This window comes from Leptodactylus fuscus, chromosome 3 (genome assembly GCF_031893055.1).
Source record: "Leptodactylus fuscus isolate aLepFus1 chromosome 3, aLepFus1.hap2, whole genome shotgun sequence".
Taxonomy (NCBI): Eukaryota; Metazoa; Chordata; class Amphibia; order Anura; family Leptodactylidae; genus Leptodactylus; species Leptodactylus fuscus.
The window spans coordinates 110615135-110687223 of NC_134267.1; the positions used below are offsets into that span (position 1 = coordinate 110615135).

A 72089-nucleotide genomic window follows, 5' to 3' on the forward strand; every position below is an offset into this window, starting at 1 on the left:
GGCAGCAAGCATTGCGCCACTCCACAGTGCCAGGGTTGCTTGCCACATTAACTAAACTGCAGGGTACAAACCTTAGTAGGCCCGAGAACCAGGAACAGGTCTTGCAATGGCTGTCAGAGAACGCTTACAGCACATTGTCCAGCAGCCAGTCAGACTCTGCCTCCTCTCCTCCTATTACCCAACAGTCTTGTCTTCCTTCCTCCCAAAATTCCGAAGCTTTACAGAACAATAACCCAAACTGTCCCTGCTCCCCAGAGCTGTTCTCCGCTCCTTTCATTGTCCCTCAACCTGCCTCTCCACGTCACGATTCCACGAACCTAACAGAGGAGCATCTGTGTCCAGATGCTCAAACACTAGAGTCTCCTCCATCTCCGTTCGATTTGGTGGTGGATGACCAGCAACCCACCCTCATCGACGATGATGTGACGCAGTTGCCGTCAGGGCATCCAGTTGACCGGCGCATTGTGCGGGAGGAGGAGATGAGACAGGAGTTGGAAGAGGAAGTGGTGGATGATGAGGACACTGACCCGACCTGGACAGGGGGGATGTCAAGCGGGGAAAGTAGTGTGGATGTTGAGGCAGGTGCAGCACCAAAAAGGGTAGCTAGAGGCAGAGGCAGAGGTCAGCAGCTTAGGCGAAGCCAGGCCACACCCGGAATCTCCCAAGATGTTCCAGTTCGTACCCAGCCCCGAAAAACTCCCACCTCGAGGGCACGTTTCTCGAAGGTGTGGAGTTTTTTCAAGGAATGCGCCGAGGACAGATATAGTGTTGTCTGCACAATTTGCCTCTCGAAATTGATTAGGGGCTCTGAGAAGAGCAACCTGTCCACCACTTCAATGCGCCGTCATTTGGAATCCAAGCACTGGAATCAGTGGCAGGCAGCAACGGCAGGACAAAGGCCGCCTGCCGTTCACGCCACTGCCACTGCCTCTGCCACTGCCTCTGCCTCTGCCACTGCCACTGCTGACTGTGCTGGCGATGCACTCCAGAGGACGAGCCAGGACACCACTTCATCTGCCTCCGCCACTTTGTTGACTTCTACCTCATCCTCCCCTGGTCCTGTCTTATCTCCTTCTCCTGCACCATCAAAGGCACCATCAGGCGTTTCTTTACAACAACCCACCATCTCTCAGACATTGGAGCGGCGGCAGAAATACACTGCTAACCACCCACACGCGCAAGCCTTGAACGCCAACATCGCTAAACTGCTGGCCCAGGAGATGTTGGCGTTCCGGCTTGTTGAAACTCCCGCCTTCCTGGACCTGATGGCAACTGCGGCACCTCGCTATGCCGTCCCTAGCCGTCACTACTTCTCCCGGTGTGCCGTCCCCGCCTTGCACCAGCACGTGTCACTCAACATCAGGCGGGCCCTTAGTTCCGCGCTTTGCACAAAGGTCCACTTGACCACCGACGCGTGGACAAGTGCATGCGGACAGGGACGCTACATTTCACTGACGGCACACTGGGTGAATGTAGTTGAGGCTGGGACTGCTTCCCAAACTGGCCCGGTGTACCTCGTCTCCCCGCCTAACATTCCTGGCAGGGACACGAGAAGAACACCCCCCTCCTCCTCCTCCTCTACCGCCTCCTCCTCCGCCACCGCCTCCTCCTCCGCCACCGCCTCCTCCTCCGCTGTTAGATTGACCCCAGCTACGAGTTGGAAACGTTGCAGCACTGGCGTTGGTAGACGTCAGCAGGCTGTGCTGAAGCTGATCAGCTTGGGGGACAGACAGCACACTGCCTCCGAGGTGAGGGATGCCCTCCTCGATGAGACGGCAATATGGTTTGAGCCGCTGCACCTGGGCCCAGGCATGGTCGTTTGTGATAACGGCCGGAACCTGGTAGCAGCTCTGGAGCTTGCCGGACTCCAACATGTTCCATGCCTGGCCCACGTCTTCAACCTAGTGGTGCAACGTTTCCTAAAGAGCTACCCCAATGTTCCAGAGCTACTGGTGAAAGTGCGGCGCATGTGCGCCCACTTTCGCAAGTCGACAGTAGCCGCTGCTAGCTTAAAATCTCTCCAGCAACGCCTGCATGTGCCACAACACCGGCTTTTGTGCGACGTCCCCACACGCTGGAACTCAACGTTTCAGATGTTGAATAGAGTGGTTGAGCAGCAGAGACCTTTGATGGAATACCAGCTACAAAACCCTAGGGTGCCACAAAGTCAGCTGCCTCAGTTTCACATCCATGAGTGGCCATGGATGAGAGACCTTTGTGACATCCTACGGGTCTTTGAGGAGTCCACAAGGAGGGTGAGCTCTGAGGATGCGATGGTGAGCCTTACAATCCCGCTCTTGTGTGTTCTGAGAGAATCCCTGATTGACATCAGGGATAACTCAGATCACACAGAGGAGTTAGGGATAGCATCCGATCCGTCACAGCTGGAGAGTAGGTCCACACATCTGTCCGCTTCACTGCGTTTAATGGAGGAGGAGGAGGAGGAGGAGGAGGAAGAAGAGTTGTCCGATGATGTGATGGTGATACAGGAGGCTTCCGGGCAACTTCGAATCGTCCCATTGTTGCAGCGCGGATGGGTAGACATGGAGGATGAGGAGGAAATGGAGATTGAACTTTCCGGTGGGGCCAGAGGAGTCATGCCAACTAACACTGTGGCAGACATGGCTGAGTTCATGTTGGGGTGCTTTACAACCGACAAGCGTATTGTCAAAATCATGGAGGACAACCAGTACTGGATCTTTGCTATCCTTGACCCCCGGTATAAAAACAACATCTCGTCTTTTATTCCGGTAGAGGGGAGGGCCAATCGCATCAATGCTTGCCACAGGCAATTGGTGCAGAATATGATGGAGATGTTTCCAGCATGTGACGTTGGCGGCAGGGAGGGCAGTTCCTCCAGTAGGCAACCAAGTTCTCACCGGTCCACACAAACGAGGGGCACACTGTCTAAGGTCTGGGACACCTTGATGGCACCCCCTCGCCAAAGTGCCGCCACGGAGGGTCCTAGTGTCACCAGGCGTGAGAAGTATAGGCGCATGTTGCGGGAATACCTTTCCGACCACAGCCCTGTCCTCTCCGACCCCTCTGCGCCCTACACGTATTGGGTGTCGAAGTTGGACCTGTGGCTTGAACTTGCCCTATATGCCTTGGAGGTGCTGTCCTGTCCTGCCGCCAGCGTCCTATCTGAGAGGGTGTTCAGTGCAGCCGGTGGCATCATCACTGACAAGCGCACCCGTCTGTCAGCTGAGAGTGCCGACCGGCTCACTTTGATAAAAATGAACCACCACTGGATAGAGCCTTCATTTTTGTGCCCACCTGTGTAAAGCACCCCAACATGAAACTCCATGTCTGTACTCAACCTCTCCAATTCCTCCGCATCCTCATACTCATCCACCATAAGCGTTGCACAATTCTGCTAATACTAGGCTCCCTCCAACATGATTTCCCCCAACTCTGCTGGTTAGAGGCTCCCTCCACCCTGATTTCCACCAACTCTGCTGGTTAGAGGCTCCCTCCACCCTGCTTTCCCACAACTCTGCTGGTTAGAGGCTCCTTCCACCATGAATTTGCCCAAACTGGGCTGTTTAGAGGCTCCCTCCACCATGAATTGGTCCAAACTGGGTTTTTTAGAGGCTCCCTCCACCATGAATTGGTCCAAACTGGGCTGGTTAGAGGCTCCCTCCACCATGAATTGGTCCAAACTGGGCTGGTTAGAGGCTCCCTCCACCATGAATTGGTCCAAACTGGGCTGGTTAGAGGCTCCCTCCACAATTAATTGGTCCAAACTGGGCTAATTAGAGGCTCCCTCCACCATGAATTGGTCCAAACTGGGTTTTTTAGAGGCTCCCTCCACCATGAATTTGCCCAAACTGGGCTGTTTAGAGGCTCCCTCCACCATGAATTGGTCCAAACTGGGCTGGTTAGAGGCTCCCTCCACCATGAATTTCCCAAAACTTGGCTGTTTAGAGGCTCCCTCCACCATTAATTGGTCCAAACTGGGCTGGTTAGAGGCTCCCTCCACCATGAATTTGCCCAAACTGGGGTGGTTAGAGGCTCCCTCCACCATTAATTGGTCCAAACTGGGCTGGTTAGAGGCTCCCTCCACAATTAATTGGTCCAAACTGGGCTAATTAGAGGCTCCCTCCACCATGAATTGGTCCAAACTGGGTTTTTTAGAGGCTCCCTCCACCATGAATTTGCCCAAACTGGGCTGTTTAGAGGCTCCCTCCACCATGAATTGGTCCAAACTGGGCTGGTTAGAGGCTCCCTCCACCATGAATTGGTCCAAACTGGGCTGGTTAGAGGCTCCCTCCACCATGAATTTCCCAAAACTTGGCTGTTTAGAGGCTCCCTCCACCATTAATTGGTCCAAACTGGGCTGGTTAGAGGCTCCCTCCACCATGAATTTGCCCAAACTGGGCTGTTTAGAGGCTCCCTCCACCATGAATTTGCCCAAACTGGGCTGGTTAGAGGCTCCCTCCACCATGAATTGGTCCAAACTGGGCTGGTTAGAGGCTCCCTCCACCATGAATTTGCCCAAACTGGGGTGGTTAGAGGCTCCCTCCACCATTAATTGGTCCAAACTGGGCTGGTTAGAGGCTCCCTCCACAATTAATTGGTCCAAACTGGGCTAATTAGAGGCTCCCTCCACCATGAATTGGTCCAAACTGGGTTTTTTAGAGGCTCCCTCCACCATGAATTTGCCCAAACTGGGCTGTTTAGAGGCTCCCTCCACCATGAATTGGTCCAAACTGGGCTGGTTAGAGGCTCCCTCCACCATGAATTGGTCCAAACTGGGCTGGTTAGAGGCTCCCTCCACCATGAATTTGCCCAAACTGGGGTGGTTAGAGGCTCCCTCCACCATTAATTGGTCCAAACTGGGCTGGTTAGAGGCTCCCTCCACAATTAATTGGTCCAAACTGGGCTAATTAGAGGCTCCCTCCACCATGAATTGGTCCAAACTGGGTTTTTTAGAGGCTCCCTCCACCATGAATTTGCCCAAACTGGGCTGTTTAGAGGCTCCCTCCACCATGAATTGGTCCAAACTGGGCTGGTTAGAGGCTCCCTCCACCATGAATTTCCCAAAACTTGGCTGTTTAGAGGCTCCCTCCACCATTAATTGGTCCAAACTGGGCTGGTTAGAGGCTCCCTCCACCATGAATTTGCCCAAACTGGGGTGGTTAGAGGCTCCCTCCACCATTAATTGGTCCAAACTGGGCTGGTTAGAGGCTCCCTCCACAATTAATTGGTCCAAACTGGGCTAATTAGAGGCTCCCTCCACCATGAATTGGTCCAAACTGGGTTTTTTAGAGGCTCCCTCCACCATGAATTTGCCCAAACTGGGCTGTTTAGAGGCTCCCTCCACCATGAATTTGCCCAAACTGGGCTGGTTAGAGGCTCCCTCCACCATGAATTGGTCCAAACGGGTTTTTAGAGGCTCCCTTCACCATGAATTGGTCCAAACTTGGCTGTTTAGAGGCTCCCTCCACCATGAATTTGCCCAAACTGGGCTGTTTAGAGGCTCCCTCCACCATGAATTGGTCCAAACTGGGCTGGTTAGAGGCTCCCTCCACCATGAATTTCCCAAAACTTGGCTGTTTAGAGGCTCCCTCCACCATTAATTGGTCCAAACTGGGCTGGTTAGAGGCTCCCTCCACCATGAATTTGCCCAAACTGGGCTGTTTAGAGGCTCCCTCCACCATGAATTTGCCCAAACTGGGCTGGTTAGAGGCTCCCTCCACCATGAATTGGTCCAAACTGGGCTGGTTAGAGGCTCCCTCCACCATGAATTTGCCCAAACTGGGCTGTTTAGAGGCTCCCTCCACCATGAATTTGCCCAAACTGGGCTGGTTAGAGGCTCCCTCCACCATGAATTGGTCCAAACTGGGCTGGTTAGAGGCTCCCTCCACCATGAATTTGCCCAAACTGGGCTGTTTAGAGGCTCCCTCCACCATGAATTTGCCCAAACTGGGCTGGTTAGAGGCTCCCTCCACCATTAATTGGTCCAAACTGGGCTGGTTAGAGGCTCCCTCCACCATGAATTTGCCCAAACTGGGCTGTTTAGAGGCTCCCTCCACCATGAATTTGCCCAAACTGGGCTGGTTAGAGGCTCCCTCCACCATGAATTGGTCCAAACTGGGCTGGTTAGAGGCTCCCTCCACCATGAATTTGCCCAAACTGGGCTGTTTAGAGGCTCCCTCCACCATGAATTTGCCCAAACTGGGCTGGTTAGAGGCTCCCTCCACCATGAATTGGTCCAAACCGGTTTTTAGAGGCTCCCTTCACCATGAATTGGTCCAAACTTGGCTGGTTAGAGGCTCCCTCCACCATGAATTTGCCCAAACTGGGCTGTTTAGAGGCTCCCTCCACCATGAATTGGTCCAAACTGGGCTGGTTAGAGGCTCCCTCCACCATGAATTTCCCAAAACTTGGCTGTTTAGAGGCTCCCTCCACCATTAATTGGTCCAAACTGGGCTGGTTAGAGGCTCCCTCCACCATGAATTTGCCCAAACTGGGGTGGTTAGAGGCTCCCTCCACCATTAATTGGTCCAAACTGGGCTGGTTAGAGGCTCCCTCCACAATTAATTGGTCCAAACTGGGCTAATTAGAGGCTCCCTCCACCATGAATTGGTCCAAACTGGGTTTTTTAGAGGCTCCCTCCACCATGAATTTGCCCAAACTGGGCTGTTTAGAGGCTCCCTCCACCATGAATTGGTCCAAACTGGGCTGGTTAGAGGCTCCCTCCACCATGAATTGGTCCAAACTGGGCTGGTTAGAGGCTCCCTCCACCATGAATTTCCCAAAACTTGGCTGTTTAGAGGCTCCCTCCACCATTAATTGGTCCAAACTGGGCTGGTTAGAGGCTCCCTCCACCATGAATTTGCCCAAACTGGGCTGTTTAGAGGCTCCCTCCACCATGAATTTGCCCAAACTGGGCTGGTTAGAGGCTCCCTCCACCATGAATTGGTCCAAACTGGGCTGGTTAGAGGCTCCCTCCACCATGAATTTGCCCAAACTGGGCTGTTTAGAGGCTCCCTCCACCATGAATTTGCCCAAACTGGGCTGGTTAGAGGCTCCCTCCACCATGAATTGGTCCAAACGGGTTTTTAGAGGCTCCCTTCACCATGAATTGGTCCAAACTTGGCTGTTTAGAGGCTCCCTCCACCATGAATTTGCCCAAACTGGGCTGTTTAGAGGCTCCCTCCACCATGAATTTGCCCAAACTGGGCTGGTTAGAGGCTCCCTCCACCATGAATTGGTCCAAACTGGGCTGGTTAGAGGCTCCCTCCACCATGAATTTGCCCAAACTGGGCTGTTTAGAGGCTCCCTCCACCATGAATTTGCCCAAACTGGGCTGGTTAGAGGCTCCCTCCACCATGAATTGGTCCAAACGGGTTTTTAGAGGCTCCCTTCACCATGAATTGGTCCAAACTTGGCTGTTTAGAGGCTCCCTCCACCATGAATTGGTCCAAACTGGGGTGGTTAGAGGCTCCCTCCACCATGAATTTGCCCAAACTGGGCTGTTTAGAGGCTCCCTCCACCATGAATTGGTCCAAACTGGGTTTTTTAGAGGCTCCCTCCACCATGAATTGGTCCAAACTGGGCTGGTTAGAGGCTCCCTCCACCATGAATTGGTCCAAACTGGGGTGGTTAGAGGCTCCCTCCACCATTAATTGGTCCAAACTGGGCTGGTTAGAGGCTCCCTCCACCATTAATTGGTCCAAACTGGGCTGGTTAGAGGCTCCCTCCACCATGAATTTGCCCAAACTGGGCTGGTTAGAGGCTCCCTCCACCATGAATTGGTCCAAACTGGGGTTTTTAGAGGCTCCCTCCACCATGAATTGGTCCAAACTGGGGTTTTTAGAGTCTCCCTCCACCATGAATTGGTCCAAACTGGGGTTTTTAGAGGCTCCCTCCACCATGAATTTGCCCAAACTCTGCTGGTTAGAGGCTCAATCCACCCTGATTTTCAAAACAAATGTTGGTGCCAACCTCAACTTACTACAAGGGCCAAATTCACTGCTGGTGACAAGCTCTCCTCACTGCAAGTGCCAAATACACATGTTTCAAGGTGTTTTCCTACTGTCAGAGAGGTGGTATTGAGTGTGTAAAGTGTGTAGTTGTTAGGCTGTGATGTTGGGGTAATAGAGGGTCTTTGGTGTGTTAGATGCCCCCAGACATGCTTCCCCTGCTGTCCCAGTGTCATTCCAGAGGTGTTGGCATCATTTCCTGGGGTGTCATAGTGGACTTGGTGACCCTCCAGACACGGATTTGGGTTTCCCCCTTAACGAGTATCTGTTCCCCATAGACTATAATGGGGTTCGAAACCCGTTCGAACACACGAACATTGAGCGGCTGTTCGAATCGAATTTCGAACCTCAAACATTTTAGTGTTCGCTCATCTCTACTGAACATCTTATAGCTGAGGAGATGTGCATCACAATGTGAGAGAAGAGAGGTGGCCACAGTACTCTAAGCAATGGTTCTGTTACTCAGCCCTTGTCCATTCATTTTCATATGCAGACTTTATTTATACTTACACTTCCTATTATCCTGTATGATTAGGACTTGGTATACAATTTGACATCATACTATCCCTTTAACTAGCAGTTAGTAAATGACAACTTTTATCTAGTTAGCCATCTTATAAATGGAAAGTCTAAAATTCAGTCTTTTCATACAACCATTCACTATTTTATTCACAATAAAAAATAGAACACATATCAGAAGGTGAAAGCTATATATTTTCAATTTCCTTTGAAATAATTAATTTATTTACAAATTTATGGCAGCCACACACCTTAAAAAATTGGGACAGGGCCATGTTTACCATTGTATAGCAACACCCTTCTTTTTACAACAGTCTGGATTGTCCCATTCTTGTTCAATGTACCATTCCAGCTGCTCAACAGTCTTGTTTGCCAGATTTTTCAGTACATAATGGGCTAAATGTTTTCTGTTCAGCACACAGACTTATCTTCTGCTATGTCATGCTGTTGTAATGGAAGCAGTATGTGGTTTAGCATCGTCTTTCTGAAATATGCAAGGCCTTCCTTGAAAGAGAAATTGTGTTGATGGGAATATATGTTGTTCTAAAACCTCTGCTCAGCATTGATAGTGCCTTTCAATATGTGTAAACTGACCATACCATAAACACTAATGCTCCCCTTACCATCAAAGATGCAGACGTTTAAACTGTGCATTGATAACAAGAAGGATGGTCTCTCTCCTCTTCTTCATGGGGCACAACATCCAAGATTCCCTTACAGATTTGCAAATTAGGTTCCTATACGGGTGACTCAGAACACTTCTTGTACCATACTGCTTGTATACACTTGAAAAAGGGAATATCTTCACGAACCCGTTGTGTTTTGAGCATAATAAAAGATTATATTTGGAAAGCGCAGGTCTACACCTCCGATTTTTTGATATTCCATTCTTCAACCACTTCCCCCATATCAGTAATAGTCACCCCATCTGTAATAGCCCCCCTTATAAATAATAGTGCACCTTTATAAATAGTTCCCCCCTATTAATAATGGCCCTCTCATAAATAATACTTCCCATTATCAGTAATAGCCCCCTTATAAGTAAACCCCCATATAATTAACCAGCTTAACAATAGCACCCCCTTTATGAATAATAGCTGCTTTAACAATAACTCCTTATAAAGTTTTCCTTTTATAAATAAAATCTCTTCCCCTTACAATAGCTGTCTTATATATAATTTCCACCTTATTATAGGCCTTTTATATATGTATATTTGTATAAGCCGAATTTTTCAGCACAGTTTTGTGCTGAAATTTTTTTTATTTTTTCTTTGGGGCGGGGTCTATGACCAGCCGCAATAGTAATGTATAGAATCTCCCATAAAATAGTGAAAAAAAAGAAGCTTTAAAAAAATATAGTAAAAAAACAAAGTAAATAAAAGTTCTAAATCCCTCCTTTCCCTAGAATACATATAAAAGTAGAAAATTACTGTGAAACACATACACATTAGGTATCCCTGTGTCTGAAAGTGCCCGGTCTACTGAATATACGCTATATTCAGCCAGGCTGAGTCCCAAGTGGGGGAAAAAAAAACAATCCTCAAGCTCAGGGAAGGGGCAGACAGACAACCAAAACACCTCCTCCCCTTCCCCAGCACCCAGCAACTACTGCACCCAAAAACTCATTTTAATTTTTGAAATTTTCCAGTAGGAAAGTAGGCTACATTTTCCCCCCTCGGCTTATACTCGAGTCAATAAGTTTTCCCAAGTTTTTTGTGGTAAAATTAGGGGCCTCGGCTTATATTCGGGTCGGCTTATACTCGAGTATATACGGGTAGTTCCTCCTTTATAAATAATAGCCCCACCTTATAAATAAGTTTGCCCCTTATAAATAGAAGGAATTTTTCAAATTAGAGACACTGATATCAAGAACAAAAAGATACTTAAAATTTTACTATTATTAACCCCTTAGTGACCAGCCTATTTTGGACCTTAATGACCAAGCCAAATTTTGGAAATTTGCCCTGTGTGACTTTATCAGTGAATAATTCTGTAACAGTATAGCGCATCCAAGCGATTCTGATATTGTTTTTTCGTGACATGTTGTACTTTACTGAGAAGGTAAAATTAGACTGATATAACTTGCGTAAATTTATTTAAAAACTCGCAAATGATGAAAATTTTGAAAATTTTTCAATGTTTTCCATTTTTAGCTGCGATATCTCACATATACACAATAATACAGGGCAAAAAAGTTAGTGGTTATATATTTCCAAATGTTCCTTTTGTGTTTCAAGCATATTTGAAATAATTTTAGCATATTTGAGTAACTTAGACAATTTACAAGTTTATCAAGTTTATAAGCAAATTTTGGAAATTTTGAGTTTGTCATTTTTTCCTGTACCAAGCTCTGTTTGCAGACAGGAATTGGTGGAATAATGACAGAACCTCCCATTAAATGACCCAATTTGGAAAACTAGACCCCTTCAGGTATTCTTTGAGGGGTTTAGTGAGTATTTTGATCAAATAAATATTGTTTTGCAAGAATTATTACAAATGATGAAAAAAATGACATTTTCATTTTCTTCAAATATATGTCATTTTAAAGCCAGTTTTTTTGCACACAACACATCAAAAAGAAGAAACACACCCCAAAATATATCACCCCACTTCTCCCGTGTTAAAATATGTCCATTTTGTGGCCTTACTCTTATGTAAGCACATATAGTAGGGCCTAAGAGGTAAGGAGGGCCAATTGGATTTCAAAACACAAATTTTGCTTGCAGATATTTTAGGCCCATTGCACATTCAAACAAGATTTGAGTTACCAAAGCAATTGAAAACCCCCATAAATGACCCCATTTTATAAACTAGACCCCTTAGGGTATTCATTGAGGGGTATAGAGAGTACTTTGACCCCATAAGTTTTGAGAAAATGTGCGTCAAACAAAAAAAAAAATCATATTTTTTACACAAGTGTCATTTTATAGGCAGTTTTTTTTGCACATAACACATGAAAATGAAGAAAAACACCCCAAAATAGATGACCCCATTTCTCCTGTGTTCAAAAACGTACACTTTGTGGCCTTAATCCTATGTCCGGATGCACGGTAGGGCCCAAAAAGAAGGGAGCACCAACTGGATTTCAAGACACAATTTTTGCTTCTAAATGTTTCAGGCCCATTGCTCATTTAAACAAGATTTGAGTTACCAAAATAATTGAAAACCCCCATAAATGACCCCATTTTATAAACTAGACCCCTTGAGGTATTCATTGAGGGGTATAGTGAGTATTTTGACCCCATAGGTTTTAAAAGAATTTGCGTCAAACAAAAAATTCTCATATTTTTTTACACAAAAGAGTCATTTTAAAGGCAGTTTTTTTGCACACAAGGCATGAAAATAAAGAAAAACACCCCAAAATAGATGGCTCCATTTCTCCCGTGTTCAAAAATGTACACTTTGTGGCCTTAATCCTATGTACGGATGCACGGTAGGGCTCAAAAAGATGGGAGCACCAACTGGATTTCAAGACACAAATTTTGCTTGCAGATATTTCAGGCCCATTGCACATTCAAACAAGATTTGAGTTACCAAAACAATTGAAACCCCCCATAAATGACCCCATTTTATAAACTAGACCCCTTAAGGTATTCATTGAGGGGTATAGTGAGCATTTTGACCCTATAGCCATTTCACAGATTTTACTAACCTTGGGATGTGTAGGTTAAAAATTACTAAAATGTCCCTTTATCCCCAAAGTTTTCATTTTCACAAGGGGTTAAAAGAGAAAAAGCCCCCACAGTTTGTTACACAATTTCTCCTGAACACGGCAATACCCCATATGTGGCCATAATCTGCTGTATGGGGACATGGTGGGGCTTAGAATGGGAAGAGCGCTATTTGGCTTTTGGAGGGCAGATGTTGCTGGAATAGTTTTCAGGTGCCATGTCGTATCTGCAGAGCCCCTAAAGTACCAATACAATGGAAAGTCCTCAGATGTGACTCCATTTTAAAAACTACACCCATCAAGGAATGTATCAAGGGGTATTATCATTTTGAGCCTAAAAATGCTTCCCAAAAATTAATGTACAAAATGAAAATTGAAATTTTTAAAGAAATCTGCCATCTCGGTGCCCAATACGTTGCACCCACTTTGTGTTGTCAGAGACCTACACTCCTAAAACTATTAAGGGGCCATCCCGAGGGGCAGAAAATTATATACGTGGGTGTAAACTGCTGCTTGGGCACACAGCAGGGCGCAGAAGGGAAGGAGCACTGCGCTTTTTAGCTATTGGGGTACAGAGTTAGAGGGACTTTTGGGGCGCCATGTTGTTTTTGCAGAGCCCTGGAGGTGCCAGTAAACTGGAATTCGCCAAGAAGTGACCCCATTTTGTAGGGGAAATTTTAGGGTCTCGGCAAATATGACATGGTGTCCAAACACCAACAATCTAAATCTGCACTCCAAAAGCACATAGTGCTCCTTCACATCTGCGCCCTGCTGTGTACCCAAATGGCGGTGTATGCCCACATGTATGACACTGGTGTACCCCAGATAACGTACTTAATGCCATGTGTGGGTAGAATCGGCTGTTTGGGTACAGCCGGGCACAGAAGGGAAGGAGCGCTATTTTGGTTTTTGGAGCACAGTTTGGTTTTTGGACGTCACTTTTGCAAAGCCCCTGAATTGCCAATAAAGTGGAATCCGCAGACATGTCACGCCATTTTGGACACTAGCCCACAGATGGGATTTATCAAGTGGTGTAGCGAGCATTTTTAACCCTTGAGTGTTGCATTTATTTGGTTTCCAGAAATGAAATTGCGGCTGATAATGAGAAGTTAAAAATGAAGTTTTCCAGAGATTCGCCATTTCAGTATCTGATATGTTGTGCCCGACTTATGTCAGCAGAGATACACACTCCAAACACTGGTAAGCGGGTATCCCGGGCACAACAGCTTTCAGAGCGTTCATCTCTGATACAAGGTGGGCACAATATATTATGCACTGAAATGACAGATTCCTGGAAAAATGGTCATTTTCACCTTTCACAATCATCTGCGTATTCATTTATGGATAATAAGTTATAGCAACATTTGGGGGTTAAAAATGCTGTCTGTACCCCTGGATAAATCCTTCAGGGGTGTAGTTTCCAAAATAAGGTCTCATATCAGGGGATTCCACTTTACTGGCGCTTCAGCTCTGCAAAAGTGTCATGGCATCCAAAAACCAAACCGTCTGTGCTCCAAAAACCCAATAACCGTTCTTCCCTTCTGTGTCCGGCTGTGCCCTAATATCAGTTTATACCCACATATGACATTAGGTACGTTATCCCGGGTACACCAGTGTCATACATGTGTCATACATGGGGCATAATCTGCAGTTTGGGCGCACAGCAGGGCGCAGAATGGAAGGAGCGCGATGAAGCTTTTGGAGTACAGATTCAAATGTTTGGTATCTGGCTGCCATGTCATGTTTGTAGAGCCTGTAAGGTACCAGAAAATTGGATTCCCCAAAGGAGTGACTCCATTTTGAAAACTGCACCCCTCAAAGAATTTATCAGGGGGTGTAGTGAGTATTAGTATCCCAGACGTGACTGCACAGCGGATGGCGAAGAGGGAATATATAAGCTGTGCGGAGAACATTGCAAACACCAAACTCCCTACTATGTCCCAGTAGCTCCTATGATTGGGGGAGTCACTCTGGGGGTCACTTTGGGGGTCACTTCTGGTGTCTTTTCGCTCATAAGCTCTAAATCTGGGGTGTCCCCTGATATTCGCTCGCACAGATTATATATTCTCTTCCTGCCGCAACCAGTTGTGTTCTAATGATTTGGCGATTTTGGGGTTGTTTGTCTTCACATTACTAGATGCTATATTTTCTTTATTTTTCTGGTTACATGGCCATATAAGGGCTTGTTGTTTGCGGGATGAGATGCATTTTGTAATGACACCATGTTTGGGTGCCTACAACTTATTGAATACATTTTATTAACTCTTTTTTGCTGGATTTTCTAAAGAAAAATCAATTCTGGCATTGCATTCTACCTTTTAAATTTTTCGCCATGCAGCGTACAGTATAAGTAACATGTGTCCTTTATTCTGCGGGTCGGTACGGTTACGGCGATACCTCATTTATGTTATTTTTTAATGCGATACTAATTCTGTAGAATAAAAACACATTTGGGGACATAAATCAATGTTTTTTGTATCACCATCTTCTGAGAGGCGTAACATTTTTATTTTTTGGTTGACAGTGTTGGTTGAGGGCTTATTTTTTGCAGGACAATGTGCGCTTTTTATTGGTACTATTATGCGGTGATTATGACTTTTTGATCACTTTTTATAGCATATTTTGTAAGGTGAGATGGCGAAAAATCACTACTTCCGGCGGGTTTTTTCCATTTTTTTTTTCCGACGTTCACCATATACATTAAATATTGTTGCAGTTTTATTGTTCAGATTGTTACGGACGCGACGATACCAAATATGTATTGTTTTTATTAACTTTTAGGTTTTTTTTTAATATAATTCATTTTCTATAGAAAAAAGGGAATTTTGGGGCTTTATAAGTTTATTAATTTTTATCAGACACTTTATTTATTTTTCACTTTTTTTCTCTTACTTTTTCATGTGTCCTTTTAGGACACTTGGATTAGTGATGCTTTGATAAAAGCATCACTAATTCTCTATTAGACGCTGCAGGACACAGCTGTCAGTGTCTTGCAGCGTCTGGAGGAAGTCAGATGCAGGGGCTGCCTGCGTCTGACTTCCTCTTCCCCGGGCAGGATCAACCAGGTATTGGGGGTCTCTTGGAGCTTGGGGTCACTGGCCAGACCCCAGGCTCCATGTTAGAGACATCGGCACCCCTCGATCTCGCCGCGGGGGGTGCCGATTCAGCCGGCACCGTCACGGAACCGCTTTAGTTCCGTGATCATGTTTGATCACGGAACTGAAGGGGTTAAAAAACCCCGATCGGAGACCCCTCTGATGGGGGGTTATGGAATGGGGTCTTAGCTGTTAGATACAGCTAAAATCCCATCCAATTATGTCGGCACTTACAGGGAATCCTTCCCTGACTGCCCGACGTAGTTTTCCTATAGGGCAGTCAGGAAGGACCTGCAAGTGCCGACGTAGATTCCCTATGGGCCGGTCGTTAAGGGGTTAAAGGATCAAAATAAAACATAAATAATTCTTGGGCAATCCTAATAATAACGGCCATCCTCCTGATGATGATAACCCCTCCCTTCATTCTTACATTCTGCATCGCTAGAATCCAAGTTCACAAGGCAATAAACACCAGAAGGAGAGTAGTATTTTCAAAACAAGACCTCACACTGACCCAAAGGGAGCTTTTTTCATAAGAACCCATGATAAGAAGGAGACCCTAAAGAGGGAGAGCCAATAAAACATCAACCCTCCAGCATAGGCGTGTAACCAGGGGTAAGCCAATTCAGATATCAATACATGGACATGAAGCTAGATAAGGACCTAAGGAACATGAGACAAGACAAAGAATGCCTTACACAGGATATTTAATGTCAAATTTATAATACTTGTGGCTAAGCACTCAGGAGTTTAACCCCTTCCCAACATCCGCTGTACTAGTATCATGTATATTTAACACATCACATACATGGTCCCTGAACATCCTCCTCAGCTGTCTTCTGGTCTTACCCACATAGTTTGGTGAACATAGAAAGCTGAGGAGGTAGACTACCCCCATAGTAGCACAATTGACAAAGTCCCTGCAGCTATAAGAAATTCCTGTAGTCACACTCAGAAAGTTCATATTTTGATTGATATATGGTAGCTGTATGCTGTGCATTTCCCACATCTGAAAGTCCCTGCAGGTTTTGTCAGCCACGTTTATCCCGTTGGTTCCTGCGGCAAACAACTATGGACCAACCATTCCATCAGATCCTCCCCTCTCCTATATGTTACACTAGGCATCTCTCCTACTTTTCCTCCTAGTATAAATAAAACAGAAAGACGCGCTTCCTGTGCGGAACCTGTTAAGATTTACAATTTTGCCTGGATCCCATACTTTCCGAGGTGGTTTGGGGCTCACCTTGTAAGGTTGTGTTCCATAACCACTTAATGCAAATATCAAGTCAGAATAGTGAAGGCTGCTCGTCAGGTCTCTTCTTGGGTGCCCCTCAGATTCCAAGTTATAGAAGTAGTAAAACAGGGGTGCCCAATACGTCGATCGCGATCTACCGGTCGATCGTAAAGGACGTATGGGTCGATCGCAGGATGCTTGTTCACAGCGCAGGCTGAGAGTCGACTTTCAGCCTGCGCTGTGAAGAAGCACTCCGGACACTTGCAGGCCGGGCAGCAGCAGCTCCCCGCTCTTAGGGATGGAGGGAGCCGGGGTGCTTCTTGTTCAAAGCGCAGGCTGAGAGTCATCTCTGGACACTGGCAGGCGGGAATGCTGCAGCCCCAGCCTGCCAGTGTCCAGAGATAACTCTCAGCCAGCGCTGTGAAGAAGCAGACAGCGAGGATCCCTGGGCGGCCACAGAACGCTGCTGTCTCCTGCTCTTACGATCCGTCCGACCCCGCCCAGACGACCGGCCCCGCCCACAGACACGCCCCACCCACGGGCCACCCTGGCCCCGCCCACAAGTCGTGGGTAGTAGATCTTTTGCCTTGCCAGTTTATAAAGTATCTCACATGCTGAAGAAGTGTGAGCACCCCTGTAGTAAAAGAAAAAATTCTTACCCACAGTAATCAAAGTTGCAGGTGAAAAATAAATTCAAAGTATAGACCAATAGTAGGCGATCTTCACTCCAACCCTCCTAGGGTAAGTGGTGTGGCAGATGAATAATTGGCAGTATCAACTAATAAAATATATAAAAAAAATTTGGATGGAGAAAAAAAAAACAGTACAAAGATAATGCATTTTGAGGTGAAAACCTCTTTTTTCAAATCAACTATAACTAAATAATAAAATAAAACACGTACTAAATCTAAAAGCACCTTGTAATCATAATGAAGAATAATTATGATGGTAAAAAATATCAGAACATATAATCATAAATCATCATAAATACTTAAAACATATAATAATATGCTGAAATAATAAGCTATCGATATATGAGGGAAGTAATAATAATAATAATAATAATATCAAATTATCATAAAAACAATAAAAAGTCTTGAAATAAAATAAATGCATATTTTTTATTTTCTATCTTAAGACTTTTTATCATTTTTATTATAATTTGATACAAATATATTGAACTCTTCCCTTGGGTCTTTCCACAATATAAAACTATCATCGATAAATCAAATCCAGAGTTTGATATTCCAACGTGCATTGTCTTATGAAAATACTATGGTTTCCTCCCACCAGCCAAGGTACAGATTGGCGTAAGTGGGGGCCACTGGGTTACCTATGGCTGTTCTCCTCAGCTGGTGGAAGGTTTGCCCCTCAAAGACATTCCATTCCGTTTCAATACAAAAGAAGATTATGTCGTTCTCAATGTATTGTGTGACTGCATCTGAACCCCCCTGGACCTCAAGTAGTATTTTACTGCTTCATAGCCCTGCTGGTGGGGAATTGAGGAGTATAATGCCTTGACAGACAGACTTGCAAAACACTCTCTAAGGTGATCCCTTCAATTTTATTAAGGACATGCATAGTGTAAGTAAATACTGTATCCAAGTAAATACTGATGTTCTGGGTTAAACTCTCAGAAAACATAGGACTACCTTTTGTGTGCAGTATATGCATATAGCAACACTGATTTGGCTTTCCATTGAGCTAGATAGAGACAGGTGATTTCCTCTTTTAAGACCTGTTGGTGTCAGGGCCGGCGTCAGCGCACGGCATAGTCGGGCAAGTGCCGGGGCCCACAGAGCCTCTGGGGGCCCCCCGGCACTTGCCTGTCACGATTTCAGCTCATCGGCGTCCGTCCGCCGATGAGCTGGAATAAATACGCGATTAAAGCAGGAGCTGTGAGTTCAGCTCCTACTTTAAAGCTCCGGCCCGGCTTGCGTGTGTAGTCGCGATGACGTCATCACACCTACACACGCAAGCCGGGCCGCAGCTAAGCAGGAGCTGAACTCACAGCTCCTGCTTTAATCGCGTATGTGACTGGAGAGAGGAGCGTCGGGGGATCGATGGAAGGTGAGTGATGGAAGGTGAGTATAAGTGTTTGTTTTGTATTAAATATAAAGGTGGAACATAATGAAGGGGGCCCATGAAACTGGGGGGCAAATGAAGGGGAGGGGGGGAACGGCATGACAATGGGGAAGATGAAGGGGGGGGAGAACGGCATGAAACTGGGGACAAAGATGGAGGGGGCCCAATGAAACTGGGGGGCAAATGAAGGGGAGGGGGGAACGGCATGACACTGGGGCAGATGAAGGGGGTGGGGAGAGAACAGCATGACACTGGGGCAGAGACGGGGGACATGAAACTGTGGGCAGATGAAGGGGGAGAACGTGATGAAACTGGGGACAGAGATGGAGGGGGGACATGAAACTGGGGGCAAAGGAAGGGTGTATATGAAACTGGGGGAGAGATGGAGGGGGGGGCATATAATTTACGGGTGACTGTAGGAGGATTGTACTGTGTGGGAGCACATGATAAATGAATGAGAATGGGTGGAATCAACAAAAGTGGGTGGAGCCAAATTTGCCGCGGCGCGCAGAGCGCGCCGCACATTTTGCTCCTCTTTCTTCTCTTTAAAAATTGGGAGGTATGGCGTTGGTGACGCCACACTCCTGCATGACGTCACTCGCTTCATCTGCGCACACACAGTGTCTCGACTCCTCCACCTCCTTTACAAAGGGGCCCACTGAGGCTCTGTCGCCCAAGGGCCCATAAAAACCTGGAGCCGGCCCTGGTTGGTGTGGCATTAGGCCAGTATCCTTAGGTAGAAGGAAGAAGACACCTGTCAAGAATTGTTATGTATCCGCTCATTCACTATAAAAGAAGTAATCTCAGAGTCAGTTTTTGTATGCATATGTGGATGAGGGAGTTGAGACTATTCACAGGTGTAGGACCAGATCAGCATATACTGGGTGTAGTCCATTTGCTGCAAGGCTATATCATTTTTGAGAAAAACGCTCCAAAGTTTCGGCAGCTCTTAAGCTGTCCTGCTGCTGAACTTGTTCCTCGTGCTGTGCCCGCGATTGTTCCTGCATCTCAGCAGCTCGCTGGGACACCATATAATAAGCGTGTTGTTGGTGAACATAAATTCATAACAGTCGTGAAGCCATGTCATTTTACGGGATAAAAAGCCTATGTAGCCTATGTGGTAATCGAGGTTACAGACTATCTATTTGCCAAATTTCATTCAAATCTGTTCAGCTGTTTTTGCGTGATTAAGTAACAAACACACAAACATCCAAACTTTCACATTTATAATCTTACAAAGATATTATAAGGGGGAACTATTATTTATAAAGGTGCTGTTATTTATAAGGGAGGAACTATAAAATATAAGAGGACTAGTTAAGGGAGAATATGCAATAGCCCCCTTTCTATATAATAGTCCATGTCTTTTAATAGCCCCTTGTATTTCTTAGTTCCCTACTATAAATTGCCCCCTTATGAATAATTTTCCCATCTTCTGACAGTTTCTCCCTCTTATAAATAATAGCTACTTCCTTATTACAGCCACTATCATTAGATCTCCTTTCCCTTTTCAGAAAACAATAAATCTTTTACTCACCTTACCATGATCCGATGATGAGTGAAGCAGCCAAACTCTAGTACAGGTAGCTCAATGCAGTGGTGTCATCACACCATACGTACCGTGACGTCCCGTGTGTTACTGTCCGTCTATGGCGGAGCAGGGACTTTTCAGCTCCCTGCTCTGACACAGGCTGAAACAATATCGGTGTGCCCAGCACAGCATGCTGACACAGCTGTGGTGCTCCCCGGATTCAAGTAATCAGGCTGAAAGCTTTGTCCCTTTGGGGACAAAGAGCTAAAGGGAGGTTCACATGGAAGAATGTGCTGTGGATTTGATTTCAATTGGAGGCAGAGATCACAGTAGGACGCGTAAAAAATCTTGCCACGGATTCCATGGGTTGAGACTCCCCGATGATTGGGCCCATTAATCTGGGCCTAATCAGCAGCGGAGAGTCGTGATAGAATATTCCGCTTCATTTTCCGCCATGTGTACTTACCCTAACGTTCTCTTTTTATACACAGTCATGTGACTTCAAAATTGACCCACCAGCTCATTTAGAAATTGATGATACCAATATATCTCAAAAAAATTGGGACAGGGTTAACAAAAGGCTGTAAAAGAAAGTGGTACTAACGAGATGTTTCTCATTAGTACCACTTTCTTTTACAGCCTTTTGTTAACCCTGTCCCAATTTTTTGAGATATATCGGTATCATCAATTTCTAAATGAGTTGATTTCTTTTAAATGAAATGGAAAATTGACTGACTTTCAATTTTTGATATGCATTCTATGTTCCATTGTGAATAAAATATAGTTATGAGATTTTGAAATCACACCATTTTTGTTTCTTTGCATCTTACACAGCATCCCAACTCTTTTGAAATTGGGGTTGTATTTTAGGACAGGATCCAACACTCCTAAAAATTCTTCAGGAACAATTGCTAGTGAATATTGGCCATGCATCATGAATATCGAATCTAAAAATCAATTAGCGAAGTTTGTGGTTCCTGACTGTTTAATGATATGAAAATTGGTTTCTTACATAAAATGTCACTACTTCTACACAACATGAGCTCTGTACAGTCTGTTAATCTGTTTAATATGCTTGTACCTGACAGTTTTACTATACTCTGGCAATGCTTTATTCAGTGTCTATGGGATTGCAAGCTATTCATTTAATTATCCCTTTATTTTATTTTAACTATCACAAATCTGTTTCAATAACAATGCATTTAATCTAATACCAGAACTATTTATGATAATACTAAGATGGGTGTGAGATACTATAACATATATAACATTTTGAGGTTCACCGAGCAGCTATTTGTTATCTACAGTTTCCTATTACAAGATAAGTGGTGCAAATTATATAAGCGGTTAAAATGTAGATGCAACTTGGTCAAAATAAAATAAATATTTTATGGGAAAATACAATATATGTAAATTATCATAAACACTATGACATTTCCCACAGTATTACACATTTATTTAGGACCTTAAAGGGGATCTATCATGGGGAAAAGTCATTTTTAGCTAAGCACATACTTGCACAGCCTTTAGAAAGTCTATTCCACACCTACCTATTGTATGTAAATTGCCTCAGTAGTTTTTTAATATGTCCAATCAGTAGTTTTTTAATAAGTTTTTAATCATAAGCTAATTAGCCTTCTGTGTGCACTCCGGAAGTGTCTGTGATCACAGTCTGCTATTCTCTATGTGTGTGAGAGCAGAGAGATGAGTCATCAGCAGCAACAGCCTCTCTGCTCTCATATACATAGAGAATAGCAGAGAGGGTGCACAGAGAAGTACACTTCCGGGGTGCACGGAGAAGGCTAATTAGCATATGAATAAAAAAAGACATATTCAAAAACTACTGAGGCAATTTATATACAAAAGGTAGGTGTGGAATAGCCTTTCTAAAAGCTATGCAAGGATGTGCTTAGCTAAAAATTACTTTTCCTGATGATAGAGCAAATTGCAGCGTTTCTAACCCCTGGGGCCTTGGCTCTACACTGTAAAACACTACTTTTTTTGCTGGTGTTCCTACCATAGCTAAAATGCTACATTTTTGCAACATCCGGCCCCAGCCTCAAGGGGTTTTGAATTGATAAGAAAATGCAGAAAACTATTAGAAAGACCCTTTAAGAACAGAACAATTTGTTGTGCTTGTTTTGTCATAGACAATACTTTTGTCAATGTCATTGTACGGGAACTTGTTTTTTTGAGGGGTGAGTTGCATTATTCAATGTCACCCTTTATATTTATATTATTTATATATTATAATATTTATTTATATTTATATGGCACTAATTAAAGGGATTCAATCATTAAAATTTTATTTTTTCTCCCTAACACATAGGACACACTTAAGAAAGGATATTCTTCTCCTACCTTTAGAAATCTTCTCCACACTGCCGTTCCGTAGATATCCCAGTTTTCTTCAATATGCTTATGAGTTTTCTCACAGTGTTTTTATTGTGGCACGCCCTCTCCGCGACGTCATCTTCTGGCTTCTTCTGGCTTAAAATGGCACACATGCGCAGTCGTCTCTACCAATGGGCAGAGCCAACTGCGCATGTCTGTGGCCATTTTCTTGTGGCAGCTTACAAAGTACTCTCATGTAAGTGGCCACAAGAAAATCGCCGTAGGTGTCGGACCCCAGCAGATTTAATATTGCTGGCCTTCTCTAATACGTAATTTCAGTGTGTCAGAGACAAACACTCCATAAGCTGTTGTATCTGGGATAACCCACTTAAGATTAAGGCCCCATATTGCAGAAAAGTGAGGCTTCAACTGGACCCTGCTGCTTTATTAATAAGCCGTTAGCTGGATTAGTCCTGTTGAAAAGGCCTACAATTAATTTACCAATCCTGCCCACGACCCCCTACCACTTCCTTTTCAACCCCCAAGGAGGTCCTGCACCAAACATGTACCATTGCATTGGAAAATTAAGTTAGAAGCACATGACTCCTTGAAGGCTTCCTGCGCTACCATGGATTTATGCTGCCTGGCATAAGTATTAGTACTTACCTGTCTGCTCCCTATTCCTGCACCTTCCTTCTCCTAGCACACCATTGTCATATTGTGTAAGGGCAGTGGTGGGAGCCAATATCCTGTGGGGGGACATTAAAGTGTGGGGCATTGGAGGAATATTAATGTGGTTAATAATTTGGAGCAACCCCTGTGGCAGCTGGAGAGGCATGCTCACCTGTCCCCAGTGCCCAATTGCCTGCCACCAGTGTCCATTCAGTCTCATGCTGGCTTTGCAATGCTGGGAATCCTGCACCTCATGTCACCACTGAGAACAATCAATGGCCTAAGGGGTTGCTGGTGAGAGACCAGTGATATCACTCACCTACATCACTAGTGTCCTATCAGCGGCACCTGAGGCCGCAAATTTTTCTCAATGACTATATGAAGCACAGGACTCATGGCAATAAGTGGTCAGCACTAGACTGAATGGACATTAGGGGCATACAATTTTTAATTTTATTTTGCACAGGTGAGTATTCTTTTTTAAATATTATTTTGCAACTCCTCAGGCTGCAACATGGCTTACTGCATTGGACAATCAATTTAAGAGGGTTTATTCACCTTTCTCCTCTAATCTCAACTAATATCTTTAGGATAGGACAGTATTACATCTAGTAGGGTCTGACAGCTAAGACCCCTGCAGATCAGCTTTTCTGGGATGGCACGACTACCAGTAATTTTAACAATTTCAGGAGCCACACTGCTTGCTCGTTGCACAATGTGTAGCAGTGTGTTTAGATACTGCACATCATATGGCGGGTGAGCAGAAAATTTAGGTAATTGATGATGAATCTGACAGAGCCAGGAAAGATGTTTTTTCTTTACTATGTTTTTTTTGTGTTTTATTTGGATGTTAGGTTATTAGACAACTTTGTATTTGAGGACTGCATTGATGAACAGCGTGTTTTTGTTATCAATAAAATGGTTAACAAGGTATGTGTGTTCAGGGTGTAGTTCTATAAATTATTCCTTATATCTGTACATTATTTTGAAACCTTTGTACTACCTTAGCATGGCCACTGTCTGACTTAGTGTTGGCTAATAAAAAGGCTAAGACCAGGGGTGCTTGGAATAGCCGGATATGATCCAATCCCCAACTACCTAGTGTTGCACAGGTATCGGGGTAACGGCAGACTGGTATAATTTAGTTAGAAATGCCCAAAACTAGGCCCAAAACTTCACAACCAAAAAAGGAAGCATAACCTAGAATTGCCAAGGTGGAAAGGAACATGTTTTTGTCCATTTCCAGTCTAATAATAGAAGCCTGTGATCTGATCATACCTGACTCTTCCCAGTACCCCTCATGGAAGTGGGTGCTGAGGTATAAGAAAAGAACAAGAACACAAGAAAGACAGAAGTTTCAAAGAAATACATGAAGAGTCCTGGAGACGCACCATAATAAGTAATACATATTAATAATTCTGCCATATCCCATTCTCCAGAATACAGTTCTGGCTAAAAGTTTTTAGTTTTCACTAAAAATTAACTTTAGATGACTTTGTAGCCCTTTGCTTAGGTAAGATAATGGAGGTGTATGGCAGTATATTACACCTGTCAGTTGTACAGCCAGCCTATTAGACTGTACTGAAACTAGAGCTTCCTCATGACTGTAATGTGATCTGATGCAGCCGGCCACTGCTATATTATGTGGGAGTCCTCGCACATCACGGCGTGACTGTCCATAGAAGTGGAGCAGCTCTCACCACACACCGTCCGCCTCCTCCTCCCTCCTTCCCGCTGTCCCTGTCCGTCTCTCCTCCTCCCCCAGTAGTAAGGGAGCTGCCGGCGCTGCTAGGAAGGGGAGTGTGCGCGGCTCAGGCTGCAGCCTCCCCTCTTCATGCCTATTTTAGTCACGTCTTCCCGGCCACTCGTCAGCTCCTCAGTGACAAACTTTCCCGGGACGGCCGCTCTGCAGAGCCAGGTAAGAAGCGGGGTCGGCGCTGAACTTCCCTCACACTTGGTGTCACCTCCCGGCAGCGCTGACACTCCATTCCCTGTGCTGGAGATGCGCTGACACTGTGTATCACACATGCAGCTGAGGTGTCATGAGCTCTTTCCTCATTTAGTCAGTGACAGGTGTATGGACGGGGCTCCCCTGGGTAAACTCCAGGATTGCTACCTAGGTCATCCCCCAGTCCCTGGTGACAGCTAACCTTGGAGGAGCAGAGCTTCCTTATCTCAGCTGCAGAGAGATGGTGAGTGGCTTTCCCTGGCTCTGGGCACTGGCAGGGGTCTGGATCTGGATTACATAGACAGGATTATCACTGGGCATATTGTTTTGGGGGATTGCTTCTGACAGTGCATTACTACATGCTTTATCACATAGAGAAGGCTCCAAACACTGGCAAATTCATTGTTCTGGGAGGGAAATGTTACCAAATACTTGTTTCCATGTTCCTGATGTAACAAAGATAAAACCTAGGCATAAGAAGGATTTCCCCAATATGGGACCCAGGACAGAGGGTGCCCAAAGGAAATGTAAGAAATGTCCCCCAGTTAAAAACCAGAGCTTTAAGCTGAGACAAGCCATTCAGCAGTCTTCATGGTCAGCTCTAGCTGTGACAGTCACCTGTCTGTACCTTGCTTTGGCTGTTGGACTCTCTTGTCTGGTTAGAGGTCTCTTTCCAGAGCTCCTTGAGTCCTGAATGGGGTTCCCCAGATCTCAGGAACAACAAGGAAGGTACAATGATACCCAGCTGCAAAAAGATGCCTTGTAAAGCAGTAGGTGTATCTTATGATAACGCTGGATAAGAGTTATACATCTGCTTTACCCACCACTACACCAAGCCTTGATGCAGAATGACATTAGGGGTTCCACAAGAGTAGAAACATTTTGTCATGGGTTTCCCAGCTTTATCAGTCAGTAAGCGGACGGACATAACACGCTTGACAGACGCACAGATAAACTGATAACTGCATATCATATAATACTTATATTTTTTGCAGATTGATCATTTTATGGGGTTGAGTGGTATTAGTCTTCATTATCAGTTTCCCTATGATATGTTTTATTATTGTGGTTACTGGAGTATGATATGAAGCTGAGTTTAACACAGTTGTATGGCAAAAAAGTTAACCTTTGAGGGGCCACACGGTGGCTCAGTGGTTAGCACTGCAGCCCTGCAGCGCTGGAGCCCTGGTGTTTAAATCCCGCCAAGGGCAAAAAAACATCTGCAAGGAGTTTGTATGTTTTCCCCGTGTTTGCATGGATTTCCATCCCATATTCCAAAAAGACATACTGATAGGGAAAAAATGTACATTGTGAGCCCTCTGTAGGGCTCACAATCTACATAAAAAAAAAAAAAAAGTTAACCTTTGTGTTGTGTCCAATAACAAAGTTAACCATGCCACATCAGACATACCATAAAAGTAATGCCCAGGGAATAATGAAGGCATAGCTGGTGGCAAACGGCCACATGTAGTAGCCGGGATGTAGCTTAAAACCACACATTCATTTAGTGTTATGGTTTTCACCTTACTTGCTAATGACTGTATGATTTTGCAGTATCTATATATTTACCCTCAAAACCAAATATGCTGTAAAGAAAAATCTCAGTATATATATATTTTTTTACATTTTTGGCCAGTTGGTAAATTTCTGACCAGATGCTACATACCATATAGCTATTTCAATCCATTGTTATATCACATATTTTGCAGTCCATATCAGTATTGAGTCCTAGCAGGAAAATGGATAGGAATAGGATCTGTTTTGAATCTTGATCCTGGGCTTACGGCCCTCTACATGGACCAGTGATATTACATGGTTGTATGTACAGGGCCATAAGAAAATAGTAGGATAGTGTGCTAACATAGCTAGCACTCACTCACATTAAGTGAGTTAGACTAGCATAGAGAAACTGAACTCCAGTTTATACAGCAGACACTATAGGATCCTTAGTGTCTAGTGATGTAACAGTGGCCCCAAGCCATTAGTAGCTGCTACTTGTGACCAACATCTCTTGGATACATACAGATTTATTACATTTGATGCTAGGTTCACACTATTGTCTGTCTGTTGTTCGGGTTAGTTGGGGGGCCTGAGCAATGGAGAGGCGGACAGCGAAACAGCAGTAACACATGGAGCCCAGCAAACCCCATTCTCTATAATGGGGTCTGTTGGGTATCCATTGTTAAAAAACTGAAACCAGTGAAGGAAAAAGTCCTCCATGCAGGAGACTCCACCACACACTTGGTTTTAAAACTGATCAAACATTAGGATAATAGCAGAGAGTTCTGTGAAGTATTACAGCGGTCCTCTTATACATTGGACCTCATTCACATGTCCATGTTTATCATGGACTGAATGTGCGCCAATACATTTTAATATTCTGTGGAGACATCTATTTGCTGACAGTGAAAGCCTATTAAAATCTGTGTGTCTGTGAAAATTACAAACAGCACATGAATGCCGTCTGTGTGTTATCTGTTTTTCACAGACCCAGAGACATAGAAAAGTATAGAAGATAAAAGAAAAAAAAAGTTGATCTGTTTTTCATGGACGTGAAAAACTGATCAATCACAGACAACCTACAATCCAAAGGTGCGCAGGATCATGAACAGCCCGTGATGGCTTTAAGGTTTTACTGAAAAAAAGTGACGCCAATCACCATCTGTTCTGGGTATTATGCTGCATTATTATATATAAAAGTTTACATCTGCATGAACAGATCAAATGGGGTTTGAGGGATCCCATTTACTATTATGGTGTCTTTGAGGTATCTAATATGGTACCTGTCAGGCTGGGTTCACATCTGCGTAGGAGACTCCATTGGTGACTTTCGCAGAGACCACCGAAAATCCGCTCTGAAAAGATCAAGCATGGATATAGTCAATGGGGTCCGCCAGGCTCTATGTGTAACCACTGGGTGAACCTATTGTCATTTTTCTGGATGAAAAAGTCCTTCAGGCAGGACTTTTTTCTCTGAAATTTTAATGGACTTTGTGACATAGACTTCTAACAGAGCTTTGATGTGAACCTAACCATATGTGTATGCAATATTATATAAGTTTAGTCCTCTATGCTCAGTGCTGTATTTAGAAAGTATGTCAGGCAGTGCCTTGTCATCACACCACACATTTCTCTGTGTAAAGTGATCTGTGTACAGACATGCCAATCTACAGTGGTCGCTGATTCAGAGACATGCTGGATATTGCACAGTAATTTATAAGACAATTCTGGACAGAGTGCCCTTTTTTATTTATTTTTATTTTTTTAGAGGGTCTAACAGCATAATTTTGTTAAGTATGTCACTTTTATAGATTTAGAGACATCTTATGCATCCTACTTGAGCCGCAGAAGCAGTGCTCCCAGAGCTAGGGACCTACCCCCAGTACACCAACTGCATCATTTGTATAAGATTTCAAAGTTGTTTTTCTCCAAATTTACAAAAGTGACATACATAACAAAGGTATGTTGTTTGTCACCGTAAGGGTATGTTCATACGGCGGAAAATGGATTCTGCGTGTGAACATACTGAGCAACTAGCCGCGACGGAATGCTGATGCAGTGCACTGGCATCCCACTGCGGCATTCCACTCCGGATTAGGCCCGAATGAATGGGCCTAATCGGGAGGGAGTCTTGTGCCGCCGAATCTGCGGCAAAATAGGGCATTTCGCTTCTTTTTTCCACTATTAGCTAGCGGAAAAAAGAAGCGAGGGGCTCCCATTGAACTCAATGGGAGCCATTTTTGGCAGCAGATTTTGAGGCGGATTCCAAAATTCACTGCCAAAAAACTCAGTGTGAATATACCGTACCCTAATGTGATCTGTAGTGTGGTGAAGTTGTATATCCCTGGGATGGTGGTAGACTCAGCAGAAATAAGTAAGACTTCTGCCTTTGTTCTGTGCCCTGGGTATCTATCTATCTATTTATCTATCTATCTATCTATCTATCTATCTATCTATCTATCTATCTATCTATCTATCTATCTATCGCATCATTGTGAATTGTTTTATTCAGAATAAACATCATAGTACATTATTACTGCAAGGGCTTGTTCATTCTACGAAAAATGGAGAAGAATTTGAGGCGGACATCTTCCTCATATGCCTCTTCATTTTCCACTCCCTATGGCAGACAGGCCTGATCAGTGGAAAGTCTCGAGCCCTGAACTCTTCAGCAAGATCAAGAAGGAGATTTTTTTCAAACAGTGGCATATTCTGCGCTGTGAATGGGACTTTACAATATTTAACAGTCACATTTATTTCTATAGTAACACTTAAAACATTATTATTATTATTGTTATTATGCTGTCCGCTCTGTCCTCTGTTTATCAGCTGCTGAGAACAGCTGATCAGTGGGGATGCTGGCATTCAGACCTCTACAGATCTGGTAATGATGACCTATCACTATGAGTAGAATTTGCAGAAATCTCTGCAACAAATCTGCCACTCAAGAATTGCTTCTTTTTTATTTATATTCATCAAAATCCAGTTCTGCAGCAGTTTAGGTGTATATGGTCACAAAGCTTTTAATATACCTTTAATTACAGTTAAAGCTGCATTATTCCAGATATACCGCTAATTCATTAGCAGGCTGTGGAGAAGTATTATACAACCTAACGCCCCAATTTTTGTGGATGTATAGTGAAGGAAATAAGTATTTGATCCCTTGCTGATTTTGTAAGTTTGCCCACTGACAAAGACATGAATTGTCTATAATTTTAAGGGTAGGTTAATTTTAACAGTGAGAGATAGAATATAAAAAATAAAATCCAGAAAATCACATTGTGTAAATTTTATAAATCTATTTGCATTTTCCATAGAGAAATAAGTATTTGATCCATCTGACAAACAAGATTTAATACTTGGTGGCAAAACCCTTGTTGGCAAGCACAGCAGTCAGATGTGTTTTGTAGTTGATGATGAGGTTTGCTTACTTGTCAGGAGGAATTTTGGTCCACTCCTCTTTGCAGATCATATCTAAATCATTAAGATTTTGAGGCTGTCGCTTGGAAAAATTGAGCTCTTTGGCATTAACTCAACTTGCCGTTTTTGGAGGAAGAGAAATGCTGCCTATGACACTGTATGCCCGGGCTGTAGAAAGGGTTCACAAATTATGAATCATGTCCTATATTTGTCCACGTTTGCAGCACAGACAAGTTTAGTGGACCTATAGAAGTCATTTTGCGGATCCATGATTGCAGATGACATATTGGCACATTTTTTTGCGGATTGCTGATCAGTATTTGTGGACAGTAAACAACTACAGTCATGTGTACGTAGCCTGAATACATTAGGTATTATGATATTTTTGTACATGGGCACATTTATAAAAGAAAAGACTGATACTTCCCGCTGTTATATCCACTGCGAACTGTAACTGCATTAAAACTTGCATGCCTGGATCCAACCTAGGACCAAAATGTATAAAGCATAAGCCTGGTAATTGTATCCTGAATCCAACCTAAGGCCATTATGTATAAAGTATAAGCCCGGTAACTGTATCCTGCATCCTACCTACGGCCGACATGTATAGAGCATGGGCCTGGTAATTGTATCCTGAATTCAACCTAAGGCCATTATGTATAAAGCATAAGCCTGGTAACTGTATCCTGTATCCTACCTAAGACCGACATGTATAAGGCATGGACCTGGTAATTGTATCCTGAATCCTACCTACGGCCGACATGTATAGAGCATGGGCCTGGTAATTGTATCCTGCAACCTACCTAAGTCCGACATGCCTAAAACATGGATCTGGCAACTGTATCTTGAATCCAACATAAGGCCGGCATGTATAAGCCATGGGCCTGGTAATTGTATCCTGAATTCATCCTAAGGCCAACATGTATAAAGTATAGGTCTGGTAATTGTATCCTGCATCCTACCTAAGTCCGACATGTATAAAGCATAGGCCTGGTAATTGTATCCTTCAACCTACCTTAGTCCGAAATGTCTAAAACATGGATCTGGCAACTGTATCCTGAATCCAACCTAAGACCGACATGTATAAAGCATGGGCCTGCTAATTGTATCCTGAATTCTTTCTAAGGCCGACATGTATAAAAAATAGGCCTGGAAATTGTATGCAGTTTTGAATGTTTCTGCAAACCTTCTAGTATTTGTGAATGAATAATAAATGAGGAAGATTGAAGGAAATGGTAGAAGAGCAGCCAGTAATACTACGTATCACAGTCTTCTGCTGTATTTGATACTTTAAGTGCATGACATCGGTCATAGGCCTGCAGTAATGGCTCACTAAGCCTATTTTCAGCACGTAGTGGTAAACAAGGCCTTCTGAGTCCTACTTCATTTCTTTATTATGGCATTATTTTTTTTATTACTATTAGTTCTTAACTTGGTCCTGTGAATCTAGGAACAGATCATTTAAGACTGGTTTGCTTTATAAGCCCATAGCAAAGTCAGTCTATCATATAGAAATTAGATTTATGGAACCTGATGGAACCAGAGTATTAAATATGGGGAATTATTGGGTGGTTTTATAGAGAGATTAGGTTAGATTCAGACTTTGCATTGTAGTGAAGGTCAAATATCCCAAAATCTGTGGCCTAAACATAAAAGCAAAGCCACAAGTACTGTTTTGTAGGGATGACAGCTAGATTTTTTTAAAAAAATGTATAGCATATGGACATAGTCATGTATAACACCGCTGTAGGAGACATATCTGTTTCTGTTCTGTATGGAAACTAGTTATTTTTTATCAATCCTGGGCAAAGCAGATGGTACTGAGATGGTACCCGATTTTCGTTGTTATATAATGCCAATTGCAGCATGGATAGTAAGTATTAAAAAAAAAGTTATATAGACTATGGCATTTTTCTCTACATTTTGCTGTTCCATGGAGACATTTCTGATGGTGACCCAGTTAATCTTAGCATCAATTATCCTACATTATTTTTAACATTGAAATGAATAGAGGAACTGATGGGCATGTAAAGCAGCCATTGGCAACTATTTATTTGACTAGGTTGGTTTGTTCAGTATATGCATGAAATACTTGCAAACGCTATTTGTATGTATAAGATGACATAACAAATTCATATGAACTTTTATTATTCATTTACAGAAGTGTATATTCTGAGCTTCTCAAATCCTTTTCCACCAGCCAGTGCTGGCAGTGGTTATTGAAATTCAACACTGTACTCCCATAAAATTCTAGGTTTCAAAAAGAGATTTTTTCATTATTATTTTACTGCTATCTAATTTATTATTAACTCGCTAACAGAATTACAGAAAATATTCTCACCAAACATCACAATAAACATATTTTCTTAAAGCAGATCCCTGTCACCACCTTCATTTTATGGGTGCACCTTCACTAATTTCAACACATTTGGAATTTTTGAGCAATCAGTGCAGTTAGTTTTGGTGTCTGATCTTTTACCTAGTGTCAGGTGGGGGGAGTCCGGCTTGACCCAGTGCTCCAATCAGAGGTGGACATTGTTGGAGCTCTGGATCACACCCCCTTGCCTACTGCTGACACTACAGATGCTAAATAACATATGATACACCAAAATTAACTACACTCATTGGGCAGGGCTAGAAAAAAAATTCCAACTGTGGTTTAACCAGCAGAGCAGCACCTATTGAATGATGTAAAGAGCTGGTGAAAGGTCCACTTTAAAGGGATTCTACCATTAAAACCTTTTTTTTTGTGTGTGGATAAGACATCGGAATAGCCTTTAGAAAGGCTATTTGTCTCTTACCTTTAGACGTGGTCTCTGCTGCGCCGTTCCTTAGAAATGATTTCTCTCGCAGCGATTGGGGCGGGCCCCAGCGCTCAAACAGCGATGAGGGCGTTCCCACCGCTGCCAGAGAATTGTCTCCAGCGCCACCTCCTTCTTCGTCCGCAGTGTCATCTTCAATGTCTTCTTCCGGCGCAGGCTCGTAACTTCTAAAAGTTGGTCAAAAGCCAAAAAGTTGCTCAAAAGCCAAAAGACCCTTGGATCTTTTAGTGTGTGTCTGCCATAGGTGTCCCCACAAGTAAAAGGACTTGCTTGGCACACCAGTTGTTTCCCACTTGAGATTGCCTCAGGATCTGTCACATGGCAGACAGTACAATTCCTGGATACTCAATTGGAATTTATTTCATAAGTGGTACTTGTTTTGAAAAGGTTGAGAAACACTGCTGTAGACCAACTCCTCCTTAGTATGTTCTTCTCTGTCTGCCTCACAGACACTGATCTTTCTTGATTATGATCATATTTCTCAGACTACACTTTCAGTGTATCATTTGCGGGCTCTGTTTCTTCCCCTCTTCCACTTACTGTTGGGGTTCCTTAAGACTCAGTTCTAGGTCTCCTCATCTTCTCTCTCCACACAGCCTGTATTGGACAAACCATCAGTAGATTTGGCAATCTTTATGCTGATGATATGCTCGCTGCTTTTGAGTTATGTTTACCCCCATATCCAATCACTAATACACTCATGTCATCTGCACCTCAAAAACCTCTCCAGAATCCGCATTTTCCTTTCCATTCAAATATTAAAGACATTTACTGTCTCCCTGATTCACTCTCAACTTGACTACTGTAACTCCCTTCTAATTGATCTTCCTCTCACTAAATTCCCCCCTCTAACAGTCTCTTCTGAATACCAGTCGTTGCACTGGTTGTGTATTCACTATAGAATACAATCTAATAAGCAGAGGTTCAGTAGTACTTATAATTAGAGATGAGAGAACAGTAAAATGATCGTGGTTCGATATTCGTTTCGAGTAGCCCCTCAATATTCGACTACTCGAATCAAATATTGAACCCTATTATAGTATATGGGGGGAAAATGCTCGTTTCAGGGGTAGGCAACATTCGATCAAATTATACTTACCAAGTCCACGAGTGAGGGTCGGGCTGGATCCTCCAAGAAGTCTTCTTCTTGCAGCGTCCCCGCGGCATCTTCCTGCTCTGAATTCACTCTGCCAGGCATCGGGCATGGGCAAAGCCGACTGCACATGCCCGCACTACAAGCGGACATGTGCAGTCGGCTCTGCCCAGCCCCGATGTCTGGCAGAGTGAATTCAGAGCCGGAAGACGCCGCGGGGAAGCTGCACGGAGAAGACTTCTAAAGGTAGGAAAAGAACCAGCGTTGATTGGCCGACTGTATAGCATTCGGCCAATCAATGCTGGTTCTGCATCGAACTTTTACATTCGAATAGCGAGTGGTACTCGATCGAGTACGAGTATTTTGAATACTGTAGTATTCGATCGAATACCTACTCGATCGAGTACTACTCGCTCATCTCCACTTATAATGGAAAGGATAATAAAACAGGCAGTGGGAAATCAAGGGGACTTGATTGTAGGAGCAGATTGACTATATCCTTTCTGTGATCTATATCCCATAAATTAGCTCCTCTCCTAACAAGTACAGTCCCACATGCTCTCCCTATATGTCCCCATTACAAATACTCCATTTTCCAATGCGTTTCATGTTCCACAACTACAGAGGGGCTATCTTCAAGGGATTTTTATGTATACTCTCAGTGGAGAGAAAAAAACAGTGCATAACTGCTCAAAACCTAAACTTTGGGTGAGCACTAGGGCACAGGTCTATGAGTACAATGCTCAACCCTATTTTCAGGGGAGCTGTACTGTCAGTGGCTTACAATCCAGTCCCCTTGAATTCCCACTGCCTCTCAGCAGGATCGGGAGAGACCATTCCCTCTTTTTTTTACGAGCACAGTTTGTTTTGTGCACTCTATAATAGTCCTTGTTGTATTTCGTACATGTGACTTTGGATTCCACTGTTAGCAAATTATGTAGTAAAAGTTAAGTTTTAAGTAGTACTTATAATCTGTCCACAAGACTTTTTCCCAGGATTTTGGCTTACTCATGTACATTTTGCCAAACTGCAGTCTAGCTTTTTTATGCCTCTGTGTCAGCAGTGGGGTCCTCCTGGGTCTCCTGTCATAATGTTTTATTTCATTTAAATTTCAATGGATAGTTCACGCTGCCACTGATGCACCCTGAGCCCGCAGGACAGCTGGTAAAAATTTATGGTAAAAATGACGTTACCTGTATTCTGTGGGTCAGTTCAATTGCGGCAATACCAAATTTACAGGCTGCCACCCTCTGATGACGTTCTGGAGGAAGGCAATCGAGAAAAAATGGCAGCGGTGAAGTCGTGTTTGTCCGCAGCATCTAAAGTGTAACCATCTGTGATTGGTGTTGGTACCTGCCATGTGTGGAGAGGGCTCAGCTCCTGAGCCCTCTCCATACACCCCTTCACACCTAATCACGTACATGTACGTGATTTTGCGTGAAGAGGTTATAGACAAAAATGTTGCCAAACAAATCAAAAGTTTAGTTACACTTTAATGCATAATTTTAGTCTTTTTGGTTTTCATTAAAAAAAAAATGGCAGGATGATTCATTATGATCCATTCAGTTCACTACATAGTTATCAAGAATTAAATAGCAAACACAGCTTTATAGAAATAGAGAGATAATTGCTCAACGTCACACAGAATTATAGGAAACGTCATCACAGAATATGCAAATGTGCATGCTATAATGTTATTGCTGAGAGATCTTCCTGTATAGCTCCTTGGTATAGTACTCAATAGATGCCCCAGAAATAAATAAATAGACTCAATAGATGCCCCAGCCTGACAGTAAAGAAAGGAAATCTATGCTCTGTATTAGCAGGCGTTGATCTTTACCATTTCTTCCCACATTGGACTTGCACATTTAAGAGTTAAAATTTGAAATGTCATGCCAAAAATAAGTATAAAATGGAACGTTTTATCATAATATAGATAACATATATGGGTAAATAAGGACCCTTATTTAAAAACAGACTTTCGTTGGTAGTCTGGTTTAGCTAGTGATGGGATGTATCTTGTATTGATATATTCATGGAAACATGGATTCCAGAGAATACGTCTCGCAAATTTAATATGCATAGGTATGTTGATTCAGGTCCAATAATAAAGAATAAAAAAGAATCAAGATATAGAATCTGTCAGTGGGTTAGGTACACCAGTGCGGAAATTGTCTTGATATCCTAGGTAAATCATTGGTATCTTCTGAGGAGCTAAATATCCAATCTCACTGCAGTAGTGAATCCCTAACAGTAAGTTCACACGGGGTTTTTTGGTCAGGATTTTGAGGCCATATCCACCTCAAAATTCTGACCAAAAAGACGGCTCCCATTGAAATCAATGGGAGCCGGTCAGTTCTTTTTTCCGGGAGTCAGTTCTTCCGGTTCCTGGAAAAAAGAAGCGACATGCTCATTCTTCAGGTTGATTCACCTCGCGATTCCGCCTGAGGACACTCCCTCCTCCTGACTAGGCCCATTCATTGGATCTAATCCGGAGTGGAGTGCGCAAATGGATGCCGGTACAGTGCATCAGCATTCAGTTGCGGCTGCCCGTTTTTTGGTCTGGAACCTGAGACGCCCTCCGCCTCAAGTTCCAGACCAAAAAACCCCGTGTGAACCTGGCCTACCAGTCCAGGTTGCCTACTGAAAGCTGCCCTACAAGAAACCCCACAGCAACACAGATCCTGTATGATAACCCCTAAGAATCTATTACCTGCTGAGGAAGGAAAACGATCTGAAACAACGACCTAATGGTAAATCCCAGACTTGAAATAGAACCCCTCTAAAAAGCTGCTGAAACTCTCATTTCCTCAGACACTATGCTAGTTCATCGGGGAGCAACAGAGAAATGTACTGACATACAGTATTTTGGCAATGGCACCATTTCACAGCAGTGTTTCTCCAATTAAACCCTAGACTGCGCCCAATGAGACAGGTTGGTCCACCTGGTGATCTACTTTGTAGTGACTTTATTAGAAAACCCAATATTGTTATATGTTGTCTGCCACTGAACTACTGTAATTGCTGTTTTATTTTTTTGTTATTTTATAGACTATTTCAGAATATTAGCTAGATGTATTTTACATACTGTTGTCTTTCAGATGTTTGTGATGATTATCAGTCTATACATGTCATATTACATTAATTCACTGAACATTTCCCCGTTCAGTTTTCAAAAGGTTCCATAGGGTTCATTGAATCTTTATATCAGGCACTGAACACAATTGCAATGAGATATCATGGGTGCAGGTAGGTCTACCATGTACTGGTACTATAATGCTTAAATAAATCACTTTACTTCACAGTATCTTCAGCTTTCATGGATATTTCAATTAAACTTTCACCCTACAATTTGTCTAACATGATTATATTAGATGGGTTACTGTAAATTAACACATACAGGGTTTCTAATCAAGACAGGTTAGCAAACCCTATGTAGTAGTGTATTATGGTGCATATTTGATGTTGTGCATGTGTTATTGACCCCTATATTGTTTTGCGTTGATTGCTGTGTTTTCTTGCATATGCATCATGCAAAACAGGTTTTTTTGTTAATCTTAGTTTATTGAAATTTGTCAAATTTTTACAGCAAATATCAATGCAAAACAAGACAGGTGACAAACTGCAGTATTCAAATCAAAAAAATACAGGTCATTATTTTTGTAAACCTGCAAGTAGGATTGTAAGACAAGTAAAAAACAAAGGGGCTCTAGAAAAAGAAGAAAAGGGAAAGAAGAAGGAAGGGGAGCAGAGGGATGAAATAAAGAAGGTCGAATTCGGAGAAAGGAAGGGGAAGGAAAAAGGGCATAGAGGTATTGCTGTCAGACGTATACCAAAGGAAGGTCCCGTGGGGGACTGAGTGACTTCCAATGAAGAGGGAGGGGGGTGGGAGGGAGGAGGGTCAGGACGCTATGAGGTAGTGTCATACGAGCTAGTCCGCAGATAAGCAGGCTTTTTGGAAGGTGAGCCGGGGGACCAAATCTTGAGATATCTGTCATGTAAGAAGCTGCTCCAGCTCAGCAGTTCTTTGAATCTAGATATTTGGTCTACTTTATTCATCCACTCGGAGATGGAAGCGTGGAAGGTTGTCTTCAGATGCAGAACAGCTTTTGTGAGCATATGTAAATCGTTGTCAGGAAAATACCATTTATCCAGATTAAATTACGTCTTTCTCCTTTTTTTCTTAGCCAAAATGCAATGCACTTTATTTTAAAAATGTCGCTGTTTTATGAACCTCTGTAAAGTTTCTTCCACTAGGTGTCTCCCTCCTTCCTAATTTGCTGATCACTCTTTGTTACTACATAATATCCATCTTTAGAAACCAACAGGCTCAGGATGGAACACAGTAAAGGTGAGGGGCATTTCTCTCATCATGTTTACATACAGATCTGCCTCTGTGCTCCCTGCCATTTCACTGCTCAGAGAGGAGTCTGTAGCTGCACAGGGGGTGTAAATAGGGCCTAAGTATAGCTAGCTGCTTGTGTTATTGCTGATGCAATGTTAGCCGTACACAGCAAGCATACTACCTGATTGTGCTCAGATTTCACTTATTTGTATCAGGGATCTTTTTAGCTGCATCATAACTTGGATATAGTTTCCAGGATTCTCTCATCTCTCATCTGGGCTTTTCTCATCTGTTTACTATTTTACAGTTACTTCTAGCAGAATTACATGTAAAGAAGATAGTTGTAGTTATAATGGATGGGAGAAGGTAGACTATATTGCACATGTATATACTGTGTATATATATATATATATATATATATATATATATATATATATATATATATATAGCCTATGAGAAGTACAAATTGTGCTGCACTTATAATGGGGCTATTAGCAGCAGAAAAACTCATAGGATGCCATCATACAGGTATATTTGGCCAGAGAAAAGATTTCCAAACAAGACCCTGCAGATTTTTTAACTTTTCATGAAAACTCAGGTTCCCTTTCAGTTATTTCGCTGATTGAATAACACTCTATTTCTTTTGAGAACTTGTAAATAGTCATTATAGATCATTAAAAAATGTTTCTTTAAGCTATAATCTTCACATTTGGATTAATTTGCTACCTAAATGTCAGTGCTGTTGGGAAAAACATTATTGGTATATAAAACATTATAAATCAATCTCACCAGGAAGTACAACAGTACTTTATGAAGGTTAGGGCCAAGCAGATAGTTGTACATGTCTCTTGGCTCTCATGAAAGAAGGGTTTTCCTTGCTGAAATAACAGCTGATTTCACGGTCATCCTCTGCCAGCCCACAGCAGGAGGTTCAGCTCCTTTGTAAGGAAACCAGTGAACAAAATGTTCATGTCACTGGAGCTTAAAGGAACATTTCAATTCAACTTTCTAACCCCTGCAGATGCTTAAAATAACAAACTAACTAAGCATAGCCAAATCTCTGTTCCTCACCTCTGGCTGAGGAATCAGTGCAGAAACTTCATTCAGTGGCATTGCCGTTGGTTGTTGATATTCCGCCCACACATGAACTCGTCAGCCAATCAGTGGCTGTTTAAACGGAGCAACAATGCTCAGCCACTGATTGACTGTATTGCTCATGTGTGGGCCAAAGGTCAGGACAACCGGAGACCTGAATGGAACCTCTCTTGTGGATTGTGGAGAGGTGAATATGCAGAGTTTATTATTTTAGCCCCTCTCTGTGTTTGCAGCTCTCAGGGAGGAAGGGGGAGTGAGCTTGCAAACGAAACATCACATCAGCATGTGACCTCAGATATGGGAGTGATTTATTTATTTTTATTCATTTTTATTGATTTCATTTTGCAAGGCATAGTGGAGAAGAGAGACGCACACAGAGAGTGAGAGCAGGGAAATGAATCATGGGAAATGTAGTTTGTCCACAGATACAGTGCATGTAAATAACAGTGATACAAGAAGCAGCATGTAAAATAAACCAATGCTGGTTTCTGTTGACAAAATCCCTTTAAACATCAGAAATAAGAATAATTCACTTTTTAAGGTCCTTTGTCCACACTCACTTATAATTCCAGTCCCAGTAGTTTCCTAATTATGAGTGAACATGTTCTTACCTTTCAATTTATTCCCCTGGTGTGAAGGATCTCGCCTCGCCAAAGCCACTTTGACCCAGCCTCTGACCTACCTGGCCTTGCCACGGGCAAAACTGTGATCACCTTCTTACCTTTACCGTTCGCTCTCACCCTGAGAGAGGAACCGGGTCTTATAGGATAATATGAAACGAGCTTTCTAAAGTTTTATATTTATTAACCCAAGAGGGTCGATACTAGACAACCAACATACATAGAGGTATACAGTCCTATGAAAAAGTTTGGGCACCCCTATTAATCTTAATCATTTTTAGTTCTAAATATTTTGGTGTTTGCAACAGCCATTTCAGTTTGATATATCTAATAACTGATGGACACAGTAATATTTCAGGATTGAAATGAGGTTTATTGTACTAACAGAAAATGCGCAATATGCATTAAACCAAAATTTGACCGGTGCAAAAGTATGGGCACCTCAACAGAAAAGTGACATTAATATTTAGTACATCCTCCTTTTGCAAAGTTAACAGCCTCTAGTCGCTTCCTGTAGCTTTTAATCAGTTCCTGGATCCTGGATGAAGGGATTTTGGACCATTTCTTTCTACAAAACAATTCAAGTTCAGTTAAGTTTGATGGTCGCCGAACATGGACAGCCCGCTCTCAAATGATCTGAAAACAAAGATTGTTCAACATAGTTGTTCAGGGGAAGGATACAAAACGTTGTCTCAGAGATTTAACCTGTCAGTTTTCACTGTGAGGAACATAGTAAGGAAATGGAAGACCACAGGGACAGTTCTTGTTAAGCCCAGAAGTGGCAAGCCAAGAAAAATATCAGAAAGGCAGAGAAGAAGAATGGTGAGAACAGTCAAGGACAATCCACAGACCACCTCCAAAGAGCTGCAGCATCATCTTGCTGCAGATGGTGTCACTGTGCATCGGTCAACTATACAGCGCACTTTGCACAAGGAGAAGCTGTATGGGAGAGTGATGAGAAAGAAGCCGTTTCTGCACGTACGCCACAAATAGAGTTGCCTGAGGTATGAAAAAGCACATTTGGACAAGGCAGCATCATTTTGGAAACAAAAATTGAGTTGTTTGGTTATAAAAAAAGGCGTTATGCATGGCGTCCAAAAAGAAACAGCATTCCAAGAAAAACACATGCTACCCACTGTAAAATTTGGTGGAGGTTCCATCATGCTTTGGGGCTGTGTGGCCAATGCCGGCATCGGGAATCTTGTTAAAGTTGAGGGTCGCATGGATTCCACTCAGTATCAGCAGATTCTTGTTCAAGAATCAGTGACGAAGTTGAAGTTACGCTGGGGATGGATATTTCAGCAAGACAATGATCCAAAACACCGCTCCAAATCCTCAGGCATTCATGCAGAGGAACAATTACAATGTTCTGGAATGGCCATCCCAGTCCCCAGACCTGAATATCATTGAACATCTGTGGGATGATTTGAAGCGGGCTGTCCATGCTCGGCGACCATCTAACTTAACTGAACTTGAATTGTTTGTCCAAAATACCTTTATCCAGGATCCAGGAACTGATTAAAAGCTACAGGAAGCGACTAGAGGCTGTTATCTTTGCAAAAGGAGGATGTACTAAATATTAATGTCACTTTTCTGTTGAGGTGCCCATACTTTTGCACCGGTCAAATTTTGGTTTAATGCATATTGCGCATTTTCTGTTAGTACAATAAACCTCATTTCAATCCTGAAATATTACTGTGTCCATCAGTTATTAGATATATCAAACTGAAATGGCTGTTGCAAATACCAAAATATTTAGAACTAAAAATGATTAAGATTAATAGGGGTGCCCAAACTTTTTCATAGGACTGTATGCTATCGAATACAAGCTTATATGGGTACAGAAAGGTATGTTACAGTGCAATAACATAAAAAGAATAAAAGATTAGAAGCAGAAATATAATACCCAGTTGGGTCTCCGGAGTTCACCTCATAAAATCCAGGGCACAGTCCTTTAGAGTCCATAAGTAGTTACAGTCCTTAAGTAATCCTTAGGTGGTAAGGGGTTGACTACCCCATTAGCAGAATAGTTCAGGGTGCATGGTATCTCCATAGGCAAGATAGACCTTAGTCCAAGGGATTAGCTTCCACGGCATCACAGCACTTCATGACACATCCCAGCAGTCCAGGAAGAACAACAAGACCCTGGAGTCTTGTCATGTGTGACAATATATCTCCAATAGCTCCCTCCCACGATGAGGTCAGCAAGGTGGGCAGCTATCCCCCTCACCTTGTAGCAGTATGAGTATATACGGTCATAACTCTTTGAAAGTCTCCTATGGAGTCAGCTTGTCTGCTAAAAGGTGATAGCAAGCCTCTCAATCCACTGATCCCAGACACCCCCTGCTAAGAATAATGAAGTTAGCACAATCATGACAATGCTGTGCCCAGGTTGAGACAAAGGGATGAGCAAGCTACCTCCAGGGAGGAATTAGGCTTGGACAATTGGACACTATCTCTGGCATCTTGCTAATCAGGTCGAGTAAAATAACAAGGCAAAGGGGAAATATATCTGAGAAAGCAGTGAAAAAAAACATAACTCTGGGCCATTCATCACCCCTGGTATAATGCATTTAATTAAAATCCACATTGCCATATGTAGAATTTGTGTTTTATGATGGGGTCTGATTTATTATTTGAGATCAGGCAGTTCTATAATTGTAATTTTAGATACATTGAAGTAGCTCCTTTTCTTAGAGATCCCTTTTGGCCCCTAAACTATATCTCCTAGCTGATGTCATACCTGTACTCCCCCGCCCCACTTTAGGCGACATCTTTTGGTATTTCTCCTGTTGGAAGTCCAAAAGCTCAGAACCAGGGGAAGTAAGAGCAATTGGTGTCACCACTGAAAAGTTGATACTGCAAATATGACAGTCCCTGAAATACTTGCTTGCTAAGTGTAGTCTACTGAACAATCATTGCATGAATTGGTTCACAGAGTATGTACATTCAGATTGATATTTTGATACAACTCCATACTTGTTTTACCGAAATCTTGGCTATATACCAATATCCTGATTTAGAAGTTGTAAAAACAGTTATCAAGACATTTCTTATTATCCATGAACAATACAACATGTGACATTTTATAAGGGTTATGGTAACTTGATTGAACAAAAATAAATAAATCACTGGAAAAAAGCATTGCAAAACACAGTAATTAGCCTTAAGACATTAAAAATAATTACTTGAAATAAGAAAGTAAACTTGCTGCTTTGGATTTCAGGGTTTTATAAAGGTTATAGCTATACATACAGTAATAAAGCTGGTCATGTGCTTGAGTTCCACTCCATTTAGCTATACATTCACATGGAGGAAAATGGTGAGGAATTTGGTGTGAAATTTTCCGCGCTGAAAAATAAAGCCTCCCATTGATTTCAATGGATTCTGCTAGCTTTTATTTTTCCACTAGCGGAATTTTCCACTAGCGGAATAAAAAGCTAGCAGAAGCCATTGAAATCAATGGGAGGCTTTTTCTTCAGCGTGAAAAATTCCACACCAAATTCCTCAAAATTTTCCTCCGTGTGAATGGACCTTTAATTCTTTGTGTCTGCAGAAGATAATGCTGGGCTTCCTACAGCCACCCCATAGAATTAAATGGAGAAGTGCAAATGTGCAACCTGTCACTCCATTCATATATAAGGTATCTACGCGGTGGGTACCAATCACTGACTCGATTGGTATTTTCATCAGATATAATTTTTTTTTTTTTTACTGTCAATAGAAATTGCTGGTACTAGGCTCATAGACAGAATTAACTGATATCAGAGCTGGTGTAGTGGAGATGTTGGTGAGCAATAGTGTGTAGTGAGTAGTACAGGAAGGGAAGTATGGATCACACTGGAGACAGAAGTAGACTGTTACAGCCTAGAAGAAGAGTGAACTCACAAGTGCCAGGACTGTGTAAGCTTACCATCTTCTCTTGTTTGTAGCATGCTATACATGAAATACCCTCACTGCTCTCCCCATTAAAAGTTAAAAAATAATCTGTCAATTCTCTATTAGGTCATGAAAAATCGCGGCATTTTACAGTCAGGGCGAAGTGGATGGGATTCTAGTGAATCCCATGCCCACTTTGCAGTAAAAACCACGCTGCGGACACCCCGCGATTTCCAAAACCGCCACGGTTTTGGAAATCGCAGCATGTCAATTATAGCTATGGAAATGCCAGTGGTTTTCCCATAGGTGTAATTGGAACAGAAAGTCCCCCACATTCCCTTACCTCCCATGATGGCTTATGGTTTTCAATACAAATTGTACTTTGTAATGGCACCATTCAAAATCATGTGCAATGTACTGGAAAACTGGAAAAATAAATCAGAATGAGCTGGAATTGGAAAAAAATGCATTTACGCCAATTTTAAATGGGTTTAGTTTTATGGCATTATGACAATTTTATGTATTCTGAAAGTCACTACGGTCTTGGCAATAACAAATTTATATAGTATTTGTAATGTTTTAATACCTTTTAAAAAATTTAAAAACTTTGATAACGTTTTTTTTATTGATACCATTTGGGTCTGATGGTTTAATCTCTTTCTATTCCATTTTTTTTTTTATAGGAGGCAAAAAAGGTTTTACTTTTGTTTATTTTTTGTTTTGAACTTTTATGTTCTTTGTATTTTTTCCTCGAGGCCCTTAGGAGCATTTATACTGTGTGGGGAAAGTGTGGAGCATTATATGGGAGGGCCCTGTGGCGAGCTTATTATAGTGTGTGGCTGCTAAGGAGCAAATTATATTGTGTGGGGCCACTGTGGAGCGTTATACTCGGGGGCACTGTGAGAAGCCTATTATACTGAGTGGGGCTACTGGGGAGTAAATTATACTGTGTGGAACCACTGTGGAGTATTATACTATGTAGGGGCTCTGGAGAGCAGATTCTATGTTGTGGGGCTCCTGGGATGCATATTATACTATATGAGGCCACTGTGGAGCATTACACTATAGTGGGGGTGGGGTTGGAGGAGCATTATACTGTGGTGAGGCAGGTTCTGGGGAGCATATTATACTGTGTGGGGCATTATACTGTATGGAGCAGATCATACTGTAGGGAACCACTGTGCAGCAATATAAAGAAAGAAAGAAATAGGGGGCACTCACCCAAGGCGTATTAAAAACTTCTTAATTTATTTCATCTTCAAATAAAAGCAGTATAACAGGAGAGAGACATGGTTAATGTGGCTTCACATTAAGCTTGAGAAAGCACCTGAATAGTGCAAAACGATTGTCACTTTTGCTGTTACATCTAGCATTCCTCTCTCCTGTTATACTGCTTTTATTTGAAGACAAAATAAATTAAGAAGTTTTTAATATGTCTTGGGTGAGTGTCCCCCACTTCTTTCTTTGTTTGTTTATATCCATGAACTGTCTTTTCATTGAAATAGAGCCGTCATTAAGTGTTTTACTACATCGACCAATATTTCCAAGTTTTTCCTCTATACCACTAATGTGCAAATGATAGTAGTGCCACCTCTTTTGGCTCTTTGTCTCTACTGTGCAGCAATATATGAGGGGGGGGGGGGGAGGGTGCTGTGTGGAGCCTATTATAATGTGCGGGGCCACTGCAGAGTAGTATCTCTGCCTCCCACTGAAAACAATGGCAGGCGGATTCCATGTGGAATCTCCCCTGGAATCGGACTGCTTCCATTGAGAATCATCCATGAAACATATATTAAGCTGTGTGTGTGGAACCACTCAGGTAGATGCTTGGTAGCAGTGCGGGAAACAGGGACACCGAGATTGGGTTGCACACAAGTTCAGCGTTTATTTCACTTGTAGTGTATAAACTGCCTTTGCAAAGGCATAAGCAAACAAAGCAAAAGCCTTCTCGGTTGAGAACTAACTACAACACAAAATGTTCCCTGACTATACAGGAGCCTGACTGCCAGACTCTCACTCTGGATACATCAAAAGGTGGCACAGTACCTGATTTGTAGGTTCAGTACACACAGGAACTCTCAGCTCTGTCAGTGTGGTACCACACTTCCTAGTCCTGACACACAGACTATGTCGGGCCTTAATTACACAGCTGACCTCCCTGGTGTGGGTCTTACCAAACCCCTTTAGCTGCCTGGCTGGAACATACCTGTTCTCCCACACCACACCCTTCACTTTCTCACAGCTGGTATATAAACACTTGAAAGACTCAAAATTAGAGATGAGCGAGTACTATTCGAAACAGCCGTTTCGAATAGCACGCACCCATAGGAATGAATGGAAGCGGCCGGCATGCAGACTTTGCCAGCAGCTGGCTGCTTAACCCCCTGCGTGCCAGCTGCATCCATTCATTCCTATGGGTGCATGCTACTATTCGAAATGGGAGTTTCGACTAGTACTCACTCATCTCTACTCAAAATATCCAATATACCATCTTATCCAATAGAGTGCTTAAAACAATGGTCTAAGTACTGGCTCGTCATTTTATATGATGCAACCTCAATTAGCACTTTATCTTCTTCAGTTCAACCAAATACCCTTTTAAGATATGTTTGGAGAGATAGTGGGAATCAGGTGTAACAAGAAAACATGCATATGGGACCCCAAATAAGTGTGAAATGAACTGGCAGTGTGTCAGCAGTAAATAAAAGCTTAACACACCTTTGCACAACATGAAGATCCTCAGCAAAGCCAGCTTAATTTATTGGGTAATACATGCTTATGGCACTCTTTTGATCTTCATAAATGTTCAAAGCGAGAAGGTAGAGTGAGATTGGTATTTAACGTAACAGCATTATGCATACCCATAATTAACAGTTTTTTTCTTTTCAGGTTCTACACAAGTTTGCCCAAATCTCAATACTACTGAGGATGAGGATGCTGCTTTGAAAGACTGCTCTGTTGCTAAATCCATTTCTTCCCTAATGACAACAGAGTTACTTTTGATACATAATCTAATATGGATGAACAGAAACCTCATTCTGAACTGTCATGACCATCAAGTTATTTTTGGAGTGGATGTGAAATTGTTATATTTCAGGAAGCAAAAGATATGGGAAAACAACACGAATGGCTACTTGAAAGAAAGAAGCACTGTAGCTCGGATGTAGAAGCCAACATGAGAACAGAAGGCATGGGCGGAAACTTGAGTTTTTGGGAAAGCCTTGTGACGGGACATCCTGTTTGTACCAACTGGAAGCAGGAGGCTGAGGGATCTATATACCACCTGGCCAGTATTCTCTTTGTATTGGGCTGCATGGGAGGAAGTGGGTTTTCTGGACTTTTATATGTCTACATTTTCTTTGCTTTGAGTTTTCTCTGTACTTGTATTTGGGCCTGGCTGGATGTCTGTGCTGCTGATGTCTTTTCTTGGAACTTCATCCTCCTGGTGATATGTATTGTGCAAATTATTCACCTTGCCTACCAGTTGAGGAGTGTCACCTTTGATAAAGAATTCCAAGATGTCTATGCTTTAGTCTTTCAACCACTGGGGATCTCATTAACTGTTTTTCGAAAGATCATCTCATACTGTAACGCAGAGGTGATAACTTTGGAAAGGGATCACTGCTATGCAATTCAAGGGAAAACACCCATTGATAAACTTTCGTTACTTGTGTCTGGAAGGTTGGTGTTCATGTGTAATTTATATATTTTTGTATCGTGCGATTTGAATTATTTGCATTTATATATCTGCCCGCCATACACTTGCATACTTTGCTAAGTGCAAATCTATTTTGCATTGGAAGAGGTAAATAAGCTGCTATCAGACACCTCTGGAGTGGCATGTATCCTCTGAGACTAAACGGATAGGCACACACGTTAAAATTTAATTTGCCAATTTTTTTTAAACTATTCTATTTGTATGGTGTTGTCAATCAGCAGACCATTTGCTATTTTTGGAACTCCTAGGTAAGTGCATGGATAGACCCTCAAATGTGCAGTTACCTCTTTCTTCACTATGGCCAGGATACAGCTGTTCTAGAGCTAGATGTGAATCCCAGACTTGGATATATAAATTCCTACAGTAATCTAAAGAGCCTCCCCCTGCCTACTTTCTAAATTACATAATTCAGCAATAATGTATAGTTACCGTCCTTCTGTGACGTGTGCCCGCACATGCACAAAAGCGCCGGAGTCCCAGCTTTGCACTGTAGCTGACACTCCATCTCTATTATGTTTCTGACTTTCTGCTTTTATTATACCTATACGGAAAACTCCAGCATTTCCGTAGGTATAATTGACATGCTGCGATTTGCAAAAACAAGAGTGTTTTTGATAGCACAGCATTGCTAGAATCTAATCTACTTTGTAAATAATGTAAAACACTGCATTTTTGCAATGTGGAACCCTGGCCTAAGCTCCTAAAGGAATTTTCCTATTAAAGACATTTTTGGAATATACATTGGCCCTGTACCTATCTCTAAAATCAATCTCATTGCCCTTCTATGTATCTAACCGTGACCTCCCTGTGAAGACTATCAGCTATGGTTGGGCTTTACGGAAACTGCATAGCTCTGATCTAAACAGCGTAGTGTTGTTTCTGTAACTCCCATTCATCCCATTTTATCTATTTTGTTGATATTCCTTAAATGGCTTTATGTCTCTAGGCCGGGACCCCACGTGGTGCAAATACTGTAAAACCTCTGCAAACTTTTTGTCTAAAGCGCTGTGGGAAGAACTTTGATGCCTTGCCGCCGTGGTTTTTCCTGCAGTGCTTTTTTTTACTGTGGGACGCCACATGGGGCTTTAGCCTCAAGGAGGTAAGTTGGTTTTCCAGGATCTAATATTAATGGCTTATCTTTGGATGAAGTTGAACTGTAGTACCAGTTACAGATAATACATATAAATTAGGACCGTTAGGATGGATTCACACGCTAAAGATTTTGGTGCAGAATGTTCTACAATTTAAAATCAGTTTAATTCACCTGTATGATGTGTGGTAGCGAGTACATGGATTTTTGCAAATCAGATGTGGAAAATTTTGTTTATGACTTTTTTCTTCTTTTTGTCACATGCCATAAATATCATGTATTTTTGGTGGGTTGTTATGTTCACAAGTTTTTATCATGCCATTTTAAGCATTTTTCACTCCTTTTGTCTATTGGAAAATGCCTCAAAGAACACCTTACCTAGAGCAGTGTTTTTCAACTTATTCAAGCAAAGTACCCCATAGTGAGAAAAAAACATCCCAACCAAGTAAACCCAAAATAGCGATCACTGATCAATGTTAATAAAATAAGGCTTTGTTTGAAGCCTTTAATTAGCCTTTAAGAAAGGCTATTCGTCTCCTACCTTTAGACGTGGTCTCCGCCGCGCCGTTCCGTAGAAATACCGGTTTTAACCGGTATGCAAATAAGCTCTCCGCAGCAATGAGGGCGGGCCCCAGCGCTGAAAGGCCGATGAATGCATCCCCATTGCTGCCCGAGAGCTCTTTCCTGCGCCGCCTCCTTCTTCTGCAGCAACTCCGCCTCTTCTGGCTTCTCTTGCTCTTGTAGTTCTATACAGGAGCATAGAGAGGCCACCCCAAAATGGCCACCGGCTGGCTCCTGTATTGAACTGCAAGAGCGGCTACCCAAAAATGGCCGGCGGCCATTTTGGGGTGGCCTCTCTATGCTCCTATATAGAACTACAAGAAGAAGAGGTGGAGTTGCTGCAGAAGAAAGAGCTCTCGGGCAGCAATGGGGATGCGCTCATCGGCCTTTCAGCGCTGGGGCCCGCCGGTATTTCTACCGGCCGGGTAGAAACCGGTATTTCTACGGAACGGCGTGGCGGATACCACGTCTAAAGGTAGGAGACGAATAGCCTTTCTTAAGGCTATTCCGACGTGTTCATTAGAAAAAAAAGTAGTTTAATGGTAGAATCCCTTTAAGGGTCTTGAGAGACCTCAGAGTATAATAGTAGTTTGTGGGTGGCAAACATCACAAACTACCATTATTGGGAAGGGCAGGAGGGCTCTCCCCACCGCATGTACCGAGTCTTGCGAACCACTGATCTAGAGCATGCTGCATTATATAAATAGTCGTTTTACAGCTTTCCACAATATCTGAGTCTTATGAAGCCATAATATGGAATCTATTATAAAGTCAGCATTCAACAGAATAAAGGGTGCCTACACTTCTTTAGTATATAGATGTATAATTATATATATATATATATATATATATATATATATATATATATATACTTTAATTGGAATTTAATCACTAGATTTTGAATAAATTTAATTAGCTTTGTTCCAACTGATCATGGATGTCAGCTATTTATGCAGGAGTTGGAGTTTGAGCTGGGTTGTGGAAAAATAGAGGAGTTGGTTGGTTTGGCCTACCGATTCCAGTTTTGATGTAAAGGAGCATACGTACTGCATGTCTCCTATGCTATGCTCTATCCTGGGACTGATATCTCAAGTAGTTGTACATATAGAAAAGCCCCTTCTCTTAAGCCACACTTAGTAATCCAGTTGAAAGCAGATCTCGCCTGTGGGAGTCGTTTTACGTTTATCTTTCTTTGTATTCTGCTATCAGTCCCATGTTACCTCCACACAGCATCACATAGGCAGCTTTTGGGGGTCGGTAAATTATCCTTCTCTCTATGGTCTTTTAAAAATAAATCTAAGAGAACATAAGTATACAGTCATGGAGAATGATCTGTGGAGTATTTCATTATAACTGTGTGACTATTTATCAGTAGTAGCTAGTCATAGGAGAGCCTTTGTGGAACAGTCCGTACAGGAAGTGAGATTGTGACATTTTCAGATAGCAGATGGTCATGTAATTTTGAGCACTATGGGATATGTTCGAACTAAAAAGAAGAATCAAATGAATTTTGAGATAGAAAGAAATAAGATTATACTAGCTGATTTATTACTAATTGGGACATAGGCACATAATGAATAATGAAAAGAAAGTGTCAATCTGTCGCTTTAACCCTTTCCCAACATCTGCCGTAATAGTACTATATAAATATGGTGGCCGCTCAGGAACTGTACTTCATTTACTGTACTTCATGGTGCTTCATTTATTATATGTCCTTATCTCTACTCTGTTTGCAATTGCTACTTTTAATCCCTTTATCTGTCCTCTAGGGGACAGACAGTGTTTGCTATCAGCATAAAAAGGTGTCAGTATACATCAGTATGTGCATCAGTCCGTTTTAAAGTCTCAAACTGAAGTCAAACGGACAGGTGGCATACTGATGTGTGAACCAAGCATAACTTATATTCTAACTATTATGTTATGGTAATGGCACACACTAAGAAACATCTGACAACCACCTGTAAGTCCGGAGGTAGGACCTGGGCTCCGAATGTGGCTTTAAAAAGCACATTTTATCACCTCCAACAAGTCCAGCTCTTTACATCATTCAATAGGTTCTGCTCAGTGGCGTAACTACCGGGGTAGCAGCACTCCAACAGCAACTCCAGCACGTAACGATCCCTATTTACTGCAGTGCTGGGGGCTGCCTGAAGATGGAGAGGAGCTGCCTCCTCGAACAGTCCATCTTTTAACATTAGTAAAGCTAGAAATTGCTGCCTTTACTACTGCACCCAAGCAGGGGCTGCCTGCTGTCCGGGCCCCTGCCTCCCGGCACTTGCATAGTGACAGCAGGCAGCAGGGGCCTTCTATCTCCTGCCCGCTGTCCCAAGCCCTGTGCCGGCATCTATACTAGTATATTGAAGGACCTGAGACATGACATCATGACGTCATCAAAGGTCCTTTAATCTACTAACATAGACTCAGTGTCTTTTGTTGGTGGAGCTTCCCGGATTGTACAGGTCAGTGTACAATGGGGGGGGGGATGGGTTATAGGCTGTGAGGAAGAGAGGTACATGGGTGTGCAGGCTGTGTGTGAGAAAGTCTGCACCCCCATTCCTTCCTTTGTCACATATAGCCTGCACAGCTATGTACCCCTCCTACTCACAGTCTGCACCCACATTCTGCCCTATGTGAGCAAGAGGAGAGAATGGGTGGTGTAGGCTGTGTGTGAGTAAGAGGGTGACCTGGGGGCGCAGGCTGTGTGAGAGAAAGAAGGGTGACCCGGGGGCGCAGGCTGTGTCTGAGAAAGAAGGGGGAATGGGGGTGCAAGCTGTGAGTGAGCAAGAGTGTGGTGGAATGGGGGGTTCCCCCCTCCAGATCACCCTCTTGCTTGCACACAGCTTGCACCCCCAATTCCCTCTTGCTTATATACACCGTGCACCCCACGTCACCCTCTTATTCACAAACATCCTGCACACCCATGTACCCCTCTTGGAGGGGGCCCCATGTCAAAAAGTTTGCCACGGGGCCCCGCCATTCCTAGTTACATCACTGGTTCTGGACATTAGGGGCCCGGTGACAGCTGCTACCATTATTCTCGGAGGTCTTTTCGGACCCCCGAGTATAATGATCGGGGCCCCCTGTTGGTGGAATACTTTCCACCAACAGGGGGCCCCGAAGCTGTAGCAACGGCTGAGACACAGGAGCTGCAGCTCTGGCTCCTGTCAGCGCTTCAGGATGCTCCCCCTCTCTCCCCCCTCCCTTTCTCTGCTGTCCTCTGCCCACCAATGAGAGGAGGAGGCGGGGCTTATCCCTGCCGAGCTCCTGCCGTCCTGCACTGGAGGAAGAAAGGAAGAAGGAAAGTGAAACTAAAGCTACACAGGTACGTACTGGGGTTACTTATTAATATCAGGCATATGGGGTGATTACTTGTGTTTTAGTAACTCCATGTGCCTCATATTAATAGCAGTTAACCCCATCATCTCCCTCACATTAACCCCTGTGTGCCTCACCATAAGAGTTACTGATATGTGAGACATATGGGGGTAATAATAATGAAGATACTTTATTATTACCTCCATGTCTCTCACATATCAGTAACTCTTATGGTGAGGCACACAGGGGTTAATGTGAGGGAAATGATGGGGTTAACTGCTATTAATATGAGGCACATGGAGTTACTAAATTGTAATGCACATGACCAGATTTTTTATCCACAATTTGTCCTGGTATAGCGGTCAGCAGGTGACGTGACAGTATTTAGTCCTGTAGGGGCCACTATTGGGTATAATACTGTGTGCAGGGGCCACTATTGGGTATAATACTGTGTGCAGGGGCCACTATGGAACATAATAGAGCGCGCAGGAATGCGTAGGAGGGACTCGGTCGAGATCTTCGGTGTCGGGGGGCCCCATGTCAAAAGTTCGCCACGGGGCCCCGCCATTCCTAGTTACGCCACTGGGTTCTGCTCCACTGATTCTGGCACTGTTGGATTTTTTCTCTATCTCACACCATTCCTTAGCAATCAGTGCTGTTATCTTTATTGTTTGATTTGCTATTTAGGTTCTATACTGTCATGCAGGAACAGGAGAGGGGTATCATTCTGACACCAACTGTCCCTAATTGCCTCCAGGCAATGCAATTAACTGCGCTTATTGGTTTGAAACAGTGGAGGCTAGAGAAAAAAATTACATTATATTTATCTGAAATGTTCATTTGCAAAAAACATTTGAAAGTAAAGTTACTCTTGTGAGGCCCCACATTGCAGAAACACAGCTATTTTTGTTGCAGATTTTGCTGTTTTTTAGGCAAAAAAGCACCGTGGGGAAAAACAGCATTGTGTTATTTCCTGCAGAGCTTTTCACAGAAAGCCCACAGAGCCTCTGTGAGTATGTTTGTTTATTTTTACACCTCCTCTGGGCCTCCACTTGTTACTCCAGAGTATAAGGGTCAGTTCACATGTGAACCGTCCGCGCAGGTTTTGACACAGAGAGAGACGCGGCGAGCCGTGTCTCTCTCTGGTAAAAACCCGCCTGCCGCAACTATCGCGGTCGCGGCTTTCCCCTCCTATGTCGGCTCAAATGGATGAGCCGACATAGGAGGGTGCTGCCGCTAGTTGGAAGCCGCGGTCCAGCGCGCCGCGGTTTCCGCCTGAAGATAGGACATGTCGCTTCTTTTCTCCACTAGCAGCAGCCCGCCGCTAGCGGAAAATGCATTGAATGCATTTGCAAGCGGTGTGCAGTGAAAGCACACGGATCCCCATCCCCATAGACTATAATGGGGTCCGTGAGCTTGCCACAAGATCTCCGCAAGGAACATGTGAACAGGAAAGTACTTCACAATCTATTTTTTTGTCCGCATGACTCGTGCGGAGATCTCGCGGCAAGCAAGATCCATAGTCTATGGGGTCTGTGTACTTTCACTGCACACCGCTTGCAAATGCGTTCGGTAGTCCATTCGGGGGGTCCAAAGGCAGATGTGAACCAAGGGTAACAAAGCATATATCTTGGAGTACAGCATCTAATCCCATTGTATTGTGGTACAAACCAGAATATACCTCTCAAATTGACACACTATATTAAAACTAGGAGTAAAAGGATTTGTTTTGCTCGAAAAAAATAAATAAATAAAACGCATACTGTAAAAAACAAGCCCTCTGCTAGTGGAATAATAAAAATGCTATGCCTCTTCAAAGGCGGAAAGGGAAAAAATGGAAGCAAAAGAATGAGAAATGTTTGAGGAAATGGATAATATGTAAAAAAAATGTGTAAATTTGTTATGGAAAACTGTATGTATTTTATGATCCAGCTGTCTCAGTACAAGCAGGGCTTTGGTTCCATATACTATATAGCATACAGATCTTTACCAGCTGTTGATCATAAGACATGTGCTGGTGTTACCATATTTTACCCTATAAGGTAACCAGTACTATCACCCTGCTCTGTGACATTTACACGTCCTTTCTTCATCCCTTAGATATGAGGTTAAATCTATAGGAGAAACCTTTGCAGGCAGCATATATTTGTCACCAAACCCTTAAACCTTATCATTTTTCATACACTTGTTACTTGTCACAACAAGAGTCTGTTCTGCTCTGGGTCTCTTTTTACAAAGGGCACATTCCCAAATAGGACAGTGGATAATGCAATCTCTAACAGTCATTGAATGTGTGCCAGAAATAGACAGATGACCTGCAGATACGCAGGACCCTAGGAAACAAATTGTGACTTTAACCCTACACATGCTCTTGGCTAACGTTATAGATTATATGACAAGCTTTGGAGCTGAATGAAGACCTTGTCAGAAATGCAGACTTTTCCATTTTGTGATCGGTATACATATATATTGGTGTCCATTATGTATTTGCTTTTATAATATGGATATGCCCACAATGAGTTTTGCATTTAATGTATTGGAGCTGCAGCTTCACCAATAATAATGGATGATCAATAAGATTATTATAATGACTCTTTTTCCCAGACTCATCCTTGCTATTACCAGCATTGATTCAACATAAGCTACATGGTCTATTTTTGTTGGGTGGATACGTACTTATAAAATTGTAAAATTGCACAAAATATTGCTAAAGTAATCATTGATCTTACTTTAAGGTTCAGGCCCCACATTGCGGAAACGCAGATTTTTTTGTTGTAGATTTTGTTGCGGTTTTTTGAACCAAAGCCAGGAGTGGATTGAGCAGAAGGTAGAAGAATAAGAACTTCCTACATATATCCCACTCCTTTTGTATTCATTCTTGGCTCAAAAAACCTCAGCAAAATCTACAACAAAAAAGCTGTGTTTCCGCAATGTGGAGCTTCAGCCTAAAGGAATATTTCAGAAAAATGAACTGTGGGCTATATGTGAGGTAAAAGAAAAACAAAATGATACCTAGCCTGGTCTTCGGTTGGGGTAGTGGGTCCCCCGTTTCCTCTAGTTCTTGGACTGTCTGGGCTAGAAGTCCACTGGCCTAAGTGGTCATGTGTTGTACCAGTGATGTCACTGCTGACATAGTGCAGATGTTAGAGGGTAACTTAATAAATGCTTGTTCATGAAGAAAAAATACACATTTTGTTAGATACTTTCTGCTGCAGTTTTGCTCTCCTTCTTGTCATTCCGATTTTATAGCCCTCACATGATTATATAACATAACCATGTGGCAAATCTTTGCTGTTGTTTATCAGTGGCAGCAAATAGTTGCCAATATCATGTTATACTACATCGAACTAAACTTTATGTTTTTTTAAACAGTCTTATGCTAGGTGGACGCTAGGTTGTACATGGAGCCCGGTGGACTCCATTGACTATAATGGGTCTGTCGGGTGTCCATCAAAGTCTGATTTGCGGCATGAAAGTCTATTCATACATGATAACTGTACATGGAATGCAGCATTGCAGTGTGATAATTGATATCTTATCCATCTTTGCAGAATACGGGTGACAGTTGATGGAGAGTTTCTTCATTATATTTTTCCACTTCAGTTTTTGGATTCTCCAGAATGGGACTCACTGAGACCTTCAGAAGAGGGTGTTTTTCAGGTAATTGACAATATCTGTAAAGCACTGCGGAATATAGTAATGCTGTATAAGTAAGGAAAGATAAATATGAAGTATTATTGTTTATGTGAAAATGTAGCTTTTTTTTACTCCAACCTAAATTAAACAGGAACTAATAGTTTTATTGGAATACATGGGAATTTATTCATCATATGTAGCAGGCATAAGTGAATTATATACACGTGTAAAAAATATTTATATTGGCCAAGAAACGGATATAAAGCAGAAGAATTTGGAGATGTACATTTGTGAATTGCACTGGGGATTCTCACAGGGGCTGTCCCTGTTTACTAGGAAGTTATAGTCCAATAAGATATGCAGACTTCCTTTCGAGATTAATGCCTCAACTGGGCAGGGTGCCAGGGGTACTGGGAAGACCCCATCAATAATAGGAAACATGAACTCTGGCACTCCAATATTCCGAATTTTTAGAACCCAATTTTATTATGACATCATAAAACAGACCTATCTGGGGTCTGTTGATGCACAATATCTAACCGTTACTGATACTCTGCCGTATGCTATATGAGGGTTTTAAGATGTCACAATAAAACTGGAGTGCCGGAGTTGATTTTTCCTATTACTAGGAAATTATAGACGGCAAACATTTGAGGCACAGCATGGATGCTTGCACAGTGTTCCTGTTGCAGATCTGCATAGGGCTGAAACCTCAGTGTCGCTTTAAGTCATATGAGAATCGAAGTTAAGCTGCAATGCAATTTTCCAGTGATGGCTGAGATGGGAATATAGGGCTCTAAACAGCCCAAACAACATAGTAGTGCTATATTTTTCTTTGGCTCAACACAATGTATTCAAATACAAGTAAATACTGTATGATCTATGGAAACAATGTAGCACAGCAAGCTTTACTGCTACAGTACTTACCACTATGTGACTTACAGTATCAGCATAGAAGAGTTGTGCTCTGTGGTTTCTGGAAGTCCAAACCACCTCAGACACATGGGTATTCTCATTTCAGCCATAAAATGAGGATACTCCTTGAAATTATTCTTTATTGGGTTAAAGCATATAATGCCTGAAAGCTATAAACAATAATCAGCCAGGTTTAGATTTTCTGGTCATGCCGAATATCTACACATCTACTATTTCCTATCTACTTGATATTATTGTAATTCTGCATGTTATATTTTTTTAGGTGACACTTACTGCAGAAACAAAGTGCAAATACATTACTTGGAGGAGGAAAAAACTCTATTTACTCTTTGCGAAGCATCGGTTTATTTCAAGACTTTTTTCAATGTTGATAAGGGGAGATATTGCTGACAAACTCTATGCATTAAATGAAAAGGTATTTGTGGACAGTGGATTTCGATTTGACATCCGGCTTCCAAACTATTATCACATGTCCTTGCCAGAACAGTCCCACTCGAGGGCTCCCACCATTCGTGTTCAGGACTTCTCCACCAGAAGAAAAGCAACAAAGAGGCCATAAAAAAACCCATTCAACTTTCTTATTCTCACTTGAAATATTAGCTTGATAATAGTCAAGACTTATCAACTGTGGAAAGCAAAGTGCCACTTACTGCATTCATCCTAGGCAGTAACCTGTTCATATTCACTGTTTTTATAACGTTCACTGTCTACTGATTTATTTCATCTTGCCATTTTAAATAAAAATATGTTAAAGGAATTGCAAACACCCATAGTATTATCTTAAAGGCAAACCATGAATTCCGTAAGATAATCCTTGTGTTCAGTAAAATATGTAGTAGACATGTAATGCATCTTCCACGCAACAGCTGCCACTTAGATGAAATACATGTAGGACAGTTGATGTTCTTGCCATGCATCCTGTATCCTAGTTCCTTAAATCTTATTTTTTCAGTAGTACAAGCTAGAGAGGAGACTTATTTATTTCTGACAGTCCACGATTACTAGAAACTTCTTCAACATTCAGATTGTAAATATAATCCAAAGTTTTGTAAGCAACAGTTCTGCTAAAAGTTTCTAATATTAGCTAATCATAAGTCAAGAGAACATGTATTCATAGTAAACATTTTTTCATTGAATTTTTATGTCTTTATGTTTTTCTTGGTGATTGCTCTTTTCCATCTTTGTACATTCCAGACAGAGACAAATGAGATATGCTTTTTATTTCTAATGTTGTATTAAAGTGACATTGCAATTGCAAACAGAAACCCAAGGAAAATGAAGAAATGTTATTAATAGAACACATCTGTGTGCTGACATCAGAGAATCTTGTAACTGATATTAATAGGTATCAATGAATATTTATGAATGGATGCTGCTAGAGAAATAATGGTCCCGAATCACAATATATTACCTGATCACTAACTGTAAGCCTTAGTGATGGTTGTTCCTCAAATATATCTTTGGAAATATGACATGAACATGCACAGATTAGGAATTCCACAGAATACTCAATTACTACTTAAGTCATGTTTGTGTAATTTTTATGGCTAAAATAGGACAGGAGGTGGCTGGAATATGCAAATAGCCAAGCTGACTAAGCTACTTTTGTTTTCATGACTCCCACAGAAATGATTGAGAGTTGAAAACATAGCCTGCTGAGGCCTCATTCACATCTGCGTCGGTAATCCGTTCGGGGGAGTCTGCATGAAGATCCCCCGAATGGACTACCGAACGCATTTGCAAGCTGTGTACAGTGAAAGCACACAGATCCCCATAAACTATAATGGGGTCCATGTGCTTGCCGCGAGTTCTCCGTAGGGAACATGGGGACAGGAAAGTACTTCACAATCTACTTTTCTGTATGCGTGATTCGTGCTGAGATTTCACGGCAAGCCCATGGATCCCATTACAGTCTATGGCGTGCATGTGATTTCACTGGACACCGCTTGCAAAATGCGATAGGTAGTCCGTTCGGGGGGTCCCCATGTGGGCTCCCCTAACGGATTACCAAACGCAGATGTGAACCAAGGGTCAGCTGTTTCCATATTCCTGGCATACGGATGGGTATTCTCATTTAAGCCTTTTAAAAGGAGCCGGTCAGGTCTATGTGGGATACTAAACTCCCAAAGGCCCTTGTGTCCCAAATAACCCTGAGCTAATGTTGTCTGTTGGCAATATTTTTTATTTTTTTTTAAACAGCCTCCATACTTCCAGCACATATGCATTTTTTAACTGAGGACAGAGTATTACACTTTGGTTTCAGTGTGCATGTGCCAGATATCTAAAACAAGCACAGTGGTGTATGTTCCCAGATTCATGGAAGAGCTGCTGAAGAATCAGGAGCTTCATAGATGAGTCCAATGACTCATCTATGTCCAGCTAGATATAAAGGTTTCTTCTTTTAAATGTAGCAAAAGACTGAGAGATATTTATAACCTATTTGGGGCACTAAGCTACTGGTCCATAAGGAGCGGTAAGTGGATTATTGCCCCATATAGCCTAAGATTTTGAGGTGAATTATCAAACTGTATGCAATTAACTGCATGACTGTATGCATTATAATTACCAGCATGGAGTGTGTCCCCATGTTTAGATGCAGTTTTAAGGCCAGGGTGTTAGGGAATTGCTAGATGACAATTCCCCAGTAGCTGCTGGATTACCATGGAGGAAGGGGCACAAGAGACAGTGAGCCCTAAGCTGAAGCTCCCAACTGTCCCTTCCTATTGCCAAGCCCTATCCTAAGTAATAGGCGGCAACTCGAAGACGGTCCCTTCCTGTATATGTGACACACAAAACGCAGACAAGACGGACAGTAACAAAGAGTGGTCAGCTAGCCAAGGGTCCGGTAACAGTCGAGCAATGCAGTGCCAAATCGAAGTCCAAAAGAATAGTCTAAGTGGATTATTGCCCCATATAGCCTAAGATTTTGAGGTGAATTATCAAACTGTATGCAATTAACTGCATGACTGTATGCATTATAATTACCAGCATGGAGTGTGTCCCCATGTTTAGATGCAGTTTTAAGGCCAGGGTGTTAGGGAATTGCTAGATGACAATTCCCCAGTAGCTGCTGGATAACCCTGGAGTAAGGGACACAAGAGACAGTGAGCCCTAAGCTGAAGCTCCCAACTGTCCCTTCCTATTGCCAAGCTCTATCCTAAGTAATAGGCGGCAACTCGAAGACGGTCCCTTCCTGTATATGTGACACACAAAACGCAGACAAGACGGACAGCAACAAAGAGTGGTCAGCTAGCCAAGGGTCCGGTAACAGTCGAGCAATGCAGTGCCAAATCGAAGTCCAAAAGAATAGTCAGTAGGGAAAGCCAGAGGTCAAGGATAAGAGTACAAGTAATTTAACAGCATAAGAAGCCAGCAAGCACGAGGCAATAACAGGCACCAGTGCGAATGTGAGCCAATACAAAATAGGGGAGGAAGAACCCGCCCTGAACCTGACAAGAAGACAGGCTGTCAATCACAGGCAAGACAAAATTTAACCACTTAATGGACAGAGGCATCAAGGGCAGAAGACGGGTGTGGAGCAAATACAATCACAGAACTAGACCCGTGTTTACACAGTGCAACGAAAAACTTTAAGCAAATTATCAAACTGCACACGCCTCCTGCACCGCAGCACGCGAGCAGAGGGTGGCGCAGAGACCCGAACAGGCAGAGATGTTACACAGGGCCACACGTGGTGTAAACACTGCTATTTGTCCACGGCGGAAATGACCTTTCTAGCGAATCCCATGCCCACTTTGAGGTAAGAATTGCACTGCAGACACGCCACAATTTTCAAAACTGGTTTCGGAAATCACAGCATGTCAATTATACCTATGGAAACATCGACGGTTTCCCCATAAGTATGAGGGAAACAGAAAGTCCACAGGAAGTCTGCAAATTTTCTGTCTAAAGAGCTGCAGGAAGAACTGTGTTGCGCATTGCCACCGCTGTTTTTCCCGCAGCTCTTTCTTGCTGTGGGATGCCTAGTGGAGCCTTAGCCTAAAAGGCCAAAACCAGGAGTAGATGGTAGGAGTTTTTGGTTTAAAAAGTGAAAAGTTTTTTCTTTTTTTTTTTTATAGGAAAATCATTAGGAGATTGCAGAATGAACCACACTGAAAAAAAACACAGTATTAGCAGGTATTTCATAATACCCTATTGAGTGACATAAATCTGCATATGCAGGAACATTAAATGTAAAGCTAATTTTACCCATTTGTGACCAACCAATATACTTTCTATATTGGTCACTAATTCTTCCGCCATATTTGACTGTCAGTTGCGACGGAATAATGTGGAGTCTCCCAAACTCTCAGACTGCCCACCCTTAGATGCCACGGTCAATAGCAACCACTGTATCTAAGGAAGTTTTGGAGAGAGGGGACTCCCTCCTGTTGGGGGCCTAATGAAGGCCTCAAGGGATACATAGGCAGTGCATTATAAAAGCAATGAGAAGAGTGTAAGTTAATGTCCCCTAGGGGAGATAAAAAAAATAATTCAGTTAAAAAAAACTGTTAAATTAATCCCCCATACCAAAAAGTTTAATTAATAACGTTTAAAACAAACAAACAAACATACATATAGAGTATTTTCATGTCCCTATTGACTCATGTCACCTGCAGGCTGAATGGCGTAAAAAAAAACCAAATTGAGCTAGAATTACCGTCAACCACTGAAAAAAAACTTTACAACAAGCAATCCAAAAAGCATTACATTCCCCAAAATGGCATGCCCTATATGGGACAGCGACTGACAATGTCTGTGTACAAAATATGATGGCACTATATAAGTAAATAAATAAAATGAATGAAAAATGGCATCAATAAAAAATGTCAGGTCTTCACTCAAAAAATAAGCCCTCACACAATTATGGGTCTTGAAAAGTGCAGTGGAAGAAAATTGCTATTACAAAAAGGGTTTTTACTTTACAAACAACAAAACTATAGAAATTTGGTATCAATTTAAATCCAGACGTTCAGAAGTAAAATTGAGCTATGACTAAGAACACTTATAGTGTTCGAAACACGTCAGCTGTTGTTCCATCGATTGCATGTACCTAGTGTGCTATACCGCACGGATCATCATGATTTTATGAACTTTGTCTACAATCAATAAAAGTTAAGATTTATTCAAGGAGCTATGGCTTGAATTTTACTTTTGAACGTCTGGATCCTAATCACCCTAGCCGAAAGGGCATCTTCCGGGCAATCCCAATCTCCCTCAGGATTAACGTGAGTGCACTGAAAACTGAATTATAATTCATTTTTGCACGAAGGGCTGTGTTTTTCCCCTCACCCTTTTTCCTGTATTATGCTGAATTATCAATTTAAATGTATCAATCCAATAAATAAATTTATCAGGTCATCTAAGCTTCATGATGAATATCGCAAAATTTATAGGCAAGGCAAAATGGCTGTTTTTTTTCTTTTTAATGCTTCCTAAAAAGAGTTAATAAAGGTTAATCAGTGAGGTATAACTACCTCAAAATTGCACCATTTAACACTACAACTTGTCTTTCAAAAAACAAGCCCTCATACAGTTAAACTGATTGAAAAATAAAAATGTTATGGGGCTTGGTAAATGATGAAGGAAAAATGATAAATGATGCAGGCCAGTCACTAAAGGGTTAAACATCCCATTCTGTTTTTGTCATGTCATAGGTCACTGGTGTCACTGAGTCTCCAATGCAGTTGTGAACTTAGTCTTGCCTAGTTCTTTTTTTTTTTTTTTCCAATGGTCTCCAAGCGGAGAATGTGATAAAGAATAATACCACTGTTAGGGAATGGCAGACGATAATTCCCCAGAAGCTGCTGGTGAACCCTGGAGGGAGGGGCACAAGGGACAGTGAGCCCTAAACTGAAGCCCCCCACTTTCCCTTCCTATTGCCAGACCCTATTCTAGGTAATAGGTGACAACCACGAAGACAGTCCCTCCCTGAATACGTGAAACACAAAACGCAGACAAGACGAACAACAACAAAGGGAGGTCAGCGAGCCAAGGTTCGGTAACAGGAGAGCGATGCAGTGCCAAAACGGAGTCCAAAAGAATTGTCAGTAGGGAAGCCAGAGGTCAAGGATTAGAGTACAAGTAATAACAGCAAGATAAACCAGAAAGCTAGAGGCAATAACCGGCACCAGTGTGACTGTGAGCCAAAACTAAATAGGGGAGGAAGAACCCACCCTGAACCTGATAGGAAGGAAAGCTGTCAATCACAGGCAAGACAAAATCAAACACTTAATGAACAGAGGCAACCTTGGCAGAAGACGGGTGTGGTGCAAATCCAATTAAGGACTAGAGCCGTGTTCACACAGTGCAACTAAAAACTTTAAGCAGATTATCAAACTGCACAGGCCTCCTGCGCCACAGAGGGGCGAACAGGCAGAGATGTTACAACCACTGAGGGTATTGAAATGGATGCAATAATGTTGTGCGCATGGTCACTACTTCATCACTGCAGTACAGCTAGCTAAGTCCGGTTGGACAACAGAGCTTTGACATCAGAGTGGCAAGGCATTGGAATGAGCATAGCTGTTTATTTCTCACATTGCGGATTAAGGCCATTTTTATACAATCCAGGACAATCCCTTTGAATATGGAGCTTGGTTTCTTCATATAATATGACATAGGAGGTATATGAAGATGTGTGGTTCATGAGCATAGTACAAACATAATCAGGTTTAAGAATATGCAGCTTCTAAACATTATGAATTATTAATACTCAATTCCTGAGGAAAGATTAGTGATTGGACCATATAATGATTACAGAGGGAATGGCTAGAATTTCTCATATGCAGCAAAGGCTTCCTATTGTGAGCAAGCCATAAAAGGTGGCTATATTAATTGCAGGAAGTGTAATTGCCATGATGCTTGCGAATGACAACCTAAAAAAATAAAAATAAAGATATGCTGACAGCTACATAGCATAATTCCATTCGCCAATTTGGGAGACAAGAAACACGCAGACAGTTAGGAGGCCAAACGTGGATGAAGAGACTAACGTAGACGGATTCTCATCTGTGTGTTGCTGCCGAGCCTAGAGGACTAAAATGGTGGTGGATTCCTGGTTTATACATCGCTAATAGAAAAAAAGAGAAGGCAGAGACATACAAATGAATCACATGGCTAAAAACAATAAAATACATTAGTATAATTCAAATGAGAGGGAGCAAAAACAAGTAAATCAATAAATACTATCCATATCTAAAATGTATAAATTAATAAATACTATCCATATCTAAAATTTGTTAATTAATAAAGAAATATATAATTAAAATGCACAAAAAGGTAAAAATTATAATCCATATTAGTAAAATATATATATTTGGGGGAAAAGAAGGATGCGTCTTATAGTCCGAATGTGGCGCCTGGCACCCTCCGTAATAGAGAGGCGAATGCCGGCGAGGGATAGACGCTGGCACAGGTGCCGGGGCCTGAGACATCGCTGCGCACCTCTGCCCTGCATGAAGCCAGCAGCAGCAGGGGCGATGCTATTTCGCTCCTCCGTCCCCCCCCGCCGCTGGCTTCATGCAGGGCAGAGGAGCGTAGCGATGTCTCAGGCCCCGGCACCTGTGCCAGCGTCTATCCCTCGCCGGCATCCGCCTCTCTAGTACAGCGGATGCCGGGTCAGTATCGGTGGCCCCTTCTCCCCTGGGGCCGGTCCCCACCGGCCCCATACCTGTGAAGTTGCAGGCCGGCTCTTGCACGGCGATATCGCAGGAGCCGACCTGTTCGGGTGAGAGCCGGGAGCCTAATGAGGCTCCCGGGCCTGTCACTGCTATATATTAGTATTGCGGCTGGTCTCTATGACCAGCCGTAATACTAATAGACAGAATGTCCCATAGACGGCAATACAGTTGTGGGACTTGTAATCAAGTGACCGCAGGTTCAAGCTCCCGGGGGGAATAAAATAGTAAAAAAAAAAAAAAAAAAAAAAAGCTTTAAAAATATATAATAAAAATATGAAATAAATAAAAGTTCTAAATCACCTCCTGTCCCTAGAATATATATATAAAAGTAGAAAATCATATATCATAAACCACCGGGTTTTTTTTCAATACAAGGTGATCTAAGCAATAGATATTACCCAAAATGGTATAACTAAAAAGTACTTCTGGCCCCGCAAAAAAAAACACTCTATGCGTCCCCGTACAGCTGCAGGGTCACCTGTCAATGTGGCCTTGCAGCTGTTGCAAAACTACAACTCCCATATATTAAATATTTTACCATTTTTTGCTTCAAAATTTTTTTTCCCTATTTTCCTCCTCTAAAACCTAGGTGCGTCCTATAGTCCAGTGCGTCTTATAGTCCGAAAAATACGATATATATATATATATATATATATATATATATATATATATATATATATATATATAATGGAAATATCAATAAATGGATAAATGTATATGTCTAAATTAATAAACAAATGGATCAATCAAATACATTTCTCCAGGGACTGGTTAAGGCCCAACAAGTATTTAATTTGTAGAGCCAGAACATCTGGCTGTCTAGTGACCAGAACTTCAGAGACTTGGTCGATCAGAATCATTGTGAAGCCTTTAAAGTTACACTTGTGGCTGATTTTGGTGTAATGGGAGACACTATGTTTGGGGGATCCATTATTTACATTGGAGCGATGCTTGTTAACCTGTTCTCTTTGGAAATTCCATCCTGGATTATACCTACTGAAATGCTGATGGTTTCTCTATAGGTATAATTGAAGCAGAAAGTCCACGTAGGTTTTTCTATGAAAAGCTCTGATAGGCTGAGTCCCCACGTTGCAGAAACACAGCTTTTTTTGTTGCAGATTTTGTTGCGTTTTTTGGAGCCAAAGCCAAGAATGGCTTCTAAATGAATGAGCAATATATAGGAAGCTCTTATATGTCTACATTCTGCTCAATCCACTCCTGGTTTTGGCGCAAAAAACTGCAACAAAATCTGCAACGAAAAAAGCTGCGTTTCTGCAATGTGGGGCCTTAGCCATAGAGTGATCCCCACATGGTTTTGAATGAGGTAGGTGGAGAAAACCATAAAGGGTTTATTTGTACCTTCCAATAAAAAGAGAAGGTCATCGATATACCTTTTGTAGTAGGTGATATTTTGTCTCTATGGGTGTTGATTATATATCAATGACTCCTCAAAAGATCCATCCAGATATTAGCAAAACTAGGGACAAACCTAGTGTCCATAGCCATTCAACAGGTTTGAAGGAAATACCTTAGGCCCAAAGTGAAACACATTATATTCCAGGATGAAACCAATACCCTTCAGAACAAACTCTCTCTGTAGAGGTGGCACTGATGTATCCAAGCATTCCGGCAACTGCTCCTAGACCTTTCTCATGTGGGATGTTACTATAAAGTGCATTGACATCCCAGGTCACTCATATATATAAGTGGTATTAAATCCCTTGGGAAAGAGGTCTCTTATTAGAATAGCTGAACCTTTAAGGAAAGAAGGTATCTCTTTAATAGTACATCTACACTCACCGGCCACTTTATTAGGTACACCATGCTAGTAACGGGTTGGATCCCCTTTTGCCTTCAGAACTGCCTCAATTCTTCGTGGCATAGATTCAACAAGGTGCTGGAAGCATTCCTCAGAGATTTTGGTCCATATTGACATGATGGCATCACACAGTTGCCGCAGATTTGTCGGCTGCACATCCATGATGCGAATCTCCCGTTCCACCACATCCCAAAGATGCTCTATTGGATTGAGATCTGGTGACTGTGGAGGCCATTGGCGTACAGTGAATTCATTGTCATGTTCAAGAAACCAGTCTGAGATGATTCCAGCTTTATGACATGGCGCATTATCCTGCTGAAAGTAGCCATCAGATGTTGGGTACATTGTGGTCATAAAGGGATGGACATGGTCAGCAACAATACTCAGGTAGGCTTTGGCGTTGCAACGATGCTCAATTGGTACCAAGGGGCCCAAAGAGTGCCAAGAAAATATTCCCCACACCATGACACCACCACCACCAGCCTGAACCGTTGATACAAGGCAGGATGGATCCATGCTTTCATGTTGTTGACGCCAAATTCTGACCCTACCATCCGAATGTCGCAGCAGAAATCGAGACTCATCAGACCAGGCAACGTTTTTCCAATCTTCAATTGTCCAATTTCGATGAGCTTGTGCAAATTGTAGCCTCAGTTTCCTGTTCTTAGCTGAAAGGAGTGGCACCCGGTGTGGTCTTCTGCTGCTGTAGCCCATCTGCCTCAAAGTTCGACGTACTGTGCATTCAGAGATGCTCTTCTGGCTACCTTGGTTGTAACGGGTGGCTATTTGAGTCACTGTTGCCTTTCTATCAGCTCGAACCAGTCTTGCCATTCTCCTCTGACCTCTGGCATCAACAACGCATTTCCGCCCACAGAACTGCCGCTCACTGGATGTTTTTTCTTTTTCGGACCATTCTCTGTAAACCCTAGAGATGGTTGTGCGTGAAAATCCCAGTAGATCAGCAGTTTCTGAAATACTCAGACCAGCCCTTCTGGCACCAACAACCATGCCACGTTCAAAGGCACTCAAATCACCTTTCTTCCCCATACTGATGCTCGGTTTGAACTGCAGGAGATTGTCTTGACCATGTCTACATGCCTAAATGCACTGAGTTGCCGCCATGTGATTGGCTGATTAGAAATTAAGTGTTAACGAGCAGTTGGACAGGTGTACCTAATAAAGAGGCCGGTGAGTGTATATATTGTGAGAGGTTGCAGAGGAGTGAGTTTACACCAGAGATGATTGGTCTCCTTGTGTGTATATATACTTCCGTGAGCATATTCTTCACTGTCTTGGATTACTGTCCCCCCAACCTTATCTGCATTCTGGATAACTATCTGTAGATAGTTTTCTTGCAGCACATGGGACCCCCCCCCCCCCCCACACGCTGCTATAAGAAAACTAATTAGCATATGGACGAAAACTGGGATATTTAAGAAATGGTGGCGCGGAGAAGACTTCTAAAGGTAGGGGAAGAATAGCCTTTTCTTAAAGGCATTGTCCCATCACAAGGATCCTATCTATACTGCTAGTTTATGTGGATTTAAGACTTTTCCTAAAAGACTTATCAAAACTGTTTTGTGTGACCGCTATCTTAATTTATTCACTTCATTATTTACACTACGTTTCTATGTCGCTTGGGATTATCTGCTCATTTGTCAAGTGATGTAGCTGCCTGCTCTCAGGGGGAAGGGAGGGGCTAGGAGCAGTTCTGAGCTGTTTGAGAAGCTCCGCTACTTAAATGACACAGATAGGAGAGGTGAGAGCTCTGGGATTTCTGAACTCTTATCAGGCGGTTTAATTGAATTTGGCTAGTAAGGGCTGAAATAGGGAGTCCGTTACCTCTGTATGTAATGCAAACTCAAATCCAGCTCAGCTACATCAGCTTCACATTGTGGTAATTCATTTACAACCAATCCCGTGCAATTGAAACCCCGCCCACCTATTTGCCGAGAGTAGCAGGAAGTGAAGAGAGCACAACAGCCTGCAGGTTAGTGAACAAGCATCATGGGAATAACCCTTTAAGGCTATCCCAACATGGTTTAGCTTAAAACGGGATTCTAATAATAGAATCCCTTTAAGTTTTATCCATTTTGCTGTAGAATTGTTCCTGTATTTAGGCATGATCTTGCCAGAGTTAGTTTAGTGCTAATGTAGTGGGTACCAGTACTCGAACTGGATGAAATATTTTATAGTTAATTTTACATTACTGTTCATTTTGGGTGCAAAATTATGTGTGGTTTTAGTTTATTTTTTCACCACCTTACCCCCATCTTGTGAGTAGGAGTTAACATGTTGTCATCGGATTACTCCTTTAAGCAAATACATTAATAGGTAAGATTATCATGATTACCATACTCAGTGTTATCTTTTGTAATGAGTTTTTTCATTTCCTTAAGGAGCCCCGTTCATCACACAAATTGAATTTCTGAGCCACAAAAGATTCTATGAAGCTTCTGACATCAGCAGCTGCTCTAGTAATTGTTGATATAATGTTATAAAGTGTTGCACAGCTCTGCTGAAAACTGTGATATTGTGACAAGCATTTTATTTAATAAAGCTACAACAGATAGTGAGTTTATTCATTTCTAATAATGCTACTACATTCTCGAGTATAAACCGACCCGAATATAAGCCGACCCCCCTAATTTTACCACGAAAAACTGGGAAAACATTGACTCGAGTATAAGCCTAGGGAGGAATGCAGTAGGTTACATAGTAACCTTGGAGGCAGGTAAGTCATGTTTACCATGTTTAGGAAAAACAAAGTTCGCCATAGGGCGATAGCGCACAGACCCCTTCCTATTTAACATCATGTTGGCAAACCTTTTTTTATTGGCTGTATGATGGCACAGAATAAAAGTTAAGTTTTATACAAACAACAAGAGTGCAGCATATTGTGCTGGGAAACCTGAACATTGTTTTACCTATCGGATTACATTCTTCAAACGGGCCATTCCATTACTCCTGATGATCTACCAGTGATACTTCATACTGGGGCATGTATGTGCGTTTTCTGACTTTATCAATTTTGCTGTTTATTTGGGCTGTTTTGTGAATCGACTTTTTGTATTTTTTTACCATGTTTACCATGACTTACCTGCTTCCAAGGTTACTATGTAACTTTTTTTAACCACTGGATGACAAATAAAAGTTAAATTTTATATATCAGTCTAATCGCCTGATTGGAGCGGAGTGAAACTTTTATCGTATATTGAAGTTCCTACTGCTTGGAGTCCGTGCAGACATCTCCGGCTCTCAGGATTTAAGACTTTTTCTATGGATCTTATATGGTAAGCTGAATATTCAAATATTTTTTGACAGTCCTATGACACTAAAGTATATCACTAGGACAAGGCGATACTACGTTCGAAACAGCAGAAACAATAACACAACTAAAGTAACTACCATATGTGGAATGGCTGTTTATCTCTCTATCTTATAAAAATTAATTCTTGTCTGTCTGTCTGTCTGTTCTCTATGCGCGACCATACGACTGGACCGATCTTCACCAAATTTGGCACACAGATACTTCTGGTGTCCAGGAAGGTTTAAGACGAGAACTCAACTCACTTGGACGTACCGTTCCAGAGATAAAGCTTTCCCAAAACCCTGAACCCCAATTAGCCAAAACAAACCTACAAGTCTTTCACTTATATTCCAGCTGCCATACACACGGCCACTCCACATGTACAATTCAACACTGATATCCAAGCTAAGATACATGCATCATAGGATTAGATACAGCACACAGTATCACATGTTAGAGGATTAGATACGCGCGTGTGCACACAGTTCCAACAGCCGAAAGATTAGATACGCGCGTCTGCACACATTTCCACAAGGCGAAGGATTAGATACATACGTCTGCACAAAGTACCACACGCTGGAGGATTAGATACACAGGTCAGCACACAGTATCATGGCAGAGGATTAGATACACGCGTCGGCACACAGTATCACACACCAGAGGATTAGATACGCACTTTTGCACAAAGTACCACACGCTGGAGGATTAGATACACAGGTCAGCACACATTATCACACGCCAGAGGATTAGATATTCGCATCTGCATAAAGTACCACACTACAGAGGATTAGATACGCACGTCTGCACAAAGTACCACATGCTGAAAGATTAGATATGTGCATCTGCACACAGTTCCACATGCCAGAGGATTAAATATGCGCATCTGCACAAAGAACCACAAGCCAGAGGATTGGATACACAAGTCAGCACATAGTATCACACTACAGAGGATTAGATACGCGCATCTTCACACAGTACCACACGTTGGCCGGAGGATTAGATATGCGCTTCTGCATATAGTACCACAAGCTGGAGGATTACATACGCACATCTTCACACAATACCACACGCCAGAGGATTAGATACGTGCCACTGCACACAATACCACATGCCGGAGGATTGGATATGCGCCACTGCACACAATACCACACGCCGGAGGATTAGATACATGCCACTGCACACAGTACCACATGCCAGAGGATTAGATACACATGTCAGCACACAGTACCAGATGCTGGAGAATTAGATACACAAGTCAGCACACAGTAACACATGCTGGAAGATTAGATACGTGCGTCTGCACATAGTTCCACATGCCAGAAGATTAGATACACGCGTCTGCACACAGTTCCACATGCCAGAGGATTAGATACGCACGTCTTCACAAAGTACCACACGCCCAAGGATTAAATACACAAGTCAGCACACAGTATGACACGCCAGAGGATTAGATACATGCGTCTTCACACAGTACAACACGCTGGCCGGAGGATTAGATACGCGCTTCTGCACACAGTACCACAAGCCGGAGGATTACATACGCACATCTTCACACAATACCACACGCCAGAGGATTAGATACGCGCCACTGCACACAATACCACATGCCGGAGGATTGGATATGCTCCACTGCACACAATACCACACGCCAGAGGATTAGATACATGCCACTGCACACAGTACCACATGCCAGAGGATTAGATACACATGTCAGCACACAGTACCAGATGCTGGAGAATTAGATACACAAGTCAGCACACAGTAACACATGCTGGAAGATTAGATACGTGCGTCTGCACATAGTTCCACATGCCAGAAGATTAGATACACGCGTCTGCACACAGTTCCACATGCCAGAGGATTAGATACGCACGTCTTCACAAAGTACCACACACCCGAGGATTAAATACACAAGTCAGCATACAGTATGACATGCCAGAGGATTAGATACACGCGTCTTCACACAGTACAACACGCTGGCCGGAGGATTAGATACGCACATCTGTACACAGTTCCACATGCTGCAGGATTAGATACACCCATGTGTGCACAGTTCCACACGCCGGAGGATTAGATACGCACGTCTTTACACAATACCACACAATGGAGGATTAGATACACGCCCCTTCAAACAATACCACATGGTGGAGGATTAGATATGCACTACTG

The 72089-nt window shown here is 42.5% G+C and overlaps 1 protein-coding gene across 2 annotated transcripts; it reads left to right on the plus strand.

Annotated features, from left to right (window-relative positions):
- The first annotated feature begins 24924 nt into the window (after positions 1-24924).
- POPDC3 (popeye domain cAMP effector 3) lies at positions 24925-58205 on the plus strand. Of its 2 annotated transcripts, none has more exons than XM_075268167.1 (4): positions 24925-25049; positions 46743-47534; positions 56089-56197; positions 57372-58205. In XM_075268167.1, the coding sequence occupies exons 2-4, from the start codon at positions 46963-46965 to the stop codon at positions 57666-57668; spliced, it is 978 nt and encodes a 325-aa protein (XP_075124268.1). In that variant the 5' UTR covers positions 24925-25049; positions 46743-46962; the 3' UTR covers positions 57669-58205. The 2 variants fall into 2 exon arrangements, with proteins under 2 accessions (XP_075124268.1, XP_075124269.1); XM_075268168.1 differs by lacking the exon at positions 24925-25049 and adding an exon at positions 25230-25323.
- Positions 58206-72089: the final 13884 nt, after the last annotated feature.

What these genes read in the sequence shown, in the direction of transcription:
- POPDC3 (XM_075268167.1), top strand. Translation starts at nt 46,963, where the DNA reads ATGGGAAAACAACACGAATGGCTACTTGAAAGAAAGAAGCACTGTAGC. An exon ending in TCGTTACTTGTGTCTGGAAG is followed by an intron (nt 47,535 to 56,088) that starts GTTGGTGTTCAT and finishes CCATCTTTGCAG; the next exon opens with AATACGGGTGACAGTTGATG. An exon ending in CAGAAGAGGGTGTTTTTCAG is followed by an intron (nt 56,198 to 57,371) that starts GTAATTGACAAT and finishes ATATTTTTTTAG; the next exon opens with GTGACACTTACTGCAGAAAC.